Genomic DNA, 72,089 nt, shown 5'->3' with positions numbered 1-72,089 from the left:
ATCAATTTAGCAAGGCCTTAAATTCTTGGTGTTCTTCAGAAAGTGGATTGACTCAAGGAAAAGGGGAAGGTTCAAAGGTGATTTAACTTTATTGAAGGTAGACAACAAACAAAACAAAACAAAAACAAACCAAGCCAAAATTGCAAAAAAGGGGTGGTTATTTACAATGGAGAGAGAAAAACATAAAAAATTAAATGTGACCATTTATAGGATTGAAAAAGCATGAGGCTTTTCGGACCAATTTTTGGCAAAATGGTGGAAGGTTTTGCACAAAAGTAAGCAACATTGCCAATGTGATTTTTAACTCATCTATGGAAAATGTACGTAGAGGAGGGAAAATAAATACATCTTCAACATTTGTGAAATCAGCATTATCTTTCACAAAGATAGATGAAATGTCAATAGCTTTTTGCATACTTTGAGTCTCTTGACTATTTGATTTCTCATGTGATGTTTCCACTATAAATTGTTGCACTGATTCTTCCAAAGGAGAAGAGGGGAAAATGTTTGCAAGGGGCTGAAAAATGCATGAATCCTTTTCTTCCTCTTGATCCTCACTTGATTCCTCTTCAAGAGCATTTTCTTGTTCATTGGTCATTCCTCCAATTTCTTTTACTTCACACATTTCCTCTAATTTTTCTAGCTCTTTCATACGAGATCTTCTTTAGATGAGGATAGCACCATAAAAGACTTTAGAAATGCTACTTTTTTATCAAATCCCCTGCGACTTCTTAGATTGGATTCTCTTTAAATGGAGGTATAAAAATAAAGATATCCACATCATTTTCATTTCTTGCAGGAATCCAATCCTTCAAGATTTATGGATATCTTTGAAATATTTTTTGGCATTCAACTTCAATAGAGCCACCAACCTTCATCCTAGGGGAGATACCTCAAAAAATTTACAAATCAGATACACAAGGCACTCGTCTCTTCCCAGTAGAGTCACCAAAAATCTGTTAGTAAACATATTTGTCTTCTTTGAAAATCCTTCACAAACAACTCTAAAATTCCCAAACTAAAAGACAAACTCTAAAACCAACAGTTGAGTCACTTGCAATTATTTTGTCAAGTGCTCTCTAAATTTTGAAATGAAGGTTTAGCTCCGTCCTTTTGATTTACAATAAATTATTTTCTAATATTCGTTTAACTAGAAGGCAATGAAGGAACACTAACATACATTCATCATCAACATGATATGAATGCAAACTTTTATTTAGATAATTTAAGAAGAAAATAAAATATGTAGTGCACAAGCTGCCTAATCAATCTTCCCATTTATAGAGAAACAAAAGAGAATTTGATATTCACTGCATATTTGGTACATAAAACCTCAAGATTTTATGACACATAAGACCCTTGATAAATGAGCAAGATAATATTTTGAATGTGGCTGGAATAACCACAATATCATTTCCAACTAGAGAAACATAAATTCAAACCATAAGATCTAAAAATAAATTTCTCTTTATTCCAAACATGTAAACAAAACAACCATGTGATCATTTTATCCTTGCATCATAAACAAGTTTGCAATTAAAATTCAATTCCTTTCCTTCCTTTCTCTATTACAAATCTAAAAACTTCAAAATTTCTTCCCTTCCCTTCCAAAATGCACAGGCATGTGAAAAAAGGAGAAGAAGAACCCCATTACAATAGATTTTCTCCTTTTTAAAGAAATCCTACCCAAGTAGTTCCCAACTACCCGTAACTTCCTTTCAAAAAATTTATCTTCTCACACATATTACAATAATATTTAATTTTATTAAAGAATTAATTATTTTACATTTCTTTTCCAATTTAACCCATTTCCCAAGAATTTCTTCCCGTACAAGTTTTCCACAAATGCCTCAAGTTGCAATAATAATTAATTCTTTTAAAGAATTAATTATTTCAAATTCTCTTTCCACTTTATCTTACCCCATTAACTTACCAATTTACTTGTTTTGATATTTCAATATTGATAATTAATTCTTGATAGAATAAATTATATGAGAAATTAGTGTGACCTACCAATGGTTTAATATTTAATTATTTTATATTTATCTTGAATGATATTTAATTCATTAGAGAATTAAATATAATATAGATGAAAAATATTTTTAAAATTTTAAAAGTTGATAATCTCTCACATTGTTGAGTGAAGAGGGGATATTTAGGGTTTTAAAACCCTAGGTAACAAGATGTGAGCTTCATAAGACCCATTGACTGTGCAGAGTGGATATCTAATCCACTACATGTAAGTAAACACTCTAAGGGCATCCAAATATGTACAAATTTTTGTGATCTCAACAAAGCATGTCCTAAAGATGACTATCCATTGCCAAATATAGATATCATCGTAGATATGACAACTAGATATGAGATGTTATCACTGATGGATGGCATCTCATGATACAATCAAATCAAAATAGCTTCTGAAGATCAACATAAAACATCTTCCACATGTCTTGAGGGAACATATTGTTGGAATGTCATGCCTTTTAGCCTTAAAAATGCTAGGGCAACATAACAAAGAGCAATGATTACTATCTTCCACGATTACATGCACATCTTAATGGAAAACTATGTAGATGATCTACTATGCAAATCCCCTAAAATGAGAGATCATTTGGACATCTTAGACAAAATATTCAACAAAATGTAAGGCTATAAGCTTGGATTGAATCCTAAAAAGTGTGTCTTTGGAGTTGTTTCTAGAAAACTCCTCGGATATATTATTTCCCAATGAGGTATTGAGGTTGACCCTGAAAAAGTAAAAGAAATACTCAAAATGTCTCCTTCAACCAATCTAAGAACATTATGAAGCTTCCAACGGAAGTTGCACTCTATCTGTTGATTCATTACACAACTAGAAGTTAAATGTCACTCCTTTCAGCATCTACTATGTAAAGGAGTATCCTTTCAATGGAATAACCAATTTGATCATTCCTTTCAACAACTCAAAGACTATCTTTAGAACCCGTCAATTCTAATGGCTCATATTCTAGGAAAACTATTTATTCTATACATATCAGCTACAAAAACAACATTAGGAGCTCTCTTAGCACAAAATGATGAACAAGGAGAGCTGGCCATTTATTACATCAGCAAAACACTTGTAGGATATGAATTGACCTATTTACTCATCAAATGAGCATGCCTTTCTATCATCTTTATAGCTCAGAAGCTAAGACATTACATGCTACATCAGAAAACCATGCTTGTCTCTAAGATAGATCCTATTAAAAAATCTTCTAAATAAAGTACTCTCCTAGGGCGCTTAGCCAAATGGGTTATGATCCTCATTGAATTTGACATAGAGTGTGTGGATAGAAAAGTAATCAAATGGCAAGTGATAGTTGATCAGTTAGTGGAAGCACCTGCAGAAGAAGATCATCCCATGTTAATAGATTTTCCAAATGAAGTTATCTTTAACATGGACATAGCTAATGATTGGAAGCTTTAATTTGATGACACACATATAAGAAATATTTTAGAAGCTTGCATTATGTTTGTCACACCTCAAGGGGATATTATCCCTAAGTCAAATTGGATAGCATTTAATTGTACAAACAACATAGCAAAATATGAGGCAATGATAACAGGATTAAAGTTGGTCATCCAATAGAATATAAAACATCTAAAAGTATATGGTGATTCCCAGTTAGTCATCTAACAAGTCAATAATGACTATGAGACTGAAGATGATAAGTTGATGTCATACAAATAGATGGAAGATTTCCTCAAGTCTAAATTTATCACTATCTCTTTTTGTCAACTCCCAAGGATACACAATAAGCAAGTTGATGTTATGGCCACTATTGCTTATATGATTGATATGCCACAAAATGTTGAGCATTGTGAGTTCCTAGTAGAATAAATCTTGATTCCTACATTCGGGCTCTCTCAATCTGAGTTTGTGCGTGAACTTGTTGGCTCCTATTCCCCTAGTACCAAGATATTTATGACTACCTACATGCCCAACTCCTACCTTCTAACTTATCCAAGAATGAATGTCAATCCTTTATTCGTCGAGCCACTAGATATGTCATCATTGGTGATACCCTTTGCAAAAGATCTTTGACCAAACTCTTCTTAGATGCCTTGATTTGTAAGAAGTCAAAACTTCCTTACATGAGGTACACGAACGTTTATGTGGAGGCCATTTCAATGATTTGAGTCTAGCCAAGAAGTTGGTAGGAGTTGGATATTATTGGACCACCATGGAATAAGATGCTCACAATTTCCCCAAAACATATCATAAGTGTTAGATACATAGTAATTTGATTCATGCACTAGTGCAAGAACTTCAACCAGTTATCTATCCATGGCCTTTTTCACAATGGGTATTTGATCTCATCAAAGCTATTACTTCTCCTTCCTTTGACGGCCATAAGTCTATTATCATAGTAATTGAATACTTTACCAAGTGGGTTAAAGTTGTCCCTCTAACTTTCACTACCAAAAAGCATATTTCAAGGTTTATCCTAAATTTAATCATATGTCACTATGGAGTCCCTCTTGCCATTATTATTGATTATGGTAATTCATTTCAAAATAAGGATGTTGACAATCTCTGTGAAAAGTACAATATCTACCATAGATACTCTAGCATTTATCATCCACAAGGTAATGGCCAAGCAAAAGCCTCTAATAAGACCATTGTCAAGATCCTCCAAAAGAAAGTTAATGACTCTGGTTGAGACTTGACTCTGGTCGAGACTTGCACTCACAATTAAATCCATCTCTTTGGGCCTACATTTAGGTGTGTGTAATCCCAATGGTGCAACACCATACTCTCTAGTCTATGGCATTGAGGTCATCCTTCTTATTGAGATTGAAATTCCCTCATTGAGAGTATCCTTATGAGACATTATTGATGATGAGAGCCACAAAGTATCTAGACTACATGAACTTGAAATGCTAGATGAGTAGAGGCGAACCGCCTTAACACATTTGTAAGCTTACTAAAACTTACTCAAGAGAAGCTATAACAAGAAAGTCTAAGGTCATCAATTTGAGGTCGGTGATCTGGTCCTGAAGATGAACTATAAGACCCAGCAACATAGAGAGAAACCACACAAATTTGAACCTAACTGGGAAGGACCCTATGTAGTCACTATGGCATTTGGGTTCAAAGTATATCAGCTTTTAAATCAAGATAGCAAACCACTGCTTGTATCCATCAATTTTGTCTAAAATTCCTTTAAAATTTTGAAAAAATGGCAAAAAAATCCTCTTTTTTTAATGTGAAAAAGTCCTAAAAATATATCAAAAAAAGGGTAAAAAGTTATGAAAAAATGGATGCCTTGATGAAAACCTGGCAAAGAGATGTCTTGGCATGAAAAAATGAGTTGAGAGAAAAAAAAATTGTCCAAAAGTGAAAACCTAGCAAACAAGCATTTTGGGCAAGTGTTGTGGTGAAAACTTGGCAAACAGGTGCCATGTGTAATCAATTATTGCTCCTCCATCTATTAGGATTCCATTTGGTCTCTCCCCCCCCCCCCCGTCATTCCCTAATCACATACCTCATACTGCAAGACATCCCTTATCCTTGATCATGGTCTACAAACTAGTTAATACCTCTTGTTATCTTCCCCAAGTGTCACTAGCCTATACATGCTTTATCTTTAGCCTTTGTACATAGTTTGTGTCTTGTTTGGATGTATATTACCTACATAGTATACAGGTTTAAAATTGAACTAGGGGCATGTCATTAAGCATACGTTATCAATAAGACTTATCAGATATCAGATTGGAGATAATCTTTATGAATCCTTTATGATCCCAAAAAAAAAACTCTAAAAAATTAGCTATGATCCTTTTAAAAAACCCTAAAAATTCAAATATGACCCTAAGAAAAGACCTAAAAATAATTCAAAAATGATCCTAAGAAAAGACCTAAAAATCATATTATGTCATGAAAAAAATCCCTAAAAATCATTAAAAAAATCTTGAAATAAACCCTAAAAATCATATAATGTCCTTAAAATCATATAATGTCATGAAAAAAATCCCTAAAAATCATAAAAAATCTTGAAATAAACCCTAAAAATCATAAAATGTCCTGAAAAAATTAGGAACACAAAAACATCAAATATCCTCAAAAACCCTACAAAATAAAAAATAAACACCAAAAATTTGCAATAAACTTTGTAAGTAATCTCTGTGAATAATCACCCCTTTTGCTTAGATACTTGCACATTTGCAGACTAAAACTGAATACATCGTGCTTCAACGAAAATTAAACCTTGAAACATCCTCTAAGCAATGTGAACCAACAATTAATTCAACTTGTCCCTATGATCCTATCAACTAAACCAACAATCAAACCTACCACATAATCGATCTGGAATAAAAACTAAGAAGACACTAAAAGCAAGTAATAATGGATAAGAATAGTTGTTGGCTCACATTGTTTAGTGAATGTTTTATTTTTTCTTTGTTTTTTCTTCAATCATGTTCCTATGCCACTCAATGATATAAAATGATCTATAAGAGTGGTCAGGGTGGTCCATGGTCATCTTTTGTGTTTCTATCTATTGAATGTCCCTTTGAGAGTCAGCGGCATGTATATATGCCTTAGAAGAGATAAGATCATTTTATGCCTACATTGCTCTTATTTACGCAAAAATCTTGAATTAGCACTCTGGCCCTTTATGCCATGATGTGTTGCATTCCATTTTCCATATCAAAATAAAGCTCCTTTGACATACAGTGTACTTTATGAAAGCAAAATGTCTTCACCTCATACTAGTTGGTCCTCATCTTATCTCCTCTATCTACTAACGTCCCTCTTGTCCACCACCACCATGGTCTAGTACTCTGATACACCAAAAACATCCTTGTCTTGCATTCCTACATATGTCAAAAATCCAAAAGAAAACCCAAAATGATACACGTGTGTATGTGTGCGCGCGCGCGTGTGTGGCATTCACATCATTTTCCATTTCATTTGCATTCATTTTATGAGAAAATCATTTGGTAAAAAATATATCATTTTCTAAGAACAACACGTGATAAACCAAAGCATGTGTGTAATACATCTCATATAGTAATCGTAACATAGGTGCATATCATAAATGTCTCAAAAAAATATCAAAGTACATGATCATGATTTACATCAATTTTAACTGTCCATAGGCATGAACCATCTAAGAGCATATCAAAAATCAAAAAAATCCCCTCTGCATAAGGGCATGTTTGTGTCAACCTATGATGTCTCTATCCTTGGAGCCTCTGCCTGGCGATGATGACCTCTCGCCAGTATGTGGTGGCCTCACTAGTCCTATCACTCTTGTATTGCCCTTAGGACTCTGTTTGATCCCTATTTAACCTAGAAAAGCATCAAATGCATAAAATATACAAGGAAGCCTTGTTGTACTCATCAATGGTCTTGCATCTTCCCGTCATCAATAGCTACAAACTTGTTGTCCGTGATGATGCTCCCTTGGTAGCCTATCCATCTTCCTTGCTCCAAAGCTCTTTTCTTCCATATGAGAGGGTACAAATGACCTCCAAAACTCATTCCAAGCCCTTTTGTATCTCTTTTTTGGCCTAGATAGATGTGCAAGAGGCCCCTTTTGTATTGGTTGTGATGCTTTTTACACTTTGAACCCCATAACTTTTTTGTTTGACCTCCAATTCTCGATCTGTTAGTTGCTATGGGTTTGTCTCTTCATTGTCAAAAAATTGACCTATCATTTGTATTTTTTGGTCAATTTCTCGAGGGGGCATCCATATATACCACCCCTACTAGGGCATGTTTTATGGCTTTTTCATCAATTTTTCTTTGACACAATTCTCTAAATCACATTGTATCAAAGAGGGGCAAAATGTAGATGCTTAAAAGTGGTTCGTGTCTACTATTTCATCACATTTTCATACTAACACATCTCATTTTCTCATTTCAGTAATTCTGATCTTTTGGCCAACTTGATCATCATTCAAGCATATTTTGACATGTTGATACACCCTTAATATTAGTGTATATAGGGTTATGAATAGTCAACTTATGACTATCTTAATCCTTAACTGAGTCATGTTATCATTACTATATTATTATTTAGATAGGTGGGTTGGTCTGGGTGTTATGTAGGGTTGTGTCTATTCAACCTAAGCATAATTAGGTATATATATGAGGTTGTTGGTCTTATTTCAGGATATATTGTGAAGTGTGTTCTCATTGGAGATATTTGGAGGTTTCCCCTTGAAATGGCCTATTACTCAGCTGCTATCAAGTATTTATATAATATTTCATATTATTTCTTCTATTGTACAATTTATTTCATTGCACATGTTCTTCATCATTCACACCCCCTTTTCAGATCATTTCAGAATCGGTTCTTATTTTATATAAACTTTTCATAACTGACTCTAAATCATTTCAACATTATTAGAATCTCATCTAATTAACTCTAAACCATTTCAATGTCATTAGAATCCCTTGTAATCATCCCGAATCAACCTTAAACCATTCTAAGTCAAACCTAATTGATCTAAACTTGTCAAAAATCCCTAATTAATCATCATTTATCCAATCCTAGGTATTGTCATATCCCTCAGTTCCTTGTCAATCTATCAAATCTAACCTTAGTGCCACCATGTCCCTTGGTGCTAGCTCAACCTATCATTTTTATCATTCAATCATCAACATTATTGAGTCCCTCAGTTTCACATTGTGGCCTTATCGAATCAATTTAGTAACATTGACAATGTTTGTTGATGTTATTATGATCAATCTTATCATTCAACTTTGATGATGTGGTATTTACAATGTTTGTTAAATGTCACATGTCCTTAATCCATGTCATTTGTGCTTAACATGTCATCAATCCTAACCATCCAATCAATTTGATCATGGCTTTGATCTACCCACCATCATCCTAGTCGATCTGCATAATCATCACAATTCATCGAAAGGGTAATCTTGCATTTATTTCATCAAATTGGCAAAGGAAGATGAAGAAGACACTCATAAACTTGATGCGGTCTTTCAGATATTGTCTAGTATCTCACCCAAGAAGTTACACAAGGCTTTGAGGCGGGTTCCTAGTGAGATGTTGGAAAGAATTGGTATAAAATGAGATGAGATTGTTACTCCTAAAAAGATGATGACAACAAGAATCAAGAGGTTGGTAACTCATCTAAATGTAATCCACCTCATAAGAATAAGGATTTCATTTTCAATAATTCACATTAAAACCCTCTATATAAATGAAATGGAAGGGAGGAAACTAATTGACATTGGAGACGAGATCAAAATAAGGGAAATGAATGTCACAATAATAGAAACTATAATTGGGTGAATAGAAATGTGAACAACACTTGGAATAATTCTAAGAACAATCAGCAAAATATAGTGAACAATTAGAGGGGGGAAATCAATGTCAATTGAATATAAGACAAGGGGCCAAAGCTCCTATGGTAATTCAAAGGTATAGGTAGCTTGCTTTCAAAGTATTTGTGGTATACCCAAATCCTATAACAAATGAGTTAAGGACTGGAATCCCTAAATTCTTTGGAGAGGAGACATAATATGCTAAAGCATGTGTTATCAACTTTAGAAATACCATCAAAAAATTCAAAGAAAATCATGAGGATATGTTAATGAAACTATTTGTGCAATCCCTCACTAATGATATTATTGAATGGTACAGAGGACTCCCTAATGATTCTATTTCAATTTGGCATGAATTGGTGAATTTATTTATTAAATAAATTTGGAGATCATATTGGTATGTCTTTTTCTTCTCATGAATGAACTAGTATAAAAAATTATTCTAATGAATCAATGATTGAGTTCAATAAGAAGTTTAATAAAAGTTTGAATAGAATACCAATAGATATCCAACCAAAAGACTATTTTTTGATAAATTTCTACCTAAGTGCCTTTGCACTATGAGATAAGATCGCATAGGCCCAACACATTGCAAGATGTTTTCAAAGTTGCAGGGACCATTGAAATTAATAGGAAACCTATTGGTAAGATTGGAAAGCGAGAAGACTTTGGGTTGTTCAATCCCAAGGTTCCAAAACAATAAAAAATGAGGATAAAATTGATAAATTACTAAATATGGTCAAAGATTTACAAATTAAACAATATAAAAGTGAAGCCTTCAAACCCAACAAAAATGATAGGCCCTAGAATTCTAGATTGCAACATATGCCATACAATACTAATTAGAAGAATGGAAAACCTATGAGGGATATGAAACCCCTGACCCTCTAAAGAGGAATGATAATTGTGTGGAAAAGAGTCCTTGGTGTGAAATTTGCAAGTTTCCACATGCTCCTAATAAATGTTTGATTTCTCATAGTGTTTTGGAAGAGGAAGAATAGCATAAAGAGAAACCAACCATTAATACTTTGTCATCAAAACCACTTTGGGGAGATGGTGATTCTTTAGAAGATGAGTACATTCCTAATATTGGCATAATGAGGATGAGGCAACAACATTCACAATAGGTTATCTCTGATGAAGATGAAAATCCAAGGGTAAGGTAATCAACTAAGGAAGAAAGAAGAGCTTACACCAATATTTTAGTAGTGGAACAAGCTAGAAATAGTTATAGGTTGAGGAACAAAACTATAAATCATGAAAATGGGAAATCACCAAGAGTAAGTATCAACCAACCACATATGGATTTGTATTAAAAAAATGAGAATTCGGTACCAAATTAGCAAAAAACAAAGGTAACTCATCATCTTAATAAGAAAACATTGGGTAAGAAGATAGTGAATGCTAGTTCATTTATTTCAAGTGCCTTGTCTCAAATAAAAATTACAATCCCTTTCTTTGAAATTGTTAAGATCTGGAAAGGAACTCTTGGATCTCCTATCTAAAGTGCACAAGGAAGATAATTTAAGAAAACAAAATGTTAATGATGCACCATTTATTTATTTAGGGACAAATATAAATGATAATTCACCACATGTAGACCCCTTTTATCTAACTTTGTTAATTAATAATAAATTATTAAGAAACTACATGATAGATTCATGTACTACAGTGAATATTTTTCCTGTTGATGTCATGAAAGAGTTGGGTTTAACTATGGACACACCTTATGGGAAGTGGTATACAATGGATAACTAGTCAATATCAGTAGTAGGAATTATGAGGGCATTGAGTTAAAGTTTCCCTCATGTCTAGATGTGTCATACAAGATGGATGTCACTGTGGTGGAAATACCAACTTATTATGGTATTACTTTCGCTATAATGGTCCAACTTGGTTAGAGGATACATCTAGTTAGACCTATCTTATGAAACCATCCTTGTAAATGGAGGATATGTCTGAATTGATAAGGAACCAAGATTCATATATCTGGTGGAAAGCTTCAATCCTTATTATGGTGCTGACTTATGTCAAACTGATATAGAAAATTCTAAGGTAAACTTGAGTAGACTAGTTCAATGCATTGATAAATCTAATGAAGTCTTCTTGCAAGAAGAAATCAATGAAATATGGCAGATGCATTTTGATGGAGCTTCCAGCAAGGAAGATAATGGTACAGGAATTATTCTTACATCTCCCTTGGGAAGGATCTTTAGATATTATTTCTTGTTGAATTTTGAATGCACTAATAACATTGGTGAATAGGAAGCACTTGTATTAGGATTAAATATGGATAAAATGTACAAGATTAAAATTCTATCAATCTTGGGATATTTTGAATTAATAGTGTCTCATATCATAAGTCGGTTTACCACTAAGAATTCAAGATTGGAGCAATACAGAAACTATGTATTGGACTTAATTGAGCTCTTTGGTGTATTTTCAATAAAATGGATTTGATAGGAATAAAAACATTTTGGCTGATATGATTAAAAACCTAGCCATCAAGCAAATTGACATTCCATTGCAAAAAATTGTGTAGGTTGAAAGGAAAAATAGTCTATCTATACTAGACAATGTGCACAGTTAACAAGTTTTTTATGATGAAAACGACCTGCTCAACTTTCTAAATTGTGAAGGACATTATTGGGATCAAAGCATTGATTGGAATGGTTTTGTGGAGAACTAGAGTGATAAATAGACCATGTTTGGAGAAGAAACTGTTCAACTAAGATCTAATAAAATACCTAAAGGATTAGTGGCATTGGAAATATTTTTTTATGAACGTGAAAATTTAAAAACTTATAAGCTTAGTGTTGTACCAAAAGAAATTGAGGAGGTTATTCTTGGGAATGAAAACTCCGCAAAGGAAATCTTTATTGTTAAAAGGCTAACTCATAAGGTTAGATTAGACCTCATCTCTTTGCTGAGAAAATATAGGCATGTATTTGCATGGTCTTATGATGATCTAAAAGCTTATAGAGATGGTTTATTCCAACATGAGATACCTTTGAAGCTAGATACTAAGCCTTTTAGACAGATGAAAAGGCCTTTAAATCCAATGTTGGCCCCAAAAATGAAGGAGTTAATTGAGATGAGAGATGCGGGACTCATCAAACTTATTAGACTTTCTACATGGGTTTCCAATCTTGCCCCTATGAGAAAGAAGAATGGAAATATCAAATTATGTGTTGATTTTAGAAATCTAAATATTTCATTGCTAAAGGGCAATTATGCTCTTCCCAGCATATCTTTCATTGCAAGGTTTAACTCTAATACTTACACTATGATTATGTCTTTGTAATGTTACTACTTAGTCATCGCCATTTTTCCAATCAATCATGTCATTATGACTACTTGGGTCCAACAATCTCCCCCTTTGGCATTAATGACAAAAAATATTCAAAAACAACTCTTCTATTAACAAGACTAGCTTCTTTTCACAAGTCACACTCCCTTGTCTCTTCACTTGAGTTTCATCTTTACCTATCTGAGTTCTTAAGACTTTATTCTGCCCTTTATATGTTGATAGCTCTATTGTTTGCCTCTATATTTTTCTTCTTTCTCGGATTATCCCTCTTTTTATTTATCTCTATATATCCCTTTAAACAAGTCTCTTTATGCAATATTCTCTCTTTTCCTCTCTTTTTTTCCCTTTATTCTCCCCTTTTGTCATTCAATCCTTGATCCTCCCTTCTTATTATTCTCTCCTTTTTTCATCAAGGACAAAGGTTATGGGGTTCTAAGGGCTTACAACTTGTCAAATATGCCCTTTTGTCTCTCCCTTGTTGTGTTGGGTTGAGTCTCCCATGAGTCCTTTAGAAGAGTGAACACAAATACTCCAACCCTTAGCTCTACTAGTTGCTTGTCAATACCTTCCTTTGTATCTGTTAGTGGCTTGCCAATATGGGCTTTCGCTTCCTTGACATGTTCACTTATGATCCTGGCCAATGGGGATAAGAAACATTATAGTTACATCAATCGAACTACCCTTCTTTCTTCCTTTGTCCAAAATTGATTTACCAAATACACGGTATTCTAAATCTTGGTGTCATGCTCTAGGGTTGATCCAGTTGATGGGTAATAAGCCTGGATGGTTTCATCAAGATCCTATTGATCTTTCTCTCTTTTCTACTCTAGATCATTGGTTAGGGTGTGTGTTATGCATAGCTTCTAGAATACAAGGTTTATATCATTTAGTGCCTCTAGCATTTCATCTTTGAGTTCCCTTTCTTGAATAAGAATTATTTGTTTGTTCATATTTATCACTCGAATATGTTCCACAACTTTCATTATATTTTTTGCCTTCTTGTACAGATGGTCTATGAGAAATTTGATCTGACTAATTAGATCGTCATCTTTCTTATATGGGGTTAATGTTGCCAGTTCCTTGAAAATGTCTCTAGCCATTACTAGTGTGTTTTCCCTCTCATGTCTCTTGCTAGATAACTTCAATATCTTATACTTCTCCATGAGTTTTGCATACTTATGTAGCTCTCTATCATCGGCATCATGAAACTGCTTTCCCCTTTTAGTTATCTTATAAAAAATGTTCTTCATTCTAAATGCTTCTTTGACATTTGCATCATATAGCTCTCCCTCGTCCTCAAATTTGGATGATGAGGTCAATTTAAGGGACTTGTGTCTCCCTTTACTACTCTTCTTATTTCTCGATCCCTCTTCCAAATCATGCTTCCTCTTCCCTTTATCAAACTTCTTCATGCTCCTCTAACCTTTAGATGGGGTACTAGATAGGCTTGTCTCAATTGGAGTATTTTCCTCATTTGAAGATGGTAACTCAATTTGCCTCTGCTCTTGCTCTATTTCCTTGACTTGTTCTTCCTCAGTGTTAGCTAGTTCCATTGTATCATTAGAAATCTCCATCATAGATGCTTGTTGTTCTTCAGGTGTGACATCAATAACTTTATCTTTATCTTTTGTCTTCTCTTATTCCTTTTCACCTTCACCTTTCTTCTTTGTGTCACTGGTCAGACTCTGACCTTGGTCATCTCTTGTCTCCTTATCTCTATCCTTCTCTAGACTTGCAACATCAATTATTTTGGGATGATTGTCACTTGTATGTGTGCCATCTTTATGTTGTTCTTTTCCTCTCATTGTCTTTCCTTCTTATGTCAACTTACATTTGGTTACCCAATAATTCCTGTTTTGCTCTTTAAGAGAATTTTTGGTGAAAAAATAGAACAAAAGGTCTATCCCCATAGATTGCTAAGCACATTAATGAAAATTGTAAACATTTGGGTTTTCTTATCATTAGAATTTCTGAGCTAGATTTGGCAAGAGTTGTTTTCAAAATTAGGTGGGTATGCTTGCAAAAAACTTGTTTTAGATTAAGGCAAAAATAGGTTTTGAAGGGACCTAAAACCCTTTACAAAAGCTAAAGATAAACATGAAGCATCACCAAGTCTTACAAGGACCTAAAACTTAAAGCTCTACACAAAACATCAAAAAAATAGGTTTTATAGTGATTTGGCAAGAGTTGTTTTCAAAATTAGGTGGGTATGCTTGCAAAAAACTTGTTTTAGATTAAGGCAAAAATAGGTTTTGAAGGGACCTAAAACCCTTTACAAAAGCTAAAGATAAACATGAAGCATCACCAAGTCTTACAAGGACCTAAAACTTAAAGCTCTACACAAAACATCAAAAAAATAGGTTTTATAGTGACCTAAAACCACTAGAGTAAACAACTAGAAGCACACCCGAGTTTTACAAGGACCTGGAACCTAGAGATCCCCACTTGTTAAAATACCCACTTGCCTATGATTATTTGTCTTTCACGCATCTCCTATTTTATGATAGTTTTCCCCTAGTGTAATGACTTCCTTTTTATGATGGTTCCCCCAAAGTATAATGACTTTTAACTAGATAGTTTCCCCCAAGGATGTTTTATGCACACTATAAATGTTCACTACTCATTATTGAAAGTTTATTATGTTGACACAATCATCTTTAATGTACTACTCAATTTTAATTTTCTTTATACCCCTCTATCATTTAAGTCTTATTCTCTTATCCTATGTGTTTCTCATGTCACTAGGTTTTGTTAGCCAATAAATCCTTTTTTTCTCTTTAAGAGATTTTTTGGTTGAAAAATAGAGCAAAGGGTCTATCTCCATAGATTATTCAATTAATTAATGATAATTGTAAACAATTGGGTTTTCTTGTCATTGAAATTTCTTAGCTAAATTTGGCAATTAATGTTTTCAAAATTAGGTGTGCATACCTTTAGTAAACTTGTTAATACCCACTTGCCTATGATTATTTGTCTTTTATCTATCTCCTTTTTTATGATAGTTCCCCCAGGTGCAATGACTTCTTTTTTTATGATAATTTCCTCCAAGTGCAATGTCTTCTTTTTTATGATAGTTTAATGACTTTTAAATAGATAGTTCCCCCAAGAATGTTCTATGCACGCAATAAATGTTCATAATTCATTATTGAAAGTTGATTATGTTGATACAATTATCTTTATTGTACTACCCAATTTTAATTTTTTTAATGCCCCTCTATCATTTAAGTCTCATCCTCTTTTTTTCTCATATCAACTTAGGTTTGGTTAGCAAATAAATGCTTTTTGCTCTTTAAGAGAATTTTTGGTGGAAAAACATGTCAAATGGTCTATCTCCATAAATTACTAAGCAACTCAACGAAAATTGTAGACATTTGGGTTTTCTTATCATTGGATTTCTTAGCTAGATTTGGCAAGTGGTGCTTTTAAAATTAGGTGTTCATGGCTGTAGGAAACTTGTTATTACCCACTTGTATGCTTATTTGTCTTTTATCCATCTATTTTATGATAGTTCCCCCTAATAACTTCCTTTTTTATGATAGTTTCTCCCAAGTATAATGACTTTTAACTAGCATGACACCAAAAAATGGATAGCTTTACAAATGTGCTAAGGAAAGAAGACACCACTCTTTGGTATGTGTAAGACTTTTGAGTGACTACAAATTTTTCTTCATTTTAAGTGCTCTAGTTTAGCGAGTTTATATAGTAATGGGGTTTCTTACATCTAAAAAGTCATGCCTCCAACACACTTCCAATAGGTTTGGCTAGTGATGGTGTAGACATATAATCATGACCCTTGAGACCCTTTGACCCACACGTACCTATGAGTTTCGATCTTTGATCCACCTATTTTTTATGACGATTCCACTACAAATGCATGACTTTTACACCAACACAACCTTAAAAAGGAATACCTTTTTATCATGCCAACGATATAAGACATAAGTCTTCAAGACCCAAGTTTGTTATGATGATTATGTAAATCCTAAATACTTTTAGTACTCAAACTAAGTGTTCCTTCAATGATATGCAAATAATCACGTGAAATAATCAAAATCTTATGTGATGTCAAATGATGCAATCAAATAACCCTAAAATTATGGACATAGGAGAACATTACTCTACAAGATGCAAGTGTATTTAAATGATTGTGCAAATTCTATTTTCAATTCGGCACTCTTAATTCAAATGCTCTAAAATAATATGCAAAAAATTGATTGAAATAATCAATGATACAACAACATGAATGATATACAAATAGTTGCTTGAAATAATCAAAAGAATATGCAATGTCAAATGAATGTGATTGAATAACATTGACTACAAGAACATAGCACCACATCATTCTTCAAGATGCAAATGTCTTTGGATGGTTATGCAAATCTTAATTATTTTTAGTCTCTCTAAACCAAATGTTTGTGGAATGATATGTAAGTAATTGTTTGAAATGATCAAATGATGATAATATGCTGGGTAAATTTAATTGGATAACTTTATGTACACATACATAACAAGACATGACTTTTAAGATCTAAATGTATTAGAATAATTTGTGAATTTAGTTACTTTTTGGTACTCTAATTTAGGTGTTCCTAAAATAATGGAAATAGATGCTAGAAATAATCAAATATAATGAAACGTCAAATGAGAGGAATTAAATAACTCTATACAAAGTCATTGGATGACATCACTCTCGAATAAGTAATGTTTTGGAGATGATTTTGCAAATTTTAGTTCCTTTAATGCATTATAAATGGTCAAAGCATAATAAGACATGAGATGGATGCAATTGAATACATAAATACAAGGACATGGAAACGTATCATTATTTGAAATACAATTATATTTAATGATAATAAGATATTGTTTTTAAGGGAAGACAATGGAAAATCCTGAAGGAATTAAGGATGATGACAATAATGGTCGAGTGCGAGAGGACGACGATGGCAAGGAGCGAGTCAAAAGTAGCTCTGAGCACATGAGAAGTGATGAAGACAGACATGGTGCTCATCATCATCGTTAAGAGGGCTAGGTCCAATGATGAGACCAGGAAAAGGCTGAGGGGTTCTGATGAAAGAATCAGACAACAATTTGATATCAAGTGAATATGATTACAAAACTCTGAATAAAAAGACATGAAACCAACCAGGAACTATATATATTTATTAGATTAAACATTTTTATTTACTAAAAAGTTTTTTTTAAATATCAATTTATACACATCAGCATTTCCTATAGCTTTAAGTAGAGCTTATCAATTGCTCTGTTCTTCTTATTAAAGATTATTTATATTCATCAATATTTTCCACTGGTTAAAGGTAGGGTGCAGTGTTCATATTATTAAGATTATTCTTAGTGTTCATAGAAAATTCAGAGTGGAACAGAATCGAGTCAAAGGTGCGTAAATCCGTGTATATTCAATTTAGAATCATTTTGTAATTTTAGCAAAGGTGCGTAAATGCGTGTATATTCAATCTAGAATCATTTTGTAATTTTAGTTTTTATTCAATCTAGAATCATTTTGTAATTTTAGTTTTCTTAAAAAGACTTCCTTAATAATTTTAATAATTTAATCTAATTTTAAGCTTTATTTATATATACAGATAGTTATTTTCTGTTTGCATGCATGAGACACAATAGACTATGAAACAACAATAAAACACTTACGATCGTAATAAGAAAAAGAGTACAAACATTTTTTTCCTCGTCCCTTACTCTTATTCTAAACTGTATATATATATATATAGAATGAAAAATAAAACGTAAATCTTGCTCACTTTCTCCTCATTTCTGATTTTAATCTTATAAAACCTAGAGTCAAAAGTAAATACAAGAAGAGGAGTGTTAAAAGTAGTGCTATGTACCTCCAAAGTACACGTGTAAATAGGGTAACTCCGGTTGTCAAGTAACCTGTCGAGATTGATCCGCGTGTCTTTAAACAATCATGTGTTTAAATATGGTATCAAAATGTCAAAAGATAAATAAATGTATGCATAATGCACAAACCCAAAACTCTGTTTGAGGTCAAAGTTAATAATTACTCGAAATTCAATTCAATTCCAGCACATATGTCAACTCACAGAAATAATTGATCTAGTTGTCAACCTCAAACATAAAATGAGCTGTAAAAGTACAAGGGAAAAATCTCTAATTTACAAGACAGACAACAACAATCTGTAGTTCTCAGATGAGCACAATTTCTAATGAAGAAAAGTCACAAGACAACAGAGAAACAGGAAAACAGTTTCCTACTCCAGACATGATTAGTTCTAGGTCACGATTGTTCCCAGATAAATGGCACAAAACTTTTTAAGTCGCAATACAACAGGAATTAGTTTTTAACTCCAGATATCATGTGTTCTGGAATCTGGATTGTCCACACATAACTAGCATAATATTTATGAATTATGTAATTAGTTTGTTTTTAGAACCTTGCCGAATTCCGCAAGTCATTGGGCAAAAAACAGAAACCCATTAAATGATGTCAATTACAGTAAGTACCACAGAATTATTTTTCTGTGCTCACATTATAGCCAGAAAAGAAAATCTCAATAACGAATGTAAGTGCACTGCATTGCAAGCATTATTCAATCATATGAATATTGAAAGACGGAAGTTAGTGCTCAATATAGAGTATTTCAACCAGGTATATCTTAAAAACAGAAACCTGCAGATGTCGCAACCCCTCCCAAGCACATCTTCAAAAGTGAATTATTTGAGTACAGGATCTACCAGGAGCTTTGAAAGTTTGCGTATGCACACAATGAGAAATTAAGGAACAAGTTTATAACATAGAAAATTTGTGGCAAAAACATCACCCTCACTCCCATTATTATACACTAACTTGTTTTTCTGTAGTACGAAACTTTGTAAACAGCCACACGGATCAGAGACGAAACATTCAAAATAAAACCACGGTCCAAAAATAGAAAGCAAAATACTTTCCCTCTAATTTTGTAGCGAGAAAGACGCTTAACAGAAGTCTTTCACAGTACAATAAACTTCTAGTCGGAAATATGTAACACAGGACATTCAGACAGTTAAAACCTTACAGTACACATACACCTTCACTCTATTTTACCATAGAGCAATGACTGTACCTAGTGTTCTTTGAAAAATAACTGCTACGGTCCTGAATGGAACTTTAATAAAATCACACAACCAGATTTCTATTGAATGCAACGAAGACAATAGGGACTACGAAAGACAGGACATTGGGGATCTTAGAAATACAAAATCACTTTGCCATCATCACCTTGACAAACTCCTCATAGTTGATTTGTCCATCCCCATCAACATCAGCCTCCCGAATCATCTCATCGACCTCTTCATCGGTAAGTTTTTCCCCTAAATTTGTCATGACATGGCGTAGTTCGGCAGCAGATATAAAACCATTTTGATCCTTGTCAAAGACCCGGAATGCCTCTTTAAGCTCCTCTTCGGAGTCAGTGTCCTTCATTTTCCGTGCCATCAGATTTAAAAATTCAGCGAAGTCGATCGTACCATTGCCATCTGCATCAACTTCATTTATCATATCCTGAAGCTCTGCTTCAGTTGGGTTCTGACCAAGAGAACGCATAACTGTTCCGAGCTCCTTAGTTGTGATACATCCTACAACCATACAATGAAATCAGAAAATTAAAAAGTATCACAGAAAAATACCGTCCCTACCTCATGTTAAGTAATATGGAGATTACAGTGTACCAGACATGCCAAAACACTTTCTACCAGGCACTTCACAAAGGGATACAAATGAAGAATAAAATAAAAAACTCCGTGCACTTAAAACTCCCGAAACACTGACAATAATAATATAGCAAGCAAGTGTTTTCATTACTAAAGACTAATAAATGACAATGCCGATTCTGTGAGTAATGTGAGCCATCTTATAGATATAACTTTTGATTTGACTATCACATTCGTAAATAGAAGCCCACGCATTAGGCAAGAAAAATACAATGATATAAATGTCCACATGTGACGAAAGGAACATCAATCAGTTGATAAGTAGGAGATAATTTCCACAGCTAGTCAAATTGTGATATTGCTAACAGGATTTAACTGTGTGATTTTTTAGTCAAACTCATTGACCCATATTTCATGAGTAGTGATTCAACATGAATCCATCTCTCATGAGAATAAATGGAACACTTGGCACTCATTGGATCTAGGTGATGCTCACAGGGGTGAAGCGCTGGGACTTCCAGTGATTCAACATGAAGCCATGAAAGTCCCGGAGCTTCACCCCTGTGAGCATCACCAAGATCCAATGAGTGCCAAGTGTTCCATTTATTCTCATGAGAGATAAATTCATGTTGAATCACTACTCATGAAATATGGGTCAATGAGTTTGACTCAAAAATCACACAGTTAAATCCTGATAGCAATATCACAACATCAATCAGTCGAAAACTAAAACCATTTACACTAACAAAGAATGCTCCGATAAAACTAATGCCAAATCTAAGCAATGTAAGCCAGTCAAATTCATTTATTTCTACAAATATTTCGATTTTTTATAATTATCAGTCCTGGCTCTTATATCTAGGTTGATTATTTATTTAATTGCTTTGTTTATTTTATTGGTCTAGATTGTTTCTGTGAGGCAGCATTTTCCCTTCCCAGCCATATATGAGAAAAGAGTTTCTGTGAGGCAGCATTTTCCCTTCCTAGCCATTTACAAGAAAAGAGCCGATGCCAACTTGCTCTCTATCACAAATCATTTCTGGGCAAGAGTCCACATCCATTCTTTTCACCCACAAGTTTGATCATGCATATTGGCTTTTCTGATTTTAACTAGTAGACTTGGGCATTTCAACTTTCAAAGGAAACAAATATGCTTTTTTTAGAGCAGGTTCACCTGTTGTTTAGCTTATTTTTGCTACCAATTGTTGCTCTCTTTTTTCATATAATTTGTGGAGCTGGTGGTCCCACTGTTTGCCAAAAAAAAAAAACGTGAAGACATGTTAATTTCTTTCATCAAGCAGCTGCTAATTTATAACTCCTTCCCTATTTTCATTTGCTTTAAAATAGCTGTTCCACAAAAATAAGATGGGATTATAAATTTTCTTTTTTCCCACAAATTTTATTTTGCATGAGAACACTCTCCTGCTCAAATTTAAGCAGGAAATTGAATTTAAGTGGCAGCATGGGACATGATATTATATGTGATATGCAAATTCAACAGGGTAAATGTTGAATCTAAGGCTTGGACTTCATGGTTTTCAAAAAGTACATTCCATAAGCAAACTGAATTGGTCTATCCAACTCTCCCAACTAGAGTTAAAAGCCTCCCCTGCCTAGTAAGATTTGTTGGGTAAATATCTCACAAATCTTCAATTCTTCCAACCAATTTTAGAGGATATCCCATATCCCTAGTAAAGGTGGTGGATTAAATATCTCACAAGTCTTTGATTCTCCCAACCGATTTTGATTCTCCCAACATCAATTAAGGGTGAGACTGTTCAGCTAACTAATTAGAATGGACAACAATCTGAGATACCAATTGTGTCAGTTAGCTGCCACCAATTGTTGGATAACTGGCATATGATCGTGGATTGCCAGCTTGAATATAGGAAGTGGTATGGGGTAAAGGCCAAAAATATCTTTAATTATTATAAACCAAAACTTAACTTCAGCTTCAAGAAGGGGGCGATGCTACAGAAGCTTGCTTAGCACTTGAGAATGAATCCCTGAAGGCATGACACAGGTCCTTCTGGATATGAAAACCTTTATGAGTAAAATAGGCTGCAATGTTTCAGGGTTCAGATAAATATGCTGGGTGTTCACAGCGGACTGTAATAGATAATATCAAAAAGAAATATTGTTAGAGCCTTTCAACATTTGATTTCTGTGTATGTTTAGTTGACAACAGTTCGGTGATATAAAGTTGTGATCTTGCCAGCCTGTAGAAAACAACAAAAAAAATTCTAAAAGAAAAATAAACAAATATAAGTACATATATAATAAAACTTCCATGTCAGAGACCGACAGAAAACAAGACTTCGACAATTTTTTTAAGTAGAATATTTAGCACAACATATTAAGAGGAAAATGCCAATCGATGTAAGGGCAGATCTATTTCAAAACAATCTGACAGGTATTTTGCAGGGGCAAGAAATAGCTGCAAAAACTTGTGGCACAATTAATAAATTTTTTAAGCAGCATGAACATAATATGGAAAAACCAAACAACTCCCACACTATATCATGGGGTATGTGATTACTTGACTCATTAATAAAATTTGACTGAGATACTGATGTTTTAGTGGATTAATGGAATCAATAATGAAATATACTTTCAGCCTGAATAAGTTACTAACCTAACAAACAGTCCTGATTGGTTAACCTTATCAAAGCTTTTTTGCTATATCCATTATGTTTTATATTTGAAAGGAAATAAGATTTTTCTGTTAATCATGTAAGGATAATTTACAGCAAGAATTGGAGTTGGTTTTCGAGCATGCAGGAAAGACAAAGGTGCAGGGGAGGAATGGATCGATCTCATTGGATTCAATTCTCCTCTTGAGCGGTATCATCATGTTGAAGCACTCCTTAAGCAAGAGGAACATAATAATGAATACTGAATCATTAAATCATGTAATTTAGCCTATTGTATTGAAAGAAATTGTAATCAGAGAACTGTTCTCTGAATTTTATGTGAGGACCAGAGTCCATTGGCCATTTTGCCGCATGAAATAAAGCAAGATCTGTAATTTAAATTGCAATCCAATTATCTGGACTTTTTAGTCCAGGGCTACATAAGAGGTTTTCTTAACTCCATTTTTTCCTATGCCCGCACTGAACAGAGTTTGTACTTTTAATTTTTTATCAATAAAAAAAAATGGCCTAGGCCTCTTAACCAAAAAAAAAAGATAAAGAAATATGGCAAAACCAATGGCACAATTGTTGAATTTTCGGAGTAGCATGAATAATCCAGATTATAAATAAAGAATTTTGGATAGGGGAAAATTTAGTTTTGCATGACTAACCAGCACTTAATCAAACGAATCTCCTTCACAAACACATCAAGCCCATGTTTGTACAAAAGAAAAACAAAATGCCAAGAAAAATTACTCCAGGGGAAAAGGCACATTTTTTGTGGTCTATCATGTGATATCAGAAGACCTCAAGGCTACAATGACTTTTGTAAAAATATTTGGAGATTCTTGCAAAAGATAGTTCAGGCAGAAAAACCCATAGTAGCAGCTGGTATGATGAAAGATGAGACTTGCAACAAAAGCTGACCAAAGCATGGTCCTAGCTTTGATGGCAGCGAATATATATCCACCCAGCCGTTGTTGCAGACATACTTACACTCAATCCAAAAGTGAAGAAAGACAACATTCAGTTCACCACATTGCATTTGGAGAGTGTTCCCTGTGACTAGTAGCACCATGGTTTGATGGGAGCAATTATATATCCACCCAGCCATTGTTACACATACTTACACTCAATCCAAAAGTGAAGAAAGACAACATTCAGTTCACCACATTGCAATTGGGGAGTAAACAAATCTCCTTCAGAAACTCATCAAGCCCATGTTTGTACAAAAGAAAGAAAAACAAAATGCTAAGAAAAATTACTCCTGGGGAAACAGCACATTTTTTGTGGTCTATAAAGTGATGGCAGTCAAGGCTACAATGACTTTTGTAAAACTATTTGGAGATACTTGCAAAGATAGTTCAGGCAGAAAAACCCATAGTAGCAGCTGGTATGATGAAAGAAGGGACTTGCAACAAAAACTGACCAAAGCATATAGTCCTAGCTTTGATGGCAGCGATTATATATCCACCCAGCCATTGTTGCAGACATACTAACACTCAATCCAAAAGTGAAGAAAGGCAACATTCAGTTCACCACATTGCATTTGTGGAGTGTTCCCTGTGACTAGTAGCACCATGGTTTGATTCCAAAAGGATATAAACTTGTCCATACTTTTGATGATTTCCGCCAGATAGTGTCAGACAGCTTTGAGTAAAAGGATGAGGATGAGTACTACAGGAACCTTCCAGCAACTTCAAGGAATAAACTTGTTCAGCTCTATCAAGAGCATCTCAGGATCACCCATTTAGGATTCATGAAGAGTTACCTCAGCTATGGACTGCTATGCTCATTGCTAGTGGGTCTACCCACAATTTCATTGATAAGTGCATCATAGCTAACAGGACATCTAATAACTGATGATTCCAATTTCCATATGCATCAAGGTAATGAGTATGTATGGTTTGTCAGGGAAAAGCTCCAAATCCATTATCCCAAGAATTTGAAGACAAAATAGAAAGCAACTTGTGTAAGGTTTCTGAATACCATCCCCCTTTTTGAAGCTTTTCAAACATTTGCATACAAACAAAATTGAACATAGAAGTTGCACTGAAGCAGATAAAATATAGTGTTTATTTGAAGATAGAGCTTGACATGGAGGATATTTGAGATAAGGACGATCGCAGAAACTCAGTCAAAAGATTTTTACTCTCAAAAGAAGAAATTAGAGTAAAAAAGAAACCAATGGATAAAGAATGCTTGTTAGTAAGATTTATTTTCTGTTCTGACAGTTTACAGAAATCAGAAGAAATGCAGTCAAAGGAAGTACAATACCAAATACTTTTGTTACATTATTGTTGATATATATCAAGTACCAGGCTACTTCAAGACTGATGATAACAATAAAGAACCCTACAGAATGAGTTTCAATTTTGAATTTTATGATAGTACTTAAGGCACAAAGAAACTTTCCTCTTCCTATGAGCCCATGAAGCAGCAGCTTGCATGGATTGCTTCTCATCAAGTACACAATATAGGAAGCTTTGCTGGAAATTTGATTGAGTCAAAGCAGCATTCAGATTTTGTTTCAGACTTTGCAACTATTCAATGGCTACTGAAATAAGATTGGAAATGTGTTCTTACTGCAATGAATTGCTTGAATTGGTTTACCTTGAGCAAAAAAAAAAATGTCATAGACATGGATTGGAACGTTAGAAGTTTACAACATGATACATATTCTTCAATATTTGTTGATTCTCGTTAGTTCAGCGGAAGTTTGCTGAGAGATGATCATATTTTAATGAATGCTGCATTTAAATTTGAAGTCAATTTTCAAACAGATAAAATTTTAAGTTCTTCAAGCCATCCCACAATGTGCACAACAAGTAGAAATGAAGCTTACAAGGAAAGTCTATCAAGGTTGTAAGATTTTGGGAAAATATTTAATGCATCTGCAGACAGAATTCGTGCCTCATCCTTCTTTTGGTCAGGCAAAGTACCAGTTCTTATTAGCAAATGAATCTTTCTACAAAGGTATCCTCTCTTTAGGGACCTTCAAATTTCCCACCACCTGCCCAAGTTCGTTCAGCGGCTAAAAATAAAATCCAACTAGTTTCTTTAGGATATATCAGCTTTGTTGAGGAGTTCCCATCAGGGTATCCACTGTCACAGCGCTGCCCAAGATTACTAGTTCAAGCACAGGTTAGAAGGGATGTAGCGTACTCATAATTGAAGTATGCAGTGCTTTTGTTTGTTATTTATAAAGATATAATGCGTCTGATACTCGCAATTGAAAATGCTATTATGGAGATAACTTGTTCTTTGACATATGAGCTTTGAGTTCCAGGGAGTTGAAAAAGATACTTCATTCAGTCTGATTGAGTTATTGTTGAAAAAGATGTTAGCATTAGTCATCTATACAGTTTTCATTCAGAATCAGAAAGGTTTTCATGTATTCCTGGTAGGGAGTGTTATATGACTGTTTATTTCATATTAGTGAACTCAGAAACCTTCACAGGTACAAAAATGTGTTGCAGTAGGTTTGAACTGGCCACAACACATGGTAAAAAATTTAGCCTGTGTAGACATGCTCATGGTGCCAAGTTAAACAGAACATCAGCAGTTGAAACATTACCTGCAATGGCTGCTGGTAATCTCCAAATATATGTTTGTCTCTTACTTGGTAAATGTACAGCTTGATGGTGGTCAGAATTCATTCTAACACAAATACAAAGATGTTGCTCACAAGAGTGGTCAAGAAACAGTAAATCAGATGAAAGTATTCAATAACCAGGAGATTTTGAGGATTTTGATTTGAGTTCAATCCCACTATTTGTCAATGGGTATATTTTACATAACATTGCCAACTGGAAATTGAAGGGAAAGTAACTAAGACTAACCTGCCTATACTTACCTATGGGACAAAACCACAATTCATTTAGATGGTCAGTATCAGCTTAGCGAAGGAAGAATTACAACTGGAAGCATTGCATCTAAGAAAAGCTAGGCATTTCAATAGATTCAAGGTTCTTCTGTGCAAAGGGTTGGGTTTTCCATGGTGGAAGAATTTGGTGTTCCCAATAATAGAAAATGTGTATTGGTTCTCAATTTCATTGTTAACCAGGACTCCGATAAAAAAATAATACTCAGCCCACTGAAGAACCTATCTGCAGAGGATACTAATTGGGAGAGGCCAATGATATTTGAACATACGCCTCTGCAATGCTTGTGGGCCAGCAATTCCAGGAAGGGCAGATTTGTGATCTCCCCTTTTTAGCCACAACAATTTGTACTCTATCAGCAGTTAGGTCAGACTAAATTTTCAGTTTGAATTGTGAACACTTAAGAAGAGGGGGATTGACTGTTCAATTAGGAAGTGGCTGTGTCTTTGTGTCTTCCAGTTAAGCAGCAGCTCGGCCAAACTGTTGGATGAATGGTCAGTTAGCTGATTGTAAATGATTGTCAATCGCTAGTTTAAGAGAGAAAAGAAATCATTAGAGAAGAAAAGATATTGTGTTTGAAAAGCACCAAACAAAACTCAACTTCAGCTTCAGCAAGGTGACACTGCTACAGGAGATCGCTTCATGCTTGAGGACAGAACCCTGAAGGCATAAATCTGGTACTCATAAATCTGGAAATAAAAACCTTTAGGAGTCATACATGTTGCAGAATGATAGCAGTCAGGAGAGATGCATGGTGCAGGACAATATCACAATCGCAAAGAATCCAGCAACAGTAAGGCAATCAATTTGCTTACCACAATGTGATAGGGGAGCTTAAGAGTTCAGATATGCATGCTGTGCATTCCAGAGAGTTGTATGAGATCAGGTTCTTGCTTTTAAATGCATTGTATAAGATCAGCTTCTTTCTTCTAAATGCATGTGCTTATAAGAAAAAAAACAATTGTTAAAACCTGGGATTGATTTCAGTATGTATTTAGTTTAGGTAACTGCATATTTACATACTGGAAAAGGACGCGGAAGAGGGTCTGACAAGTGTATTTTGCTCAATCCCTCTGGTATCCGTGTACCTACTCGAACCAAATTCAGGACCATTATAGAATATCATATCCATCTTAAACAAATGCTCATATACTATCTAAAAATCCTAAAGCTGTGGAAAAGTCTGAGCATATCTTATTCACCAGAATCAAATAATCATATAAGGTTTAAAATTCTAAAACAATGCAAAGTACAAGAGTGAGTCGTGACAATTTGGTGCAGGAGCACCTAGGGGTAAACATGAAACCCTGATTCATTTTTTATTTGTAAATGATCTAACCAACCATTGAGGAAATAAGGACTAGGAATAAAGTCCCAAGGTAAGTTTAGGAGGTTTGAATAGGTAGGATTTGGAATGTGAGTCAAATTTTGTCAATTAGGTCCCAATAGGCAAAAATTGGTTGGAAATTGTTCAAATAGGTCAAATGTAGAAAAAGGCCCAAAAGGGGGCAAAATGTGTCCAAAAGTGGTCCTTAGGTGTCTTAGATCCATTTGATTAGGTTTGAGAACAAACTGGTCAAGTTTGAGGGCTCCACTTGCAAAATTGCAAAAGTTGTCAAAAAGTTGCTCATTGACAACTTTGCAATTTTTGCAAAATTGCATAGCAACTTTTTGTGCAGTTTTGGAAAGGTGACATGGGCAGTTATGGTTTGAACCTAGGGACAAGGTGGTTAGGGGAAAACTATAAGAACACCTTACAACTCACTTTCAAGGGTTGGTCTGACATTTGTATGGACAACACCTATAAGAGAAGGGTTTTTGTGAACAGGAACGTACTTTTGAAGGATTGAGTAAAGAAGTTGGATTGAAAAGCTTACTGTTTTTAATGGAATAGTTGCTTGATTCCATGTGTTGATTCTGTGCATACTTGTTTTGGTCTCAATCATTCATTTGATAGGGTTTAGAAAATTAGTTAGATTTTGTTTTCCTGCTGTCCAGTTTTGCATCACCAGCACTAAAATGGCTATGGCTTGAACTTGCATGGTCAAAAGACCGTGGCCTTTGCAAATCAAGCAATAGCCTTTGTAAATAATGTAAAATAGTGTTTTTGGGGTATGTGGAAGTGAAATGGCTATTTTTACAAGCGAGCCCTAGGCAAGCAAGGAAGGCTTGGCAAGGTGCAATTAAGGCTTATAATGGAGATTGGAAGAGAATAGAGGATTGGCACGTGACAATCTTGCTCAGGCAATGAAGGAGTAATGTACTAGGAGTCCATAACTCAAAGGAGGAGGTTGGGTGTGGAGTTTGGAGTCATTTGTAGAAGTTTCATTGTCCGTTGCCTTTAAAATTTGTAGAAGTTTCATTGTCCATTGCCTTTGAAACCCTTAAAATGAGGGTTTCCTGAAGCCATACTATACGGTCAATACAAAGGCCTAAGACCTGAAAAATCTTCAAGTTTAGGGAATCAAAGTTCTGAAGACACCAAGTGGCCTTGTTAAGAGTTTTTGGGAGTTATAGCTTGTTCCTTGTTTTTAGGAGGGCTAATAGGGGCTCCTAGGGCTACAAGGCTAAACAGGGTTATTTGGAGTTATGGGTGCGTGAAACTCAAAAGAATGTTGCAGAATGGTAGGAAATGTGTCATGAAACCCATAAGGGTGGTCCAAACTTGATTTTGGCCCTTTTGGTGTATTTGGTGAAGTTTTGGCACTCTAGGCCAAAAAGTGCATAGTTGGGGAACTGAAGGTAGGGGATGGAAACTTGAATTGTTGGGTGAGTTTCTTGGTGAAAGGGGATTGGGAAGGAGTCCCCTAGGTTGGGTTTGGGTTAGTAACCCTAAGTAGGCTAGGAGTAGCCTAGGAAGAGCAAGAAAGCTCAATAGAGAAGAAGCTCCCCATCACAATTCAAATGCTTACACAATACACCTCATCAGCTTTTATTTTTTAAGAAACATAAAATGCAAACAAAGAAAGAGAGAATATAGCCACATAAAATGGACCAAGCAGTCGCATATCTTAGGATAAGAGAATTTTCAAAACATTCACAGACACACAGAAATATTAGAAAGACGCAACTGTAACAGTAACACATAAATTTTAAACTAACTTAAGACAAAACTCAACTGGCTTACAAAGTACTTTCAATCCAGATAGAACAATGAGATGTATCATGTAAGTTATTTAATCCATGAATGTCCAAGAACCCAAAGAATTAAGGACGAGTGAATATATCTTGAATAGTATATTTATTCATTACTTTTCAACAACTATAGCAAAAGAAGGAACAATGAAGGCCCAATACGACACCTAGAAGTTTGTTTCCCCTATTAATCATTGACCTAAAAAAACACTTTGGCTGACATTCCTAAATAATAAAATAACATTTTATGCATTGTGAGTAGCAAGCAGAATACAGTAATTTGAACAGAGAAACAGACAACCTTGATGTGAAAAGATCCTGTAGTAAGTACTAGCAAAGACAGAAATATATTACACGAGCACATGGGAATCAGTACATATCCTCAAAGTAACCTGGGCACAATGCCAATGACTCAATGATTACTACATCGCATATTTGAACAGTGGCCAAGGAAAACCTCAGGCCACAAAAAACATAAGTGTACTATTAAAAAATTGAGGACTATATTAATTTTTATATAATTGAGGATTACAATATAATCAGAGAAAATATTTTCCATACTTGGTCATTAAGCTTATCCTAAAACATTCTGCAGAACCATGTTGCATAGTGACCAGAGAAAAGTCTGACCAGAAAAAACATTTACTGTACAACTCATAAATCTAGAAATATTTTAATTATAAATTCTTGAGAATTACAAAGTCATCAGAAAGAGTAATTTCCATACATGGTCATTGATCTTATACCAAAACATTGTGCAGGAAGAGAAAAAATTAGAAGATGTCAATGCCTAAGTAATCTTTCTTTTGTAAAGAGGGTTTGTACGGCCTTCAAACAACACTCCAATCTGTTGTTTTTTATCTTTTATTTATAGCTCAGGACCACATACCAAGAACAGCTCTAACCTTGAAAAAGAAAATGAGTATAATATAACCAAGTAATCCCAAATCAAATTAATTCACTTTTACTTTAAGTTACGATAACAATAGTTCCAAAGTTTAAATTTGTTACACTGAACTGCAAAGGAAGTTTATTGATTATACCTTCAAGTTTTTAACCAAACAATTTTGGTGGTACTGTCAATCGGACCAGACATTCAATTTCCATTGAATTTTGTATCCTTGTGAAGTACAATGTCAAATCCTGCAGTTCTATGTTGATATATAGGTCAATGCAATAACTAGATTAAATCTTTGATTAAAATAGCGAGGCCTCAAGCAAATTAGCCTGAACATTTTTACAGTATTTCTACAGGACAGGCTAATTTGCTAAAGAGCTACGGCTTTTGCAGAAAAAGCTTGTTCTTATAATTTATGTTTCACCTAATAAGCACAAAATAAAGGCAACCTAAGTCGCGATTGGCATTAACAATAGATGCAGTTCATCTTCAACTAGTAAAGTATATGGATAGATGCACGAGCACCGCAATAAGCACTCAATTAAACTAGCTGGAAGCTAGCCTCAGATCCTTGGGTAAATAGTCAGGCGGCGTTAGACTTACTGAGAAGAATTGCCAAACAATTCCAATATAATGTGAAAAAAACAGCACAAAATGCACAAGGTTCCTTTCGAATCCCCATTAGCTGGATTGGAAAACAAATCCTCAGATAAAAGGAGTTAAAAAACCTAGCACGATATAAGCCTGTCAAACATAACAGTCATGAGTCCCCTGCAAATTCATATAAGGCTCAAATGCTTTCAGAGAGACATAGAGAGTTGAAGGCCTCAAGATTTCGAAGGGCGAGATTAAAGATCGGAATATTTCTAAAAGATTATGAAATTCATCCTAATCAAACTATGCGACATAATGCTGTTGACTTTGTAAGGTCGGCTTTGGTTATGGCCTATTCCATGAACACAATCTTAGATAAAGGAAAAGTTTGTAAATTTGCCGTAACTTCAACTCTTAACACAATAAATGGTAAAAATCTCTAGACAATGTTTTAAACAAGTCATAAAGAAACACTTAGCCATAGAGTTTTACACGTAGAAGGATTCTGATTACAAACAGTGGTTTTTGTCTACATCGACCTAAGATTCAGATACACTTTATTGATCTATTCTCGGGATGATAAAATGATTACAGAAATACACTAAGCCCAGAAAAAGACTGAACGAAATGCCCAAAGGGAATACACAGAAATCCTTGACATCCTGATTGTTTTATTAGACATACCGTGCAATGCTTATCTGACTACGGATCAAAAATGTGATCCGATAACTTCGTATCCACAAAACGATACCCGGTTTTTAACCATAAGTTTTGAAGTCAGTTTTGTAAACTCTGATAAGATTTGAAGTCAGTTTTGTAAACTCTGAAAACCCCATGTTCCTGATGCGTATGTTTATTTTCAACTCAACAAGTTATCACAAACTTAAAACTTTCGGTGGAACAAATCAAACAGGCTTTCATGAGAATCAGTTGATGGCATCCAATCTATACACAGATCAAAACAAACACATGAATCGAAAACTTTGACAAACTTATAAACAGGGTAAAAGATAGTCGAATTGAACGATTCTAACCATCTCCGTCCTTGTCAAATAAACTGAAAGCCTCCTTGAACTCGGAGATCTGCTCTTCTGTAAGCTGCTCGACCATTTTTGCTCAGGCGAAGAAGATGCGAAGCCACAAAGAGTCCCTCGGTTGTACAGTGAGCCAAATGCGTGGAAAGCAAGCGAGCGGGAGTTGTTGATGATGATGAGGAATGATAAACGGGAAGGAGGTCGCCTGGTCAATGGGAGCACACTCTCTTAAATAACAATGGTAAAGTCTAAAGTTGGAGAGATTTCGTACGCTTTGTGCGGTTTGGGAGCGATGATAATGATAACGTTCGAAGTACAATTTAATTGCGTTGTAAATTTTCCTTCTCCCCGTCAAATTCCTCTTTTCGTTACGCGCTTTGGGACGCGTTTTCCGCGGAAAGCGCAGATGGATGACAATTTATACGTGTCACCTTGGTACCTACCTGTCTAGGGGAGTGGACCTATTATTTGAACACTCTAGCTTTGCACTTATCAAAACTTTATGTAAAAATTTCAAATTGCTCGTAGTGTTTTCACAACAGCTTACCTGGTGAGTCACCTACTTATAACTAAAGTTTCAAGTCTACGCCATGTGTTATGATGCCATATCAATATACTTTTTGCCAAGTTGTCCAAAACAACCCAAAAAAAAGGTGAGACCAATAGTAGTACATAAAAGGTACCCATAGTTTAATAGCTAATGTGGCATCACATCATTGATTAATTTTTATAATTAAAGATACATTTTATTCAATTTTGAGTAGTTAGCATTGTACTAACAACTTTAAAGTGACAAGCATTGATACAATGTTGTCAAAAAAAAATTGGGCATTAAGTCAATAAGTGAAGATATCAAGTGAACAATTTCTATCACAACTATTGGAACACGTTCAAGTACTTAGTCCTCTCCTCTAGTGTGTTTTTTGTAGCTTCCTTTACCTCTAGATTTGTAAATTATGAGAAAGGAAATCAAAGCTACGTAAGTCTATGTCTCTCGGATGTATAAAATAGTTTTCTGAAGAGACCCTCTCAAGCTTTAAAATAATGCAAAATACGAGATAATTATGTGTAATGGGTAAGTTGAAAAGTGTTACAAGGTTAATTAAGGAGAAAATTGGTCTATTATTTATATATTTTTGAATAATATATTTAAGGTCAAAAGGCATATCATTTATTAAATGATTTTTTAATATAATAAAGGTCTTAATAGATAAGTGATTTCTTAAAATTGACTATGCATCTAAGTCGTGACTGAAACAAAAGATTTTGTTTCAACAAGAGAATTAGAAATTATTACCAACAAGTACATGTTATGTTTGTTATAGGAAGAGAGAGTATATATAGAGGGTATGTTTCCATGTTCCTTTTTATAAAGTACTAATCTATACCTATAAATAGAATCTATATTTTTATGTCCATAAGAACAATAAAATTTGAATTGCATTCCTTCAAATAAAGCGATAGAGCAACAAATATATAAAGAGGTGTAGAAAGAGGGGAGGAGATAGATATGCACAAAGAGGTATATGAAGAAGAGAAGTAGATATACATATTTAAAAGGCACGATAGAGAGGGGGATGAGGAGTTAGAGAAAGGGGGAGATAAAGAGATGTAGGAAGAGAAATAGAGAGAGAGAGAGAGAGAGATAATATAGGACAGGAAGAGGGAGACCAAGAGGTATTGGATGGAGGTAGAAAAGATGAGGGAGAGAAGGAGAGGAAAAGAGAATAAAGGAGAGATTTAAAGATATATAGGAAGAGAATGGTAGAGAGTGGTAGGGATATAGAGATATATAGCGGGCAGGCAAGGAGTAAGGGAGAGTGATAGGTAAGAGGAGGTAAAGAGTAAGGAAGTGTATATATATATATATATATAAGAGAATGGTAGAGAGTGGTAGGGATATAGAGATATATAGCAGGCAAGCAGGGAGTAAGGGAGAGTGATAGGTAAGAGGAGGTAAAGAGTAAGGAAGATATTGTTTAATCACATCTACCTAAACCCTAATATATTTATCTTCCTGAAATGTCCCCTTTGTGATTTTATATGATATTTAAAGTCTCTAATCAGATTTTTAAAATCAAATAACCAATATTTCATAGATTCGCCAATTTCTCAAATAAACCCAAATCGAGTATGCTCGAAATAGTGCCATAAACTTCACAGCTTCACATATTATTAATAAATCTGAAAGTGGACATTTTTACAGAAATTTCACCAGCATAACAGCCCACAAAATGAAATTTCCAAACCTGTATAGAGTTTACAAAATAACTCCCAAATGGAGGACAAAAACAATGCTCATCGAGCTCTCGAAAATAACACCAAATAGCTCAAAAACACCACAAAAATACTAATAATCTATTACAGAAGTATAACCACAACCGAATACATATATTCAGCTCTATTTTAACATCTAAATATTTGAAATACAGCAGCAACTCAAACTGATATGAAATACTCAACCGAAAACACCACTCTTACAAAAAACACACCCGAAAACTCACAAATCTGCATTGTTCAACACAAGGGCAAACTCTGCATGAGCTTGCACATGGAAAGGCTTTAAACTCTCGTCCTTAGCCTTCCTAGAAACCTACAAACTCTTTTCCTTGGGTCTCCTTCTCCACAGGTTTGGTAGCCTCTGAAGAACAACAAAGCAATGAGCAAAATCAAATTCTAGAATGAGCCCAAAATGCCTCCAAATCCCTTAAAAGAGGGCATAACCCTAACTCACGTCTAAGAGGGGTTAATAAAACATATTTTAATAATAATTTTTATTTATTAGTCCATTGGTTTCCAAAGATTAGCCCCTTTTTTCGAAACTTCACCTTTTGAGCCTGCCTACCTTAGCAAAGATTTTTTTTTTAAATTATTTGAAAAGGGGACATGACAAGTCCTCCCCTCCCAAATATTGCTTGTCCTCAAGCAATGAAGGTTGGAATGCTCAAGAATATGTGCTCCTTCCCAAGTTGCATCCTCTAGTGGTAATCCTTTCCATTTGACCAAATGCTCTATGATGCTCCTATTTCTCAATCTTTTCTCTCTTGTATCCAAACTCTCTTCTGGTATCAAAACTAATTTCCCTTCATCATTAAGAGTTGGTAATTCTGTAGATACTATGGTTTGTTGGCCTAGAACCTTCTTTAGGCAAGATACATGGAAAACATTATGTATTTTGTTGTTTGGTGGGAGCTCCAATTCATAAGCTACCTCTCCTACCTTCTTGATGATCTTATAAGGCCCATAGAACCTTGGCTTGAGTTTCTCTGCCCAACTCCTCTTCAAGGTACTTTGCTTATATGGCTACAACCTGACAAATACCAAATCTCCCAACTCAAAAGATCTTTCAGTCCTTTTCCTATTAGCATACAACTTCTGTTGGTTCTGTGCATATTGTAGATTATCCTTGAGGGACCTTATTATGTCTTGCCTTTGCTTGACGAAATCACTTGTTGTAGGTACTCTGCTATCTGAAAGTACTAGATCAACAAAGGAAAGGGCATCATAACCATAAAGAGCATGAAAAGGAGGCATACCAATAGACATGTGATGAGATGTATTGTAACAATACTCCCCTAGGTGCAACCATTTCACCCAAGCATGTTGTTGATTTGAAACATAGTTTCTCAAATATCTCTCTATCCATTTATTAACTATCTTTGTTTGTCCATCTATTTGAGGGTGATAGCTAGTATTGGGAGTGAGTTCAGTTCCTGCCAAATGAAAGAGTTCCTTCCAAAAAGAGCTGAGGAATCTACTGTCCCGGCCACTGACAATGTTTCTAGGCAAGCCATGTAATCTAAAAAAAAATTTGAAAAACAATTCGACCACTTGTGATGCCTTGAAATCAAATGTGATAGGAAAGAAATGTGCATACTTAGTTAGTCTATCTACCACCACATATATGCAATCCTTACCTTGAACCTTGGGCAACCCAGTGATGAAGTCTATGGAAATACTTTCCCATTTTTGTTCAGGAATAGGAAGTGGCTGCAACAACTCTGCAAGAAAATTTTGCTCACTCTTGCTTTGTTGGCATACCATACATGCCTTAATGTGTTTAAGGACATCCTCCTTCATACCCTTCCATGAAAATCGCTCTTGAATTTGCATGTATGTCTTGAAGTATCCTTGATGACTAGCCAAAGGTGTGTCATGAAAGGCCCTCAATATCCTTCCTTAGTTTTTTATCCTGGCACTAAGAAGATCCTATTCTTGTAATAAATCAATTCATTAACAACCTTGTACCTGTTATCATCCACTAAATTATCCAAAATCTTGGTGGCAAAGGAATCTTTAGCATACTCTGAAATTATGGAGACTTTCCAATCAGCAAATATAGATGTTAAGGAACACAGAGTGGGTTTTCTTGAGAGACCATCAACAACCACATTATTCTTTCCTTTCATGTATTCAATATCAAAATCATAAGCTTGCAATTTGCTTACCCATTTTTGTTGACGATCATTCAAATTCTTTTGGTTCAAGAAGAACCTAAGGCTATTATGGTCTGTCTTTACAATGAATCTCCCACATACCAAATATTGTCTAAACTTATGAAGTGCATGCATGATTGCTAACATTTCCTTATCATAGATAGAGTAACCTTTCTCTAATTGATTTAATTTTCTACTCTCAAATGCTATTGGATGTCCCCTTTGAGTTAGGACAGCCCCTATACCTTCTCCAGAAGCATCACATTCAACAACAAAAGGTAAAGAGAAATCTGAAATTCCAAGCACAAGGCATGAACTCATTACCTCCTTAAGCTTATCAAATTTTTTTTGTGCCTCTTCTGTCCAAACAAAAGCTCCTTTCTTTGTCAAATTAGTCAAGGGAGCAGCAAGCTGAGAAAATCCCTTGGCAAATCTCCTATAGTAGCTACACAACCCGAAAAAACCTCTCAACTGTGTAAGATTAGTGGGTAGAGGCCAATCCAAAATTGTCTAAATTTTTTGTTGATAAACCTGTTGATGCAGGCAAGGGATAAATAACTAGGCCAAAGGCACACCCAACTATCCAAACCACCCTACAAGAGTTAACACAACGGAAGCAAACACGAGGAACAACACCAAGGAAAGAGAGAACAAGGATATATTTATTGATTCATCAAATATTCAGCATACATGTCCAGCTGTAAGGCCTTCTGGGTTACGACCAATTACAAATGTACAACTTCCAGATCTCCAAATCAACTTTTTAAATCCACATATCTCTTTTCTTTTGAACTCTCCCACAAAAAATCTGCCCTAACCCTAAAACTAAACACCCTACTTATACTTGCCAAAATGGCTTACGAATAATTCTAGAACATAGAGAAACCACAAGTCGGCCCTCATCAAATATAATTAACTATACCAAAATTAAATGTGAGTAAAGCCGACCAAATTAGAACTAGGCAGAATGAACTAATGTGTAGGATTACAAAGAAACCCAAGATGCTCATGCATTAGACAACCAGGGTTGGAAAAAAAATGATTCTCCTAAATCATGCAAGTGTCACACCTTGAGTTGAATCCAACTTAGACTGAGAAATCCATGTAGCATCTTCAACTGGTCTATTCTTCCACTTCACCAAATATTCATAGTAATATTTTCCTCCTGTGCTCTTACCAACTCTTTGATCCAATATCTGTTCAACCTCTTCAATTTGCTTCTTAGGATAATCATTAGGTACAACAATTTCATCCTCTGACTCATGATACTTATACAAATCAGCAATATTGAATATAGGAGATATATCCATGTCATCAGATAACTCAACTTCATAAGCATTACCACTATCAAACTTCTTCAAGATCTTATAAGGTCCAAATTTCTTCATCTTCAGCTTACTGTATGTTCTAGCTGGGAATCTTCCTTTCTTCAGATGGACCATCACCTCATCACCAACCTGAAAATCATGGTGTCTTCTAGACTGATCAACATTATCTTTATACTTCTGATTACATTGTTCCAATCTCAACTTCACTTCCTTATGCAAAGACTCCATAAAATCAACAAATTCTTCTCCTGCAATGCTTCTCTTTTCTTCACCAACAACATCTCTCAAATCTAATATGCCTCTAGGATGCATTCCAGTAACAATCTCAAAAGGTGTCTTCCCTGTACTCTTATTCACAAAATTGTTATATGCAAATTCAGCTTGTGCCAATACCATCTCCCAATTACTTGGCTTATTCCCAACCAAACATCTTAACAAATTACCCAAGCTTCTATTCACAATCTTTGTCTGTCCATCTGTTTGTGGATGGAATGTAAAACTAAACTTCAACTCAGTACCCATCTTCTTCCACAAAGTCTTCCAAAAATATCCAACAAACTTACTACCTCTATCAGAAATAATACTTCTTGATAATCCATGCAATCTCACAATCTCTTTAAAAAAAAGTTCAGCAACATGCTCGACATCTTATGTCTTCTTACATGGTATAAAATGAGCCATCTTAGAAAAATTTTCCACTACTACAAATATGGAATCATACCCTTTCATTGTATTGGGCAATCCAAGAACAAAATCCATACTAATGTTAGTCCAAGGTTTCTCAGGAACAATAATAGGTGTATACAAACCAGTATTTTGACTCACTCTTTTTGCAACTTGACAAACTCCACAACTCTTTACAAATTTTTGAACATCCTTATACATTTGTGGCCAATAATATTTTTCTTTCAGCAAACCCAATGTCTTATCAATTCCAAAATGTCCAGCTAATCCACCACTATGCTTTTCCTTAATTAGATTCAACTTCATAGAACTTCTAGGAATACACAACTAAATGCCTTTGAACAACATACCTTCTTGAATGAAATACTCATCATACTTACTTATGTGATCTGTCAAATTTGGTGCTCTGCACTCTCTCCATGCCTCAGAAAAATCAAGATCAACATCATATAACTCTTTCATCTCATCAAAACCAAGAACTTCAACCTTCATTTCAGTCAATAAAGAATGTCTTCTACTCAATGCATCGGCAACTTTGTTAGTAACTCCACTCTTATGCTTAATCACAAATGTAAAAATTTTCAAATATTCAACCCACTTCATATGTCTTTGATTCAATTTGTGTTGACTTCCCAGGTATTGTAAAGCTTTATGATCAGTATACAACACAAACTCCTTAGGCATCGAGTAATGTCTCCTCTTCTTCAATGCTTGAACAATAGCATAAAACTCTTGATCATACATAGAATATTTCTTTCTAGCATCATTCAACTTTTCACTAAAGAAAGCAACAGACTTACCTTCTTGACTTAATACAACTCCTATTGCATTACCACTTGCATCACATTCAATTTGAAATACTTTGTTGAAATCAGGCAAAGCCAATACCGGTAATTCTGCAACCTTTTGTTTCACAGTCTCAAAACTCTTATCAGCTCCATGTGTCCACTTGAATTCATTTTTATCTTCCCTCATTGTCTCAGTCATAGCATTGCAAACAACACTGAAATTCTTTATAAACTTTCTATAAAAACTAGCCAAACCATGAAATGATCTTACCTCACTCACATTCTCAAGTGTAGGCCATTCTAAAATTGTTTTAACCTTCTCAGGATCCATCTTCAAACCATCAGCTGAAATCACAAATCCCAGATACACAATCTCCTCTTGCATAAAAGAACACTTTTTCAGATTAATCAACAACCTTTCCTCTTTCAACCTCTGCAATACTTGTCTAATATGCTCAAGATGTTCTTCCTTAGTCTTACTGAATATCAAAATATCATTCAAATAAACAATCACAAACTTACCCAAAAAAAAATTCAGAACTTCATTCATTAACCTCATGAAAGTACTTAGGTGCATTAGTCAAACCAAAAGACATAACCAACCATTCATACAAACCATCTTTTGTCTTGAAAGCAGTCTTCCATTCATCACCTTCTCTGATTCTGATCTGATGATAGCCACTCTTCAAATCAATCTTGGTAAAATACTTTGCTCCACTTAAACAATCCATTATGTCATCCATCATTGGCATAGGAAACCTATATTTCACTTTTATCTTGTTAATGGCTCTAGAATCAGTACACATTCTCCATTCTCCATTCTTTTTAGGTGCTAATACAGCAGGTACATCACATGGACTCAAGCTTTCTCTGATCAAACCTTTCTGCAACAACTCATGCCCTTGTCTGTTAAGTTCTTCATTTTCTGTAGGTGTCAATCTATATGGTGCTTTGTTTGGTAAACTTGCTCTAGGAATCAAATCCATACAATGGCTTATACTTCTTACTGGAGGTAATCCATCAAGAAGATCATCAACAATAATGTCTTTATATTCATTGAGAAATTTTGCAATTTCTTCTAGCACTTGGTCAATACTACCATCTGTCACTCGGTCACCACTATCTGGCACTCGGTTAGCATTATTCTCTTGCACTTGGCCTTCATTGACAAAACTTGGTTTTCTTGAAATTATGGCAAAACAAACCTGATTCTTCTTCACTTCCTTTTCAAATTGTTTCTCATTAACCATACAAATCTTTATAGTAGTACAATTAACCTCATGTGAAACTTCAATCAAAGGCAACAATGTTTGTTTCTTCCCATTCACCCAAAGAGTATATTGATTCAATCTTCCATCATGTACAACATGTCTATCATATTGCCAAGGTCTACCCAACAAAATATGACAACAATCCATGGGCATAATATCACACAAAACTTCATCAACATAATGTCCAATTTTAAATTTTACAAGGCATTGCTCACTTACCAATATCTTATGCTCATCTTTGATCCATGAAACATGATAAGGTTTGGGATGTTTCTGTTAGAGTAATTATTTGTTCTAACTTATTAATTAAATCACTTTGATTTAATTAATTAAGTTGCCTATTACTCTAGTTTTCTTAAGCTATCTTGTAAGTGCATATAATTAATATTTTATTAATTATATTGTGCAACCCTAGCTTTTTTAGGCTTTAGTTTCCCTTTTCGGGTTTCGTGATTCCTTTATAAGGATTCACCTCTTTGTATTTTATTCATTCACTTATTGGATTATATGTGAGATTGCTCTTTGCATGTCCATAAGATGGATCTGGCTTTTTGGCCTCCTTGATTTTTCCTTGCCTCTGTTCTTTGCTTCATCCATGTGACAGGTTTATGCATGCAGGTGTTCTTGGGAGATTAGTTTTTCACCTAATCTAACATGGTATCAGAGCCAGCTTGCTGCTTGCTGTTCGTGGTTTGTTGAAGCGTTTCAGAAGCTGCGTTTTTCAGAGCAGTGGGAGGCTGTACAGACAACTTTTTTGAATTTTTTTTTTGGAGCACTTTGGGCTCAAACGAACGCTTCCATTGGATTCGAAAGGCCGTTTGCAGTCAAAATCCATATAAAATTTGTCCATTTTGGACACCGTTGGTCTGGGAGGCTTTTTTTTTTGTTCGACAGGGTCGTACGGCCCCCTGCACGCAGTACGAGGCAAAAATCAAAAAAATTGTAAAAAAAATATTCTGCAGCTTGTTTTTTGCCGCCGCAGTTATCTAACCGCTAGTGGCTCCGCTGCGGTTACCGCAACGGTCACCATTGGCGATCACCGCTGGCGACCAGCTTAGCGGCCACCGCTAGCGGCTCCACCGGTGGCTCCGCCAGCGGCCCGCAGCGGCTCCGCCGCAACTCCGCCTTGAGGCGGCCCTCCACCCTCCTGCCACCCGGCCGCCACTCCGCCGGCGGTGGAGGGATTTTTTGGAGTTTTTTTGTTTTTTTATTTTTTTTTTTATTAAAAAAAAATAATTTTTTGCATTTTCAAAGGCCTTGGAGGTTTTTTCTCCGTAACTTGAGCATACAGACGTATTTTTTCAATCCGAAAAATGCGCCGGAAAGCTGGTTCCAAGACGGAGATGCTGGTATAGGTGTTTTTGGGTTTTGATGCAGTTTGGTTGCCTGTTTTGGCAGTCAAAGCCAGATATTCTATTTTGCACTCCGGGAGGCGTATCTTGAGCATCCGATCTCTGATTTTGGACTTCTTTATATCGTTGGAAAGCTCTTTTTGTGCTCTTTCCAGTGATGCTAGTTGTTGTTCCAGATTTTGTTCCAGGCACATCCTATTTAGTCTTTTGCATTTTAGCATTCTAGTGGATATCCTGATTGTTTCAGGTCCAGAGATCGATTTTGTTGCTTCAGTTGCTTCGTTTTGGGCTCTACCTTCTGTTGTTTCAGCCTTATGTCTTTTTTGATCATTGTTGATATTCATTGTAAGCATTTTTATGCAACGCACTGAGATAAAGTGCCACTCTTGCGTTTCTGGATCCTTTTCATCATTGTGATTCGTTGTACTCGCACTATTATATAAAGTGCCATGGGGGGGATAGTTGTTTGCCGCTTATAGGCCCTCTTTCTCTTTTTTCTCATGCAGTGTTGATGACACGTGCCTTTATTGGTGTCTGTACCTCACTCTCGATGTGTCTAGTTCCTATGTTGTAGGAGATTTTTTGGCCCACCTTTTCAGCTGCCTGTCACCTCACCTGCCTTAAGGGGAGGTTATATTGTTGTTCTATGCTTCTTTGGTTGATGGTTCGTTGGTGTGAGCTATGTATTTAGTACCTGATCCTACATACTAAGCGATTGCAGTGGCTGGCTACCTATGCATTTCGGTGAGATGGATCATCTACCATATAGACACGCTCGGTTCGTGCCTTCTATTTCCATGGAGGTTCTACATATCAGCATTTTTTATAGAGTTTTGCGATTCTTCATGCTTCAATGATTCTCTTCTGATCTCTTTGTTCCTTCTTCTGGAACATTCTTTTCTATCTCTTTTTGGAGTAGGGTTTTTCCCATGTGGTTTTCTCTATTTCTCCTCTTTATAGAGATTTTGTTGTGATTGGGTACCTGATATGGCCTTGTTGCCGGGACCCAATTCTCTTTCATAGCTGTGCTAGGTTAGCTTCCTCCCAAGCTTCGCTTAAGGGGGGGTGTTAGAGTAATTATTTGTTCTAACTTATTAATTAAATCACTTTGATTATTAAGTTTCCTATTACTCTAGTTTTCTTAAGCTATCTTGTAGGTGCATATAATTAATATTTTATTAATTATATTGTGCAACCCTAGCTTTTTTAGGCTTTAGTTTCCCTTTTCGGGTTTCGTGATTCCTTTATAAGGATTCACCTCTTTGTATTTTATTCATTCACTTATTGGATTATATGTGAGATTGCTCTTTGCATGTCCATAAGATGGATCTGGCTTTTTGGCCTCCTTGATTTTTCCTTGCCTCTGTTCTTTGCTTCATCCATGTGACAGGTTTATGCATGCAGGTGTTCTTGGGAGATTAGTTTTTCACCTAATCTAACAGTTTCAGCCTCTCTAACTGCAACTTGATAACCAGCTCTTCTGATGCCAGATTTGTAGAACTCTCACTATCAATGATCACTTTGCAGCTTTTCTAACCATCTTACATCTTGTCTTGAAAAGACTTCTGCTTGAAACAGGTTCCTCATCACTTCTTTTATTACATAAGGTTCTTCTCACCATCAAATTTTCTCCAACTTCAAGTCCACTTGGTGAACTTTCAATGTCTTCTTGAATCACAAAATTTCTATTATTTTGTCCACTTTTAGAGGATCTACATTCAAAAGATCTATGCCCTTCTTTGCCACATCTAAAACAATTACCATGAAATCCACTTCTAGAATAGGAATTACCTCTTCCCCGGTAAGAATTAGTGCCTCCTTGGTAAGAATTACCACCTTTCCATTCGGTCTTACCTTTATCATCACTCTTCCATTCAGATTTGCCTTCATCTCACATAAAATTGTCAGATCTACTACTTTCTCCATAAGATCTACCTCTACCTCTTTGGAATCTACCACCTCTACCTCTTTGTCTTTGTTCATGCTTCTTTGTCAAGATCTCCTTAGCCTTCAAGGCATACCAGTATGCTTCTTCCACACTTTCCAACTTCACAAAACTTATCTCATCTTGAATTCTAGATCTCAATCCATTAATGTACCTTGCAATTTTTTCAACATCATCATCCACATGTCCAAATCTGATGTCCAATCTATAGAATTCCTCGATATATTCTTTCACAGTCATGTCCCTTTGTTTCAAATTTTGCATCTTTCTCAATAAGCTAACTTGGTAATCAGTAGGAAGGAATTTGTTCTTTACCTTGTTCACCATCTTTGGCCAAGTTCTTATCTTCTCCTTTCCTCTCCTTTGTCTATCAGTTTGCAAGTGCTCCCACCATAATGATGCATGACCTTTCAGCCTAGTGACTACAATCTTCACCTTTCTGTTATTAGGAGTGTTTTCATACTCAAAGAACTTCTCCATATCAGAGATCCAATCCAGCACAGTATTTGTATCCAATTTCCCATCATAAGGAACAACTTCTACAGCAGGCTTTGAATTTTCCCTAGACAATAATCGCAACAATCTTTCCTCATCTCGATCTTCTTCAGGTTTTGGATTATGGTTTGGTGTTGTTGCTTCATCATTAATTACATCTTCAAGATGTGCTCCTCTCCTCTAGGCTGTCTCCACAGCATCTAATCTAGCTGTAATTTGTCTTAACTGATCCAATATAGCGTCATCAACATTATTTCCTCTACCATGAACCATCTTTACAAATCAGGTTCCTGCAAGATCGTAACCCTTTGCAAGTTATAGGTCAAATCCATAGATCTGCCACTCTACAACCAGATCCAAATCAGGGTTCTACACGATCCAATCTCCACAAGGATGAACTTCAGGCTCTGATACCAACTGATGCAGGCAAGGGATGAATAACTAGGCCAAAGGCACACCTAGCTATCCAAACCACCCTACAAGAGTTAACACAACGGAAGCAAACACGAGGAACAACACCAAGGAAAGAGAGAACAAGGATATATTTATTGATTCATCAAATATTCAGCATACATGCCCAACTGTAAGGCCTTTTGGGTTACAACCAATTACAAATGTACAACTTCCAAATCTCCAAATTAGCTTTTTAAATCCACATATCTCTTTTCTTTTGAACTCTCCCACCAAAAATATGCCCTAACCCTAAACCTAAACACCCTACTTATACTTGCCAAAATGGCTTATGGATAATTCTAGAACATAGAGAAACCACAAGTCAGCCCTCATAAAATATAATTAACTATACTAAAATTAAATGTGAGCAAAATCAACCAAATTGGAACTAGGTAGAATGAACTAATGTGCAGGATTACAAAGAAACCCAGGATGCTCTTGCATCACTTGTACTCCTTTAGAACTATAATATGTCCCAAATATAGGATCTCTGTCAAACCAAACTCACATTTAGACAACTTAGCATAGAAGGATTGCTGCTCCAAGATTCCCAAAATAGTTTCCATGTGCTTTAGATGCTCTTCCCATGTTTTACTATAAATCAAGATATCATCAAAAAATACCAAAACAAATTTTCAAAGATGCTAGTTGAAAACCTTATTCATACAAGATTGGAGCATTAGTGAGGCCAAATGGCATAACATGAAATTCAAAGTGCCCATAGTGACATCTGAAAGCAGTCTTTTCCACATCTTCACTCCTCATTCGGATTTGATGGTACCCTGATCTCAAGTCAATTTTTGAGAAGTATGTAGCACCATGTAACTCATCAATGAGTTCATCTATGCGTGGTATGGGATACCTATTTTTTATGGTCTTCTTATTTAGAGCCCTGTAGTCTATACACATTCTCATTGTACCATCCTTTTTCTTGACAAGTACCACAGATGATGCAAATGGACTAGAGCTAAGCCTTATGAATCCCATATCTAGGAGTTCCTTAATAGTTTTTTTCAATTTCTTCCTTATAACCTCTTGGATGGTGGTATGGGGTTGTTATAATTGGTTTGGCACCCTGTTCTAACTCTATAACATGCTCAAAACCTCTATCTGGTGGTAATCTTGGAGGCAAGTCATTGAAAACTATACTATGCTTATCAAGAATATTTTGAATTTAAAAATTGAAATTACCTTGATTCTTTAGAGAGCTTGTTGGATGGATTATGACTCCTACCGCCCATGCTACTTGTCCTCTTCGAAACGTCCTCTCCATCCTCTTTACAGAGACCGACTTAGGTGCTCCATTCGATAAGCCTCTCAATAAGACTTCTTTTCCATTGGAATAAAATTTAAACTCCATAGTTTGATGGTTCATGTAATAGCCTCCAATAGAGTGCAACCATTGAACACCCAATATAAGATCTGTCTCCTCAATGCTAACAACATAGAAATCATCACATAACTCATAATCTCCTAGGGTAATCTTGAGTTGTTTCACCACCCGTGTGCAAGGCATAGTGAATCCATCAGCTATAGTAACATTGAATTCCTCAAAATCTTCTACTTCAAGCCCCCTTTTCATGACAAATCCCTCATCAATAAAATTGTGAGTTGCCCCACTATCAAGAAGAACTGTCAACCTTTGCCCTGCTAGTACCCCTCGAATTCGAAAGGGATGGTATCTTGAGACTCCTAATAATGATGCTAAAGTGCCAACCTTGATACTTTCTATTTCTTTCTCTTCTTCTTCCTCCTCCTTAGTGTCATGAAATTCTTCGTGCTCATCTGAATCAGATTCTGAAGCAACTACAATATAGTGCACTTGACCTTTCCCCAAACATCTATGTCCTAGAACCCATGGTTCTCTACAAGTGAAACAAAGCTTTTTCCTTCATAATTCACTCCTAGTCTCTTCATCTACCTTCTTTTTTTGCCACATTTATCGCATCTTTTGGTGGTAGTGTTGGAAAAGTCTTTTTCTGAAAATTCCCTTTATGTTGCCAAAGATTTGGGGGTTTTTTATTAGTGACTAGTTTCATAGGCATGCAAGTTTCAAGTTGTAAGCTTCTTTTGATAGCTTCCTGTAAGGTTGAGGGTGAGAAAGCCTTAACCAAACCCTTAATAGAATCTTCCAAACCATCAAGAAAAAGATAAACAATCCTCTTTTCACTTGTATTAGGTACCATAATAGCCACTTTTTGAAACTCTTCTATATACTCATTAACTGATTTGGTTTGCTTCAACTTTGACAATTCTTTAAAATACTCTTCATCATCCTTGAGGTCAAATCTATCTATCACTCTTTGACTGAAATCATCAAATGTAGTTACCTGATCATGACCTTGAGTAGTCATTCCATGATACCACCAATCATAGGCTGCATCTTCCAAGTGTAGACTTGCAAATTGAATAGCATCACTCTCCTTCATGGGGTTAAGTGTGAAGAAGGTCTGTAACTTTTGTAGTCATGCTCTAGCTGAAATTTTATTTGTTCCATCAAAAGTAGGTGCTGTAAACTTGCTTATTTTATTTTTGAGCTCTCTTCCACTTATGTCATGCTCCCTCCTATACTCTTTCTTGGGCATCAAAGTGTTCATTATATCCACATATTCTCTAAAAGGAACCAAACTGCGAAAGTCACCATCTAAGCCATTGTAAGTAGCTCTTAATGCAATCAAGTTACCTGTAACCTCTTCCATGGGATTAAGGGTTGGATTTGGTACTGGTGGCTCATCTACAGGTAGGAAAATAGTTTTTGTTGATTTATAGGGTGTGGGTTTCAGATTTCTTGGCTCCTCTGAAGTGCTCCCTTTCTCATTAGTAGACACAACTCCCTGTAGTTTTTCTATCAATATTCGCAAAGCCTCTCTAGTTTCTGCTAGACTATCCACTGTTTGCTTCTGAGTATTCTGAATGTCTTGGAAGAATTTCTTTGCCATCTCATCTGGGTTAGCCATACTTTTTCCTTCCTTGGATTTTGTACTTTTACTTTTAACTGGAGGTTTGATCAAAATTTCTTTATTCTTTTCTCGCTGCAAATATCTCTTTTCTCTTTCACTTAGTTGCATGCAAACTTCTACAAACCCTCAGGCTGACAAGATCATAGCTCTGATACCACTAAAATTTCCCCTTTATGATTTTATATGATATTTAAAGTCTCTAATCATATTTTTAAAATCAAATAATCAATATTTCAAAGATTTGCCAATTTCTCAAATAAACCCAAATCGGGTATGCTTGAAATAGTGCCATAAACTTCACAGCTTCACATATTATTAATAAATTTGAAAGTGAAGATTTTTATAGAAATTTCACCAGCATAACAGCCTACAAAATGACATTTCCAAATCTGTATAGAGTTTACAAAACAACTCCCAAATGGAGGACAAAAACAATGCTCATCGGGCTTCCGAAAATAACACCAAATAGCCCAGAAACACCACAAAAACACTAATATTCTATCACTAAAGTATAACCACAACCTAATACATATATTCAGCTCTATTTTAACATCTAAAGATCTGAAATATAGCAGCAACCCAAACTGATATGAAATACTCAACCAAAAACACCACTCTTACAAAAAACACACCTGAAAACCCACAAATCTACACTGTTCAGCACAAGGGCAAACTATGCATGAGCTTGCACATGGAATGGCTTTAAAATCCTGTCCTTAGCCTTCTTGGAAACCTGCAAACTCCCATCGTTGGGTCTCATTCTCCACAGGTTTGGCAGCCTCTGAAGAACAACAAAGCAATGAGCAAAATCAAGTTCTAGAATGAGCCCAAAATGCTTCTAAATCCCTTAAAAGAGGGCATAAACCTAACTCACATCCAAGAGGGGTTAATAAAACATATTTTAATAATAATTTTCATTTATTAGTCCATTGGTTTCCAAAGATTAGCCCCTTTTTTTGAAACTTCACCTTTTGAGCCTACCTGCCTTAGCAAAGATTATTATTTTTTAATTATTTGAAAAGGGGACATGACACTTCCTATATATATATATGAAGAGAAATATATTAGGGTTTAGGTAGATGTGAGTAAACAATATTAAGATAGTGCAAAAAAGAGAAGATGAAAAAGACAAAAAATAAATAATACAAAGATTTAATGTGGTTCACCCAATATGGGCTACATCCACCAAAGAAGTTGTCATCCATTAATTTTATCATCCAACAAAGAGAAAATTAAAGTCTAAACATTTTATATTAGATGCTCACTTATCTATATGCCTTTTAGATAGTTTATCAATGTTGGTTAACAAATTAACCTAAAAATGTTTAATGAGTTAATAAAAAATGGTTGATGGGGAGATGGAGAGATTTAGGTAAAAGATGGAAAGAAATAAGAGGAAGAAGAGGGGGAAAGAGATAGGTAGAGGGAGATAGGTGGGAGATGGACAAGAGAGGGGAGAGGTAGGTAGGTAGGTAGAGGAAAAGAGAAAGGGAGAGAGTAGTAGAGATAAACAAGGGATAGAGAGGGTATGAGGTAAAGGTAGAGATTGGTGAGATTAGAGATAAAGGGATTAAGATAAGTAGAGGGGGAGAGAAAGATAAATAGGGAGAGTGACAAGTTGATAGGGAGATAGATGGCAGAAAAGATAGAGAGATGGAAATAGAAATAGAAAAAAGCATGAGAAAATAAGATATATGTATTTATAAGTAAGAGAGAGGAGAGGAAATTATAATAAGGAGATAAATAAAATGAGATATAGACGTAAAGGGAAAGGAGGAGATGAAAATATGGTCATACATGGGATAAAAAATAGATAAAGGAGGTGATAAATACAACTAACATTGCAAAATAATGGGCAACCTAAATTAGTGTCATATTTCAGTGTAATTTTGGATAAAAATGAGCCTTTGTGATGGCAGAAAAGTTGACATTCAAATGCTTCCAAAATTCGATGTCATATTGAGTGTCGTAGTTAATGTCAAATTTTGAGATGTATTATTGAGCTGTCATTTTGCACGATGCTTAACGGTAAGAATTCTTTTGAATTCTTCTCTTGAAAAGTCATTCTTGTAAATCAACTCCAAGGTTCTGGGCGATCTTGCAACCTATTGGAATCCGCTCAGTTGAAGATAAATGTGAATGTTCATGAGGAGGCCTTTGCTGGTTTGAACCAATTTTTGATCAAATGACCAATATTCTTGTTGTTTCAAAATTAACCACAAAAAAAGATATGTTTTTGGTATTTTTCTATTTTTAAATGAATGCAATCTAACAATGCAACTAAAATGAATTCCTAAATTAACAAGGGGGTTAGTGAAGAAAATAACAAGAACTTTAAAAGAAAATAACATGAAAGTAAAATCCTAATGGACATAATCTATGGAAACAACACGTTTGTGAGTTAAGCTTTCAAAGAAATCGGTGGACAACAAGAGCAACACTTCCTTGATTCCATTGATGCAATCATCGATGAGAAATTTTAATAATCGTAAGATGTTTAACTCTTCATCAAATCACAAGGCCACAAAAAGTGCGCTCATGTGAGACAAAGAGTTATGCAGGTACAATTTGGTGATTTCTTTTCAAGCTAGATACATCAGCAGAATTCATAAAATCGTAGCAAACACTGAAACTAAAACATTGCACAACCAGAAACAAAGCAATACACTTTTGGCTCAATCACAATTCCATGAACATAAATTCATAAATATATGACATATTCAAGAAAGAATCACTACACTCCAAATGCGAGCACCAAAAGCATAATTTTATTGCAAAATAACGGCAGCCCTAATTGCATATTACAATGGATTATTTATAAGAAATTGTCTCCTCAATTTTTGTTGAGAGTGAAAGATATCTTCATGCAATAAAATGCTTTTAATTTAATAAAACAAACTAATTATATACAAACTAAAAATCTAATTGGTGCTTAGTAGGACTCCATCCATTTTATATTCATTAATTGGATGCATGAGCCTTTACATGTCATAAGATAGAGAATTTATGAGAGAAAAAGAATAAGAAAGCCTTCAGTCGAAGTAGAGGTGTTTGGAAGTGTCAAAAATAGAAGTTGATCCTTCACTAGGTGTCTGTCGGAGTTAAACTACCGTCAGAATGCATTTTCGATGCATGGAAAGCTCTATTTCTGGAACTAGTGGTTAACTATTGTAGCACCTCTGGAAAAGTGCACCAGCTCACCTATGCACCTCTTCAAAGACTTTTGAAACACTTATGAAAATGTGCACCTATGCACCTTGATGAAATTTGTGCAAAGTGCTCAAATCACCAAAAAATTAAAATTCTTGATTTTGAAAATGGTTTCTGGGTTTTGCTCAAATGGGGTATTAGATCACTTTTGTGTAATTACTTTGATCCTTTTGATGATTTATACCCTCTTTATAGCCAAAAACTTTCATAGACCTGAACTCCTTCTACTTCTAAAATCCTAAGGCACCTGAGCTAAATCTTGTCATTAATGGTTGCATAAGATGAACCTATTCTGGTTCACGTATCCGGCCTCTATATCTTTGATCTTCAGTGTAAATTGTTTGATTCTTTCTTCTCTCTAACTACTCGATCCTTCCCAATCAGAGACCAAGTGATCTAGATTATCCAAAATGATCAAATGTTTGAAACTTTTTCATACTTTTTTACAAGTTTTTCTATGTCCTTTTAACTAGCTTTTTTTGGAGGTCTTCTTCTCAAAATATCAGGTTGAAACTTTCATCAGCCCCTAAAATTGGGCAACCAAAGGCTCGCTATTTTAGGGATTAAAATTAGATCTTCAGTTCTTCTTTCCAACGATGTAAACAATTCTGAATTCTGAGCTCTCGGTCAAAAGTTATGACCCCAACAAGTTGAGGATGTCTTTTTTATCTACACAAAGAAGCAAACATTTGTCCAAAGAGTTGAAAATATTAATTAAAACACACCCTAATAATGATGTGGAGAAACCCAAAAAAACCCTATTGATGAAAACACCTAAAAACTCAATTTATCCCTGAACTGCAAAAAGAAAGGGCACACCTTGTGCACCTCAAAGGTGCACCTAGTGTGCCTCTTATGATTTGCAATCTTTTAATATAGGTGCATAGTAGAGCACCTTAGATTTTTGTGTTTTTGCTATGTTTTTAGAGTTTCTTAAGGTTTTTTTAAAGGTTTCTTCATTGTAAAGGTGTGCGGTAGGCACACCTAATTAGGTGCGCTACTACGCACCTTGAATTTAGGTTTTTTAATGTTTGCTTGTGTGTTTTTTGTAGTGTTAAGTGGGGAGGAATGGGGAGGAAGGCACACCTAGACAGGTATGGTGTTGCGGCTAGAAGTTGGAGAAGATGAGCAAATGAAGAACGATGGCAAGGAGAAGGGTGTGGGGGGTTTTATAGGCCAACAACTTTAGTGTTGTGCAAGTGCGCAACTATTCTGTTGTGCATCTACGAAGGTGAAATGCCTCCTCTACTAAAATTTGGCATACTGGTGCACCACTTGAGGTGTTATGGTGCACCTCTTATTTTGCAAAAGACTTGTCTCTTCTCAGAATTTTGGTTTTTGACAATTGGGTTTTCCAGTCGGGACCCAGACATAAACTAAGACACCAGATAAACCCTGAAAAAGACTTGAACCCCAGACTAGGGTTTTGAAAGACCAAAAAATAAAGTAGGGGGTCCTCATTTCTAATCAAAATGGGGTGTGTGTTGTGAAACCACAACAAATAGCCCCAACAAAAAGGGAAGAAATGAAAAAGACATTTCTTCATCAGCAAACATTTCTTTGACATGTGTCGAACACCAACTAAATCATGAATACTCCAAGCATACTTCGAGTCACTTTGCAATCAAAACCTCAGAATCTTGAATCTCCAAGTTTGGTGTGTTCAATGTATTTATTTCCTTCAATATCTCAGGACGTAGTCTATCAAAAGCTTCTAACAACTCAGAAACAATCATCCACCCCATCCAACTTATTCGTTAGGAATCTTCACAAAAGTTGTTTATCAATCATTTGTCTAACTAGATGAGAGAATTAGTTATGAAGGCTCTTGGTGGGTTGTCACTTTTTCATTTGAAGTCCTAAGCAATATTTGGATACTTGCTCCATGTAGCTCATAATGTCCCTATTTAATTATTTGAATGAAGCAATGGTTTTGAAACTGGATAGCTCATTTAAAGTGCATATCCCTATAATCAGATCACCTTTCTCAGACTTTGTAGAATCCTTCATTCTTAACACCTTTCTTTCCTTTTTTTTAAAATTTTATTTCTGTATCCTAACCATGCTTAGACTATGTGGCCAAGACATTGGTGTCATTTCTTGGATTCGATCTTTAGTGAAATCCTTTGTGTTCCTCTTTTAAAGATTTTTTTAGAAATTCTCATGCCAAACAACAATCTTAGTAATTCCTTTGAGAAGATCCTTCTATTTGAACTAGTGAGGTTTGGACTATCCCTTGTTACTTTCATCCTTGGTTCGAAAACATCTAAGATAATCGATCATTAAATTTGCAAAGTGTTGAGAACTTGTTGATCTACAATTTTGAATTCAAGACCGAAAGTCCCCTATTTCTACAAGTAACATCCATTCTTTGGTTGGTATAAGATACATAATCATTAAAATGTTTTCACAATGAAATACCTCTTCCCAAAAGTTGAAACCAAAAAGGGTTTAATGAGATACGTCAAGATAAAATCTTGAGTGCACCTAACCCCCGCACTGACATGACTAAAAAAGAAAAAGAAACAAAAAGAAACAAAACCCAAACAAAAAGACTCAACTCAAAGAAAACTAACACCTAACTGGAAAGGCTAAAGGACTAAGAAAAATAAAAATAAAAACAAAAACTTATCTACAGAAAACCTTGAATAATAAGAACATGGGGTGGTTGTCAGTATATTTCTCATGATGTGCAATACTAATGAACCAACTCATATAGTCCTAAGAAAAGTTGATTTGTCTTTGTACTCAGAAAAATAAAATTTGGATGATCTTGGTTCAAATTTTGAGCTCAAATCACACAAAATCAGAAGTTGTGGGAACTCTCCATGACCATGATTAATCCACAAACAAGTTCTCTTACCTTTAGCATCATATTCAAACTAAAAATCATCAAACTGAGGGGGATATGGAAAGATATCACCTGATCTAGTGAGTCCCCTAGCATAGGGGTACACTCACACATTGTAATTTCTCCTTCTAGTGGTCTTATCTCATGGTACACAACTTCACATGCACATGGAAACACTTTAGGTTCCTTCAAACTAGAAAAATCAATCAGTAGCCTTCCTTTCGAACTATAGGATTCATTACTATCATCTACCAAGATGTTTTCTACATCATATCCCAAAGAAACCTATTCAAAATCATACTTTCCCTCCATTGTGATCTCCCAAGCTAACAAGAAATCAAGACAACTTTTTTCTGAATGGAACCCAAATAGATGGATTCTACATGAATCAGTTATTGCATGGTTTGATATACATGTAGAATACCCACAAATAGACATTTCCTCAGTTAAGCTTGAGACCAAATTGAGCACTCTATCCATCTCTTCCAATGAGATATTTTGTTTTGAGGGAGGTATCTCATCATTATTCAACGGGAAATCAATAGCAAAATAGGAAGCATTGGTATCTTCTTCTTCATGACCTCTTGATTCAAAAATCTCACCAACCTCGGGATCTTGTTGGCATATCCACACTTATTGAAACATTAACACTTGGAAGAATTTCTTCATTGAATGGAAACACAAATCCTCTTGATCATCTTCATCATTTTGTCCCCCCTATAAATTTATCATATGATTCAAACATCATTGCACTAAATTGAAAAGGTTGTTCCTCCATGATTTGGGGAGACTGATCCCAAACATCATTGTACCCATATCCATTTTCACTTAGTCTCATACCTCTAATACCATTATTCTCATTGTTGATATTACTATAAAGGCCAAAATTTCCACTCTGATTTTGAGAATAATTGTTCTCAACAGAAAGTTGACTTGGATGATTGCCTTGGTTTCTTAAGGAATTCAAGTTTATTTTCACAAGTTCATTGGATAAAAGAGACATCATCTCCTTCATGGCCTTAAACTCTCTAGCCATATTGCTTTCTGCTTTGGTGGATGTAGCTGCCTTTTGAGACTCATACCCTAAATATGTAATTATTGACATTGGAACAAGAGTAACTTGATTCATGAATGTAATAGCCTCTTTGAAGACCTTTTCAATGGTATCAATGTTTCTGGGTGGGAGCCTTCTTAGAAAAATAGAAGTTAATGAATCCATTGTTCCAAAATAGATCTAGATGGTAGCCTCTTATGGTACAGTGTATGGAAACTCCATTCTTTGATACATCATATAGAAGCGATGATTTAATTGTGAAATACTCTCATGGGGATCCCTCTTAATTGAGATGAATTGATGATGTAGGAGAGTTGGATCAATATAGATCTTGAATTGTTCCAGAAACTTGATCTTAAAAGAGTTCCAACCCCTTATTGATGCTAGTGGTAGATTGAGGTACTAATTGAATGCCATTTCCCCCAAAGTGTAAGGAAAAAGGTGATACACCACGTCCATATGGTAAATTTGGTTTCGATTACAGATCTCTTTGAAAATTTTAAGATAATCTTCTACTGTTCATGATTCTCCATAGATGAACTATGGGTAAAACTTTTCGGGATTTTTGGGCAAGTCATGTAATGGTCTAGTTAGGTTCAAAGGTGAACCTTGGGCATTGAAGAAAGACATGGTGCATAATGATGGAAATGTGTGAAGTAGAATGCAAAGTGAATGATGATGATAGAATGTGTAATGTGAATGGGTGGAGTTCTTGGTATCCCTTTATCACTGTGATGCTTGTGAAAGTGATTGAGTTCTAGGAACTTGTGTCTATTCTAGAAAAACACACCTTTGAAGAAGAACGCTTTCTCAAAATAGCGCATCTTGCACACTTGGGCACCTTGGTGACAAGACCTAAAAATCCAAAAATTCTTCTAAGTGACAATTTTCCAGAGTTAGAATTTTCTTCAACTTCATAATTTTCTAGAGTTAGTCTTTTTTTTCCAACTTCAAAATTTTTCAAAGTTAGTTTTTTTTTTCAACTTCAGAATTTTCCAAAGTTAGATTTTTTTTTGTAGAATTTTCAAATAGCAACTTGATTTTTTCAATCCAAATGGTTTTTAAGCCCTCCTTCTAGCACCACTTTTGTTGAGCTGTTATTTTGCATGATGCTTAACAACAAGAATTCTTTTGAATTCCTCTCTTGAAAAGTCAATCACGTGAATCACCTCCAAGGTTCTAGGCAATCTTGTGACCTACTAGAATCCACTTAGTTGAAGATAAATGTTAATGTTTACGAGGAGGCCTTTGTTGGTTCGAACCAATTTTGGATCAAATGGCCAATCTACTTGCTATTTCAAAATTAACCACAAAAAAAATAAAAATGTTTTTGGTATTTTCTGTTTTAAAATGAATGCAATCTAACAATGCAACTAAAATGAATTCCTAAATTAACAAGGGGGTTAGTAAAGCAAATAACAAGAATTTTAAAAGCAAACAACATGAAAGTAAAATCCTAATGGACATAAGCTACAGAAACAACATGTCTGCAAGTTAAGCTTTCAAAGAAATCGATGGGTAACCTATGAAAAAAAGATCAATGCTTCCTTGATTCTACTGATGCAATTGTCGATGGGAAACTTTAATAATTGTAAGATGTTTCACTCTTCATCAAATTGTAAGGCCATAGAAAGTGCACTCATGCAAGACAAAGAGTTATGCAGGTACAATTTGGTGACTTCTTCTTGAGCTAGATACGTTAGTGGAATTCGTAAAATCATAGCAAACACTGGAACTAAAAAATTGCACAACTAGAAACAAAGAAATCAACTTTTGGCTCAATCACAATTCCGTGAACATAAATTCACAAAAATATAACACATTCAGGCAAGAATCATTACACTCCCAATGCAAGCACCAAAAGCATAATTTTATTGCAAAATAATGGTGGCCCTAATTGCATATTACAATGGAGTATTTATAAGAAATCTTCTCCTCAAATTGTGTTGAGAGTGAGAGATATCTTCATGCAATAAAATGCTTTTAATTTAATAAAACAAACTAATTATATACAAACTAAGAATTTGACTGGTGCTTAGTAGGACTCCATCCATTTTATATTCATGAATTGGATACATGAGCCTTTACATGTCATAGGACAAAGAATTTATGAGAGAAAAAGAATAAGAAAGCCTTCATTCGAAGTAGAGGTGTCTGGAAGTGTCAAAAATAGAAGTTGATCCTTCACTAGACATTTGTTGGAGTTAAATTACCGTCAAAATGCATTTCAAATGCATGGAAAGCTCTAATTTTGAAACTAATAGTTAACTGTCAGTGCACCTCTAGAAAAGTGCACCAACTCACCTACGCACCTACACACTTGCGATCCTGCACACCTCGATGAAATTTGTGCATGGTGCTCAAATTAGCAACAAACCAAAGTTCTCGGTTTTGAAAATGATTTTTGGATTTTGCTCAAATGGGGTTTTAGATCACTTTTGTGTACTTACTTTGATCCTTTTGATGATATGTACCCTCTTTATAGCCAAAAAGTTTCATAGACCCAAACTCCTTCTACTTCTAAAATCCCAAGGCACCTGAGCTGAAACTTGTCATTAATGGTTGCATAAGATGAACCTATTCTAGTTCACATATCTGACCTTTGTATCTTTGATCTTCAGTGTAAATTGCTTGATCCTTTCTTCTCTTTGATTGCCTGATCCTTCCCAATTAGAGATCAAGTGATTTAGATTATCCAAAATGATCAAATGTTTGAAACTTTTTCATACATTTTTACAAGTTATTCTATGTCCTTTAACTAGCTTTTCCAGAGGTCTTCTACTCAAAATATCAATTTGAAACTTTCATTGGTCCCTAAAATTGGGCAGCTGAAGGCTCGCTATTTTAGGGACTAAAATTAGATCTTCAGTTCTTCTTTCAAACAGTGTAAATGGTTTTGAATTCTGAGCTCTTGGTCAAAAGTTATGACCTTGACAAGTTGAGGATGCTTTTTTTATCTACACAAAGAAGCAAACATTAGTCTAAAGATTTGAAAATATTAATTAAAACACACCCTAATAATGATGTGGAGAAACCTAGAAAAACCCTATTCCTATTGATGAAAACACCTAAGAAACTCAATTTATCCTTGAAATGCAAAAAAAAGTGCACACCTTGCACACCTTAGAGGTGCACCTAGTGCACCTCTTATGATTTGCAATCTTTTAATATAGGTACGTAGCAATGCACCTAATTAGGTGTGCTGATGCGCGCCTTAGATTTTTGTGTTTTTGCTATGTTTTTAAGAGTTTCTTAAGGTTTTTAAAAAGGTTTCTTCATTGTGAATGTGCAATAGGTGCACCTAATTAGGTGTGTTACTGTGCACCTTAAATTTTGGTTTTTTAATGTTTGCTTGTGTGTTTTTTGTAGTGTTAAGCAAGGAGGAATGGGGTGGAAGGCGCACCTAGACAGGTGCAATGCTATGGCTAGAAGTTGGAGAAGATGAACAAATGAAGAACAATGGCAAGGAGAAGGGTATGGGAGGTGTTATAGGCTGACAACTTTAGTGTTGTGTAGGTGCGCAGCTATGCTATTGCGCATCTGCAAAGGTGAAATGCCTCCTTTGATGAACTTTGGTACACTAATGCACCACTTGAGGTGTGTTGGTGCACCTCTTATTTTGCAAAAGACTCGTCTCTTCTCAGAATTTTGATTTTCAACAACTGGGTTTTCTATTCAAGACCCAAACATAAACTAAGACACTAGATAAACTCTAAAAAAGACTCGTACCCTAGACTAGGGTTTTGAAAGACCAAAAAATAAAGTAGGGGGTCCCCATTTCTAATCAAAATGGGGTGTGCGTTGTGAAACCACAACATGTATCTAATGTCAAATTTTGTATCTCAGCTGAGTCTGTGCCAAAAATGTCACAAAAAAATATTCAAGCAATTATGCCAAATGTAATGCCATATATAATGTCTTATCTAGCTTATGCTTTCCTCTTTTGTTGTGTCTAAATTTGCTTATAGTTTTGGTTCTAATCACGCTTTCAAATTTGCTTCTTGTTATGGTTACATTTTTTCTTCTATTATAATTGCTTTGGCATCTCGTTTTGCTTGTAGTTTTGGCTTATGTTTTGCTTTTACTTTGACTTCTCATTTTGTTTTTGCATTGAATTCCTTTTTGCTTCTACTTTGGCTTCCCATTTGGCTTCTAATTTGGCTTGTACTTTGGCTCCCCATTTTTCCTATGTTTTTGCTTCTTGTGTTGCTTCCATCTCTACTTCAATTATAACATTATTCATTGCTTTTGGTTTTACTTCAAGGTTTCCTTCTAGTTTTTCTTCCTTTATAACATCATTTGTTGCTTCTTGTTTTTCTTATTGTGTTTGTTTTGTTTTTTCTTCTCTTATAATTTCCTTGATTGCTTCCATTTTAGATTCCCATTTTGCTTCTAGTTTTTGCTTCCACTTTGACTTCTCATTTTGCTTCCACATTGACTTATCATTTTGCTTCTAGTTTTGCTTCTGCTTTGGCTTCCCATTTTTCTTATAGTTTTTCTTTTTTTTTTGGCTCCCCATTTTTCTTTTTCTTTTTGTTTCTATTTTATCTTCTTTTGTTGCTTTCTCCTTTACTTTAATTGTAGAACATCATATTTTGTAGGGTTTGCTTCTAGTTTAGCTTACTTTATAACACCATTTTTTGCTTCTAGTTTTTCTTTAAGGCTTGCTTCTAGTTTTTCTTCTTTTGTTGCTCATGGTTTTTCTTTCATCATAACACTATTTGTTACTTCCATTTATTTTTCTTGTATTGCTTCCCCTTTTACACCTATTTTGACGCCACTTGTCGCTTTTGATTTTGTTTATATCATTGCTTATGATTTTGCTCCTTTTTTGCTTCTTGTGTTGCTTCCAATTTTTCTTCTATTATGATTTTTTTTCTTGATTCTAGTATATATTTTATTTATTACATCTTTTGTTGCTTCTAAAATTGCTTCCATTATTACTCTTTTCTTTGCTACATGAATTGCTTCTATTTTTTCTTCCTAAATAACATTGGATTTTTCTTATGTTTTGGCTTCCGTTGTTGTTTCATTTTTTACTTCTAAAAATACTTCTTATTTGAATTCCATTTGTTATTAATTTTAATATGTTTTATTCCAATCATGAAACACATTTCGATATCAAGAAGGTGCACATCAACAATGTCTATAATTTAATTTGAATCTAACAACATCCTTCTTGAGTAGTAAATTAAAATCATTATATGTAAAATATTCATCAAAAAATCATCGACCACTTTCAATATATGTAAATTGACAAGCCAATACTTATAAGATAGTCATCTATAACTAAAAAAATTGAAAGTCCAATATGCTAGTAGACTAAAAACATGTCTAAATGATACATGCGCAATATTTGACATAAATCAAAATGATAAATGGAAAATAGAATAGGTTCAACCAAATTGAGATCAAGATCTATAATCAACTAAAAATGGTCATCTAGACTATTAGCCCCCTTCTCAACATTTTGGCTAATTTAATTAATCATTTACCTAGACCAAATTGCTAATAATCAATTAATTTGATTATAACCTATAGTTTGACTATGCTATCCTAAGTTCATTATCTTTTAATTAAATAAAAACACTCTTTCTTCTAACCCACTTAAAGTGCACACATAAAGTCATTTTTCTATTTTTCAAATTAAAATAAAAGGGCTCTGTGAATTTTGTCTTATATGAGAAGTCAACTTCTATTTTATTGGTTGACTTGTGTGTGCACATGGCTCACTCCTCATTTTCAAACTCCATCCTTGATCATCCATCATCTTGACTTTGATCTCTATTGTCCATATGAATTTAAAAGTAAGAGCTCCCCCCTTGTCAAAGGATCCATCCATCTTTTGAGCATTGTTATGTTGCGGGTTTTCTAATAGGTTTCTTTGGAGCTTTGTGGAGAAATTTTAATTCCTTGTCTCATTCTATTATCATCATTCCATACTATTAGAAGCATCTTGCATGATATTTTAGTTCTTTTTGCAATAATCTAAGATCACATAGCATAACTAGGCTAGTTTGTAACACTTTCATTCTTATCACTATAGCTGCATTTTGCATTTCATCTTAGCTTACTTCATACTTGCATTGCATCCTTAAGGAACTCCTGTGGACATTTTCTTTCTTGCATCTTGTCTTTGGAACCTCCTATTGCATGGTTTACTAGCAAGAAGAGTATCTCTAAGGCTCAGCTGAGAGCCTTCATATGCTTGAAACGTACTCTTTTGCACTCTATGGATAAGGAGCTCTAAGTCGACATCCAAGCATTTCAAACTCATGGAATCACTTGGATAGAAGGGTTTAGAGTGTGACACCTTTTCAGTGTACATTTTTTCACCCACCTTGGGGCAGAACACTTGGTTTTGTCTTTTATCTCACTATTTTTCTTACATTTTCTGCATGTTGTCTACACTTTTTTTTTTTTTTTACAGTCATAACTTTCGGGTGATATTTTGCCAGTTTTGTATGATGTTTCTTATAACTATTGTAAAGTTTTTGCAAATTCCTTGGACTGAATATAGATTAAATTTTTCCCTCTCTATCTTCTTAGATCTTGTTGTGATTAATTTCAGATCATTGCCTTTAACTGGATTAGAAATGTAAATCAAAATTCTATGTTTTACTTTTGCAATTCGTATGAAGGCAGTAATGACTAAGGAGTAGACTTGTATTGACCTTGTGTTTCCTAAGACTTCATCCTTACCCTCTATAAGTATAGGAGTTAAGGGACATGTCCTTAGAAAGGACATGTCTCTTCCAAAATTATTTGCCTAACCCTCTAAAAGTCGACCACTTTCTAAGGATGATTAATTTTAAATACAAACATACACAATTAAGTTTAGTTTAGTCTTAAACAAACATCCTAAGGATAGGCACCAATTTTATAAAGGAGAGAATGCAAACAACTTAGTTTTATATTTATCATGCAATCTCAGATCGAATTGATCTATTCTCAGATTAGTATGCATTAACAAGTTACAAAATTAACATTCCCTCTTAACTTGATAATCATACTGAGAGATATCATATTTAACAACATCAATAAAGATGAACAAGCAAGATTTGATACTCTATATCTATTCGAACCTCCTTAGCATGTGGTATCATAGAACACATGATACAATGTCATATTACTAGACTTGTAGTATGATGCAGGCAAGGGATGAATAACTAGGGCCAAAGGCACACCCAGCTATCCAAACCACCCTGCAAGAGTTAACACAACAGAAGCAAACACGAGGAACAGTGCCAAGGAAAGAGAGAACAAGGATATATTTATTGATTCATCAAAGATTTAGCATACATGCCCAGTTGTAAGGCCTTCTGGGTTACGACCAATTACAAATGTACAACTTCCAGATCTCCAAATCAACTTTTTAAATCCACATATCTCTTTTCTTTTGAACTCTCCCTAAAAATTTTCCCTAACCCTAAACCTAAACACCCTACTTATACTTGCCAAAATGGCTTACGAATAATTCTAGAACATAGAGAAACCACAAGTCGGCCCTCATCAAATATAATTAACTATACCAAAATTAAATGTGAGCAAAGTCGGCCAAATTGGAACTAGGCAGAATGAACTAATGTGCAGGATTACAAAGAAACCCAGGATGCTCCTACATTAGAAAACTAGGGTTGGAAAAAAAATGATTCTCCTGAACCATGCAAGTGTCACACCCTGAGCTAAATCCAACTCAGACTAAGAAATCCATGTAGCATCTTCAACTGGTCTATTCTTCCACTTCACCAAATATTCATAGTAATCTTTTCCTCCTGTGCTCTTACCAACTCTTTGATCCAATATCTGTTCAACCTCTTCGATTTGCTTCTTAGGATAATCATCAAGTACAATAATTTCATCCTCTGACTCATGATACTTATACAAATCAGCAATATTGAATATAGGAGATATATCCATGTCATCAGGTAACTCAACTTCATAAGCATTACCACTATCAAACTTCTTCAAGATCTTACAAGGTCCAAATTTCTTCATCTTCAACTTACTGTATGTTCTAGCTGGGAATCTTCCTTTCCTTAGATGAACCATCACCTCATCACCAAACTGAAAATCATGGTGTCTTCTAGACTGATTAGCATTCTCTTTATACTTCTGATTACTTTGTTCCAATCTCAACTTCACTTCCTTATGCAAAGACTCCATAAAATCAGCAAAATTTTCTCCTGCAACGCTTCTCTTTTCTTCACCAACAACATCTCTCAAATCTGATATGCCTCTAGGATGCATTCCAGTAACAATCTCAAAAGGTGTCTTCCTTGTACTCCTATTCACATAATTGTTATATGCAAATTCAGCTTGTGCCAATACCATCTCCCAATTACTTGGCTTATTCCCAACCAAACATCTTAGCAAATTACCCAAGCTTCTATTCACAACCTCTGCATGTCCATCTGTTTGTGGATGGAATGTAGAACTAAACTTCAACTCAGTACCCATCTTCTTCCATAAAGTCTTCCAAAAATATCCAACAAACTTACTGTCTCTTTCAGAAATAATACTTCTTGGTAATCCATGCAATCTCACAATCTCTTTAAAAAAAAGTTCAGCAACATGCTCAACATCTGATGTCTTCTTACATGGTATAAAATGAGCCATCTTAGAAAATTTGTCCACTACCACAAATATGGAATCATACCCTTTCATTGTCTTAGGCAATCCAAGAACAAAATCCATACTAATGTCAGTCCAAGGTTTCTCAAGAACAATAATAGGTGTATACAAACTAGTATTTTGACTCACTCCTTTTGCAACTTGACAAACTCCACAGCTCTTTACAAATTTTTCTTTAAAAAAAAGTTCAGCAACATGCTCAGCATCTGATGTCTTCTTACATGGTATAAAATGAGCCATCTTAGAAAATCTCTCCACTACCACAAATATGGAATCATACCCTTTCATTGTCTTAGGCAATCCAAGAACAAAATCCATACTAATGTTAGTCCAAGGTTTCTCAAGAACAGTAATAGGTGTATAAAAACTAGTATTTTGACTCACTCCTTTTGCAACTTGACAAACTCCACAACTCTTTACAAATTTTTGAACATCCTTATACATTTGTGGCCAATAATATTTTTCTTTCAACAAACCCAATGTCTTATCAATTCCAAAATGTCCAGCTAATCCACCACTATGCTTTTCCTTAATTAGATTCAACCTCATAGAACTTCTAATAATACACAACTGAATGTCTTTGAACAACATACCTTCTTGAATGAAATACTCATCATACTTACTTATGTGATCTGTCAGATTTGGTGCTCTGCACTCTCTCCGTGCTTCAGAAAAATCAGGATCAACATCATATAACTCTTTCATCTCATCAAACCCAAGAACTTCAACCTTCATTTCAGTCAACAAAGAACATCTTCTACTCAATGCATCAGCAACTTTGTTAGTAACTCCATTCTTATGCTTAATCACAAATGTAAAACTTTGCAAATATTCAACCCACTTCATATGTCTTTGATTCAATTTATGTTGACTTCCCAAGTATTGTAAAGCTTTATGATCAATATGCAACACAAACTCCTTAGGCATCAAGTAATGTCTCCACTTCTTCAATGCTTGAACAATAGCATAAAACTCTTGATCATACACAGAATATTTCCTTCTAGCATCATTCAACTTTTCACTAAAGAAAGCAACAGGCTTACCTTCTTGACTTAATACAACTCCTATTGCATTACCACTTGCATCACATTCAATTTGAAATACTTTGTTGAAATCAGACAAAGCCAATACTGGTAATTCTGCAACTTTTTGTTTTACAGTCTCAAAACTCTTATCAGCTCCATGTGTCCACTTGAATTCCTTTTTATCTCCCCTCATTGTCTCAGTCAGAGCATTGCAAACAACACTGAAATTCTTTATAAACTTTCTATAAAAACTAGCTAAACCATGAAATGATCTTACCTCACTCACATTCTCAGGTGTAGGCCATTCCAAAATTGCTTTAACCTTCTCAGGATCCATCTTTAAACCATCAGCTGAAATCACAAATCCCGAATACACAATCTCCTCTTGCATAAAAGAACACTTTTTCAGAGTAATTAGCAACTTTTCCTATTTCAACCTCTGCAATACTTGTCTAATATGCTCAAGATGTTCTTCCTTAGTCTTACTGAATATCAAAATATCATCCAAATAAACAATCACAAACTTACCCAAAAATCTTTTTCAGAACTTCATTCATTAACCTCATGAAAGTACTAGGTGCATTAGTCAAACCAGAAGGCATAACCAACCATTCATACAAACCATCTTTTGTCTTGAAAGCAGTCTTCCATTCATCACCTTCTCTGATTCTGATATGATGATAGCCACTCTTCAAATCAATCTTGGTAAAATGCTTTGCTCCACTTAAACAATCCATTATGTCATCCATCCTTGGCATAGGAAACCTATATTTCACTGTTATCTTGTTAATGGCTCTGGAATCAGTACACATTCTCCATTCTCCATTATTTTTAGGTGCTAATATAGTAGGTACAACACATGGACTCAACTTTCTCTGATCAAACCTTTCTACAACAACTCATGCACTTGTCTGTTAAGTTCTTCATTCTCTATAGGTGTCAATCTATATGGTGCTTTGTTTGGCAAACTTGCTCCAAGAATCAAATCCATACAATGACTTATCCTTCTTACTGGAGGTAATCCATCAAGAAGATCATTAGCAATAATGTCTTTATATTCATTGAGTAATTCTGCAATTTCTTCTGGCACTTGGTCAATACTACCATCTGTCACTCGGTCACCACTATTTGGCACTTGGTTAGCATTATTCTCTTGCACTTGGCCTTCATTGACAAAACTTGGTTTTCTTGAAATTATGACAAAACAAACCTGATTCTTCTTCACTTCCTTTTCAAATTGTTTCCCATTAACCATACAAATCTTTATAGTAGTACAATTAACCTCATCTAGAACTTCAATCAAAGGCAACAATGTTTGTTTCTTCCCATTCACCCAAAGAGTATATTGATTCAATCTTCCATCATGTACAACATGTCTATCATATTGCCAAGGTCTACCCAACAAAATATGACAACAATCCATGGGCATAATATCACACAAAACTTCATCAACATAATGTCCAATTTTAAATTTCACAAGGCATTGCTCACTTACCAATATCTTATGCTCATCTTTGATCCATGAAACATGATAAGGTTTGGGATGTTTCAGCCTCTCTAACTACAACTTGGTAACCAGCTCTTTTGATGCCAGATTTGTAGAACTCCCATTGTCAATGATCACTTTGCAGCATTTTCCAGCCATCTTACATCTTGTCTTGAAAAGACTTCTCCTTAAAACAGGTTCCTCGTCACTTCTTTTATTACATAAGGTTCTTCTCACAATCAAATTTTCTCCAACTTCAGGTCCACTTGGTGAACTTTCAATGTCTTCTTGAATCACATCATTTCTATTATTCTGTCCACTTTCAGAGGATCTACATTCAAAAGATCTATGCCCTTCTTTGCCACATCTAAAACAATTACCATGAAATCCACTTCTAGAATAGGAATTACCTCTTCCCCGGTAAGAATTAGTGCCTCCTTGGTAAGAATTACCACCTTTCCATTTAGTCTTGCCTTTATCATCACTCTTCCATTCAGATTTGCCTTTATCTTGCATAGAATTGTCAGATCTACTACTTTCTTCATAAGATCTACCTCTACCTCTTTGGAATCTACCACCTCTACCTCTTTGTCTTTGTTCATGCTTCTTTGTCAAGATCTCCTCAACCTTCAAGGCATGCTGGTATGCTTCTTCTACACTTTCCAACTTCACAAAACTTATCTCATCTTGTATTCTAGATCTCAATCCATTAATGTACCTTGTAATTTTCTTAACATCATCATCCACATGTCCAGATTTGATGTCCAATCTATAGAATTCCTCGATATATTCTTTCACAGTCATGTCCCTTTGTTTGAAATTTTGCATCTTTCTCAATAAGCTAACTTGGTAATCAGTAGGAAGGAATTTGTTCTTTACCTTGTTCACCATCTTTGGCCAAGTTCTTATCTTCTCCTTTCCTCTCCTTTTTCTATCAGTTTTCAAGTGCTCCCACCGTAATGATGCATGACCTTTCAGCCTAGTAACTGCAATCTTCACCTTTCTGTTATCAGGAGTGTTTTCATACTCAAAGAGCTTCTCCATATCAGAGATCCAATCCAGCATAGTATTTGTACGAATTTCCCATCATAAGGAACAACTTCTACAATAGGCTTTGAATTTGCCCTAGACAATAATCACAACAATCTTTCCTCATCTTGATCTTCTTCAGGTTCTGGATTATGGTTTGGTGCATCTACTTCATCATCACTTACATCTTCAAGATGCGCTCCTCTCCTCTGGGCTGTCTCCACAGCATCTAATCTAGTTGCAATTTGTCTTAACTGATCCAATATAGTGTTATCAACATTATTTCCTCTACCATGAACCATCTTTACAAATCAAGTTCTTGCAAGATCGTAACCCTTTGCAAGGTATAGGTCAAATCCACAGATCTACCACCCTACAACCATATGCAAATCAGGGTTCTACACGATCCAATCTCCACAAGGGTGAACTTCAGGCTCTGATACCAACTGATGCAGGCAAGGGATGAATAACTAGGGCCAAAGGCACACCCAGCTATCCAAAACACCCTACAAGATTTAACACAACAAAGGCAAACATGAGGAACAGTGCCAAGGAAAGAGAGAACAAGGATATATTTATTGATTCATCAAATATTCAGCATACATGCCCAGCTGTAAGGCCTTCTGGGTTACGATCAATTACAAATGTACAACTTCCAGATCTCCAAATCAGCGTTTTAAATCCACATATCTCTTTTCTTTTGAACTCTCCCCAAAAATCTGCCCTAACCCTAAACCTAAACACCCTACTTATACTTGCCAAAATGGCTTTTGGATAATTCTAGAACATAGAGAAACCACAAGTCGGCCCTCATCAAATATAATTAACTATACCAAAATTAAATGTGAGCAAAGTCGGCCAAATTGGAACTAGGCAGAATGAACTAATGTGCAGGATTACAAAGAAACCCAGGATGCTCCTGCATTAGAGTATGACAAATCACTACTATTGGTGATAATAGTATTGCAAAGAATACAATGTATAGGATAAATCTAAAGAGTAATATAATTTCTTCATTTATCCAAGTTGTAACTCATAGATACTGGTATTTCTATATTATAACATGATCCTGAGTTTAAGACCCACCTGAATACAAGATAAACCCTAAGAATTATAAAATTCTTCCTTTATCCAAATTGTGACTCATTGACAAAGCAATGTCAACATCACAATATGATCTTAAACTCATCTAGATCTTACAGTAGAACTCTACTATTTAGCACATTATCTAAGAGATCATCATCTCTCATAATGTATTTTATACAAGTATTCATTATCTCAGAGATCGTCACCTCTTAAATAATAAATACAAATGGTGGAGCCCATAACAGTCAATAGCCTAACAAAATAAAATTATTTTATTAATAATTTAAAGAGTACAAATGTTTTACAACTCAACCATACCAAGTCTCCTCCTAAAGTGTTCTATCTTCACTCTAGATAGAGGTTTGATGAGTATATATGTTGTCTAATCTATAATGCAAATGTATTCTAATTTTACAGAATTCTTATCTACCATATCTCTTACATAATGGTAAGGAATTTCAATATGCTTGAACTTGTCATGAAAAATTGGATTCACTAAAAACTTGATGGAACTCTGATTATCACAATGAATAATCATAGGATTCATGGCTTGCCTAAATAATCCCATAAGTAACTTCCTTAGCCAGACTGCTTCTCGAGAGGCCATCACTACTGCAATGCATTCGGCTTCTATGGAGCTTTGAGCTATTGAAGATTATTTTCTTCATATCCAAGATGTCATCGCTATCCTAAACTGAAACAACATCTTGAAGTACTTTTTTTGTCTTTAACACTTCCAACCCAATTTGAGTCTGTGAATCCATGCAAATCTAGATCAACTTTCTCATATATGAATCCAAGGTTAAGAGTTCCTTGTAAGTATCTCATAACATGTTAAACTGCAACTAGGTGAATCTCCTTTGGCTCACACATAAACTGGCTTAAAGCATTAACAACATAGCAAATATCCAATCTTGTATTTACTATGTACATAAGGGACCCAATCATGTGCCTGTAGAGAGTAAAATATATGAAAGGTTATTCTACTATTGCTTCCTTAAGTTTATGTAGATTAGTCTCCATTGGAGAAGACATAGTCTTGCAATTCCACATTACAAATCTCTTCAAAATGTATGATGTATACTTCCCTTCATTAAGTATGATACTGTTAGAATTTTTTCATACTTCCAGTCCTAGGAAGTAATGAAGGAGTCCCAAATCTTTCATCTTGAATTCTCTAGTTATATCTTTCTTGCATTGATCTATGAGATGATCATCACCTATTATTAGTAAATCATCAACATTTAGTATTAGAATTACCATATCATCTTTATCTCTTTTATAATATAAATTTGGATCGACTTCATTTTTGGAGAATCCTAAGCCAGTGAGATACTTATCAATTCTTTCATAACAGGTCTTAGGAGCCTATTTAAGCCCATAGAGAGCTTTCTTGAGCTTGCAAACAAAAGCATTAGGATCATGAGTTTCAAATCCTTTAGGTTGCTCAAGATATACTTCTTATGTAATCTTTCCATCTAGGAATGTTATTTTTACATCCATCTGATGTACTTTCCATCCTTTTGATGCTACAATTGCTAAGACTACTCTTATAGAGGTATATCTGGTAACAAGATCAAAGGTTTCTTCATAATCAATCCTTTCCTTCTAATAAAATCCTTTGGCTACAAATCTAGCTTTATACTTTTCAATGCTACCGTTAGCAGCATGCTTTATTTTAAATATCCGCTTGGAAGAAACAATAGATTTTCCTTTAGGTCTTGGAACAATTTCCCAAACATCATTCTTCATAAGAGATTGGTATTCTTCTATCATAGCTTCTCTCTAAGCTATATGTTTAATAGCATTAGAAGGATTGGTTGGTTCTGTTTTGGATAAATCACTCATGTTTGCTATATAACTATAAAATCTTTTAGGTCTTTTTCTTTCTCTGACTGTTTCGAAAGGTGTAGCAAAGTTGTGTGCTTCTTCTAATGTTTTAATGGCCCAAAGTGGTCTTTTCTTTGAATTTTGAGTTTCTTCAAGATTTAGATTTTGAATTTCATCTTCAATTTCTTCTAAGTTCTCCCTCTGGGACCCAGATTCACTATTTCTTTCAGAACTAGGTAAAGGAGAAGGTTCTTCAGAACTTAGGGCTCTTTTGAATGCTAGATCATTTTCAAAAATTACATCCCTATTAAGTTCAATACTTTTCTGTCAAGGTTTGAAAATCCTATATGCCCTAGATGTTTCACTATACCCTACAAAAATAACTTTCCTCCTAAAGGGTTCTAACTTGGTTCTTTTTATCTCTAAGGCAAGAATGCGGGCCTCTATTTTGAATATAAACAACAATACAAGAGGCTTCTGCCCAAAGGTAATATTCTAGATTTTGATCAAAAGTCATAGCTCTAGCAACTTCTATAATTGTTCTATTCTTTCTTTCTGCTATCTTGTTTTTTTATGGATTACAAGGAATGGTGTGCTCCCTTTTAATCCTTGATCCTTTACAAAACCTTTTAAATAGGTCTGAGGTATATTCCCCTCTATTATTAGTTCTAGGGGTTTTAATTTTGTGTCCTAAAAGGTTTTTAGTTAATGTTTTAAATTATTTTAGGATTTATTCTAATTCTTTGCATTTTAAGAAGTAAATCCATGTTTTCCTAGAGAAGTCATCTATAAACAAAATATAATACCAGAATCCTCCAAGAGAAGGAATAGACATAGGTCCACATAAGTCCAAATGAATTAATTCCAAAATATCATTTTTTTTCCTAGTGCTATCATGAAATGGACTTCTGGTGTTCTTACTTAGAGCGCACCCTTTACATATGCTTGAGTGGTCTTCATTTAGTTTAGATAATCTAATAACCATCTTCTCCATAGTTGATAAGGTTTTCAAATTTAGATGCCCTAATCTTCTATGCCATATTTCATTTGTCTATAGCTTCATGAACTAAGTCTTGAATAGGTCGACTAGATTTTGTATTCAATTCATACAAATATCCTTTTCTCTGACCAATCAACTTTGCTTTCTTGATTGAGGAGTTCTTCACCCAAGTTAATACTTTGTCATCCACGAATGTAACATTATGCCCATCATCTTCAAGTGTTGTAATTGAGATTGGATTTATTTTAACTCCAGGTACGTAGAGTGCACCTTTGAGAAGAAGAGTATTTCCTGATTTTAGTTTCAAGGTGCAATTTCCAATTCCTTCAATGGAATGTGTTGAATTATCACCAATGGTAACTTCATCATTAACCTTTTGTGATAAAGAGTCTAGTGTTTCTTTGTATCCTGATATATGTCTAGAAGATCCACTATCAATTACCCATGCTTTACTTGAAATTTCATTTGATAGTGAGGAGTACATTACATGATTCTTAGGATCATAAGTATCTTCTTCCCTAGTAACATTTGTACAATTTTCTTGTTGCTTTAGAATTTTTAGGATAATTAGATCTTTAGTGTCCAAATTTTTCACATTTGAAACACTTTATTTTAGATAGATCTCTTGGGTTTTCAATTCTTTTGATTTCCCTTTTTCTTCTTGAAATGCTTCTTCTTT

At 34.9% G+C, this 72,089-nt stretch overlaps 1 protein-coding gene and 1 long non-coding RNA gene across 2 annotated transcripts; both read right to left on the bottom strand.

Annotated features, from left to right (window-relative positions):
• Positions 1-19,555: 19,555 nt before the first annotated feature.
• Positions 19,556-32,696, bottom strand: LOC149530284 (calmodulin). The gene is made up of 2 exons (XM_089811379.1): positions 32,494-32,696; positions 19,556-20,240 (listed from the first exon to the last, which is right to left on the bottom strand). Exons 1-2 carry the CDS (start codon positions 32,567-32,569, stop codon positions 19,867-19,869), a joined length of 450 nt encoding a protein of 149 aa, XP_089667505.1. The 5' UTR covers positions 32,570-32,696; the 3' UTR covers positions 19,556-19,866.
• On the bottom strand, positions 21,684-32,473 carry LOC149530285 (uncharacterized). Its single transcript, XR_016359150.1, has 2 exons — positions 27,856-32,473; positions 21,684-27,774 (listed from the first exon to the last, which is right to left on the bottom strand). It is a non-coding gene; the product is annotated as an uncharacterized LOC149530285 (long non-coding RNA).
• Positions 32,697-72,089: the final 39,393 nt, after the last annotated feature.

The sequence above is a fragment of the Cupressus sempervirens genome, chromosome 11 (assembly GCF_028749045.1).
Source record: "Cupressus sempervirens isolate cs-2001-9-10 chromosome 11, ASM2874904v1, whole genome shotgun sequence".
NCBI lineage: Eukaryota > Viridiplantae > Streptophyta > Pinopsida > Cupressales > Cupressaceae > Cupressus > Cupressus sempervirens.
The sequence above is the reverse complement of the archived record's forward strand: the minus strand, read 5'-3'. Positions and strand labels throughout refer to the sequence as shown.

Excerpts from the sequence above, each read along its gene's own strand:
- LOC149530284 (XM_089811379.1), bottom strand. The coding sequence starts at position 32,569 with ATGGTCGAGCAGCTTACAGAAGAGCAGATCTCCGAGTTCAAGGAGGCT. Across the intron at positions 20,241-32,493 it reads ATTTGACAAGGACGGAGATG|GATGTATCACAACTAAGGAG; the intron begins GTTAGAATCGTT and ends GTATGGTTGTAG.